Here is a 72043-nt window from a genome sequence, read left to right as displayed (position 1 = left end):
AATTTCGTCTAAATGACGGTACATAAAATGTCTCTAATAAATCCAAATAAAATCCACTCGTGGAACATAATCTAAAGGTTCCTATAGCTTCGACTGCAACTATATTGCCGTCTGCCACATAGATGTATCTTTCAGCATCACTTGGTGGTCGGCTCCACAGGCAACCCCTTCTTTACACGCCAAGTGGCATATTTGGTACAATCCTTCTTCATGTGTCCCGCCTTCTTACAGAAGAAACAGGTTGAAACTTGATCCTGTTTCTTAGCCTTTTTCTGCTGAGAAGGTATATCCGCAGTAGTATCACGCTTTCTTTTATACTGAGAAGATGAAGTCATGTGAGCACTTTCAGTCTTATCTTGCTGTAGCCTCTCTTCTTCTTGCACACAGTGAGATATAAGCTCATTTAAGGACCAAGTGTTCTTCAGAGTGTTATAACTCACTTTGAATTGCCCAAAGTGTGTAGGAAGGGAAATCAAAATGAAATGCACGAGTAAGTCTTCAGACAACTCTAACTTTAGTGCTTTCAACTTTGAAGCAAGATGAGACATTTCCATAATGTACTCCCTTATGTTCCCTGTACCTTTATACCTCATGGAGACAAGTTTGCTCAAAAGACTACTTGCCTCCGCTTTTTCATTCTTAGTAAAGAATTTTTCAACATCCTTTAGGAACTTTTTGGCATCTTTATCCTCAGTAATTGAGCCCCGAAACGCCTCGGGAATTGACCGTTTCATGATCATAATGCTCATTCGATTGGATCTCTCCCACTTCTCTATTTTAACCTCATTGAGATTTTCCGGAGTGGAAGTGGGTTTCTCCTCTCGAAGAGCTGTGTCTAGATCCATACAACCAAGGACAATCTCCACGGTATCCTTCCAAACTTTAAAGTTTGAACCATTCAGCATAGGAATACTGCTAATTTGCGCAGAAATATTGGTAGCTAAAGCCATAGTTTCTGGATTAGAACAAAAAGATCATGCAGTAAATATTAGATATTAATGGGTAAAAATCCATATTGAGATATCTAGCACAACATTAATTTTCAATCTTTGGATAGAAAAATTAACTGTAAGTGATACTCTCATTGCAGTAATCAAATATTGTCAAAATTCCTGTCACACATTAAGCCTTTCTTTGGACCGACTTAATGCGCACATGGAAACTTAAACTTCACAACCTATTTATTACCGCATATATTTTCTATTAATTGGCCAAACAATAACCTTCCTTTGGGCCGATTATTGACCGCATAATTAATAGAAAATAAACAGAAGTATGCAATGCTTATTATTTGGCCAAACAATAAACTTCCTTTGGGCCGATTATTGTTCGCATAAATAATAAGTATTGCTTTATTCTTAATTAGTTACCCAAACATGTATTTACCATCAATATGTGTATGTAATTCGGCCAAATATAGACCTTCCTTTGGGCCGACCAATATTCGCATGAATTACATATCACCATATTCCTAATGTTTTGAATAAATCAATTTTCACAAAAGAGGCTACTTTGGCAGCATAATGTTCAATCAATTTATTCCAAAACCAAATTTTTATAATAGATGGGTATAATAATCCAAATTGTTACTAGTTTCCTTATGTAACAATAAAAAAAATATTTAAATTCTAAAAGAAATTAAATTTTAATAGTGTCTTTTCAGACCTTAAAAAAAATGATTATTAATATTCATAAGTATCAATTTTATATATATATAAATATATATAAACTAAAACGTGCTCGGCATACACTATAAGCACGCAATAATATACATATATATACGTATCGAAATAATAATAATAATATATATGTATAATAAATTACCAACAGTATATATATATACGTATGCTTAACGTGTGATACATGCATATAAAAGCAATCCAAAACGGTATGGAAGGAATACGTTTCATATGTAAAGCATATATACGTATTGATGCACACACAATCAGAAATAATTTTATTAAGTGTGCAACAATTTCATATATAATGTAAACAACGCATATGTATATATATTGATCCAATAAAATCAAATATTTTTGATGACTAAATTATGGATGGCTCTGATACCACTTGTTAGAATAAATTAATTTTCAATAACCCAGATCATCCATATTGAATCACCAAAAATATAACATAATGCGGAAGCGTACCTGAATTCATAAACATAAATTATGATTGGAAGAGTTTGGATTTTGTGGTTCTTTCGATCTTCCTCAACCAAAGCCTTCTGTATTCCTAGGCGGCTGAACTGTAACTCTTTTGATGGGGAAAGAGCAACAAAGGCGGCTTTGGTATATTGGGGACCGAAACCCTGAAAGTCTATTTATATTTGAGCATGGCACCCATTAAACCCTTAAGCCCAAATAAAATAGTATCTAAAACCCAAAAGATAATATATCTAAAATCCAAAAAGATAATTATCTAAGGAACAAAAGATAATATCCAGTTTTATTCTCATTTAATTCCAAATCAAAAGTAATAATGACTTATTCAATTAGCATTTATAACAATAAATGAGATCATCATTATATAAGTCATTTAATTTGAAATAGCATCATTTGTGATTATAATTGATATATGTATTGCCCACAAATAAGTTAGGAAATCAAATAATTTCCTAACAACTCAACTATTGACAAATAGGTTATTTAGTTTTGCTTCAAAGGATAAAATTGTCTTTAAGTTCTTCACTACAAGACAAATATATAATGGAAACCGGATAGTACAAAAGAATATGATATTCCATGATAGTACGATGGAACATGTGATAATTTTCCTAAAAGTTTAGATAGTGCCGAACTTATTAGCATATATTAAAGTTGAATTAAAATATGTACTATAGGAAAATTATCACATGTTCCATCGTACTATCATGGAATATCATATTCTTTTGTACTATCCGGTTTCCATTATGTATTTGTCTTGTAGTGAAGAACTTAAAGACAATTTTATCCTTTGAAGCAAAACTAAATAACCTATTTGTCAATAGTTGAGTTTCTAAATTCCTGGCTTGGCTAGCAATGGAGCGTGAGCCACTATTTGTTACATTGAGAATTAAATTTTTATGCCATTCTTAAAATACACACCATTAGCAATATATCCTAGCACATTTAGTTTTATATTTATTAACAAATCATTCAGTTTTTTAGTAAAAAATTATAAATATATTCAGCAGCTACCTTAGTAAAAATAATATTATATAAAATAAGTAAATAATATATATCAAAATGAAATTTAATTTTCAAATATTAACATTACAATTAAAATATTGAACTCTTTTTGCTAATTTTTCTTCAAAATCAACTCTTTTACTTTTAATTTGTCTTTTGAAAAACTTAAAAATACAACTTTGATAACATTTTTATTTAAATATTTTAAAATACTTGTTCGATATCTAATTTTTTAAAAACACAAAATTCGAACGAAAAATGTACGTCTAATAGATTTAATAACAAAAAAAATATTTATTTTTTTAATGGCTTCACTGAATCTAATTTATAAACTTTGAATTGATTTCAATCCATATATTTTTAACTTTAGGTTTACAAAAAAAAAGAAAAAATTAATTCATTGCTTTGATACTTATATGAAGATTTAAATTTAGTATCTAATGATATTAGATTTTTTTTATTCTATTGTGTCCAAAAAAAATATATTTGACTATTTTAATATTAAAAAAGATTATAATTATTAAATTATCGTAACTCAAAATTCATTATTTATACCTTCTCTTTAATAATTTATATATAGATAATAATATTTTTATTCCTAAATCTTGTTACTCTACCATGATTTACTAAGAATTTTATACTATATTTTAATACGTAAATTATGAGAGGATAATTATTTTACAAAAATACACAAATCATGATATATCTTATCATTGTTTACTTGTAAATTTAATAGTATTCTTTAATACATAAATAATGACAGAATAGTAAATTTTTAAAATTGTACACAAAATTCATTAAATATAATTTGCTAACACAATTGTTGCTAAATATGATTCATGTCCATCATGGATTTCAATAATTTTTCCACCATAACATACTAATAAATTTATTTTTTTAATACATAATTAAATTTAAATTACTAAAAATGACATTTTTAAATTTTTTAACGATGTCTCTGTGTATATAAATTTAGTCATTTGTTTAATATGGAGTTAACTACTAGTTTAGTCCTCACACAACTAAAGCTGTGTTCACTTCTTTTTTATGTTTCGCTTTCTTGCGATTCGTGTGTGATGCGAGTTCTGATTGTTTTGTTTAATTTTTTTTTAAGGATCTTAGTTAAATTTCTTTTCATATATGCATATGTATGCAGTCTTATTTTTAAAGACCCTAATATCTCGCCACCTTTAATTTATGAACTTAAACGTAAAATTCTGTATGGTAAGATGTTACACTTTTTATATCATATGATATTGTTTTAACTTTAAAATAATTTATTTTGGTATAAATATGATTTAACATTTATTAAATTTAATTTTAAAAGTTAAATTTGTATTAATATATTATATAAAATTTATAAATTTGTACCTTCTAATTTTATATCTGGTCAATCCAATTTAATTTGATTTATTTTAGATCAATTTAAGGTCGGGTTAAAATAAATTCAGTGAGATATTAGAGATCCAAATCTAATTGAACCATGTTGAGCCCGACCCATGTGCAGCACTATTTGGGTTGTAGTATCAATATTAGGATAATTTAAATGTTAGGAGCATAGTTATCAGAATCAAATCGGTAATCGAATTGGTCATACTGCTACCAAATTATTGATTCAACTAATAGATTACAAGTTGAACCGATTAATCCATTCATAACTAAATAATTATATAAAATTTAATTTAATTTTTTTATTTTCATAATAAATATCTTTTTTAGTAATTTTATTTTATATTCAATTAATTATTAATTTTAAATTTTAGTAACTCATCAATTAGTTTATATTTATTATAACTCTTCAAGTATTTATAAATTTATATTTATTATACTATTTAAATATTTATAGAAAAAAATAACAATCATAGAAATAGAAAATATATTATAGTTAATAAAATATTATTTTTAAATTTATAAATATAATTTTATTTTATTTACATAAAACATCTAATAAAAAAATTATGTATAAAAAATAATATTTTTTTAGTTTAATTGAGTTTGATCAAGTTTGACCGAATCCGTTTAACCAATTTTAAATAAATTTGACTGAATTTTATTATATTTAACTAAGTTTGACCGGATTAATTATTTGACTAATTCAAATAATAATCCAATTCGAACTAATGACCGAATTTCAGTTCGAATTTGATAACTTTGATTTTGAGTATGTTTAAATTTTATTATAATTTTGGAATAAAAAGATAAATAGTAAAAATGAGTAAAATAAAATAGTTTTATAATTTAATTTACACCTATTAAAAATAATAACAACATAAAAATATATAATAAAGTAATAAACTAAATAAAAACAAATGTTAAAGAGAGACTGAAATAAAAAATAAATCTATCTAGATGACTTAATTTATACCAATTCAGCTAACTTATAGGCTACTTTTAGTAAATTCCAACACAAATCTAGCCACCTTCTAACTAGCTTGGACAAACAAGGAACTCCAATTCTCACAAACGGGCAAACTGATAAACTGGTTGTATGACTAAGGTGGGCTTCTTTTACATACTGTCCACAGAAGTTATTTTTTTTGAATCTAGATCGTTTACATTTTTTAAATTATATCTTAAAGGTTTAAAATTGAGGAACAAAATGTTCCGTGTTCGTACAGCGGAACACGTGAACAGCTTCCCTATACTATATTATTAGTACACAAATCACACAGAGCAAAGTGCACAATAAACTAAAGGGCAAAAGGAATGAGTATGACATTTGTCACCCAGTGATCTAAGAAAACAAGATTAGCAGACACAAGAAAAGGATTAGCCACCCTTTCCTAAGTGCCAACTGCCAAATGGCCACATCCCCAATTCCCCTCACTTCATTTTTTGTTACAGGTTGATACTATTTGAGAAAACACTTGTTGAACTAAGCATCCCAATTGCCAAACCATGTACCTACAAGAATCAGAACCTCAAATGGTTGTCTTCTTCTTAGAGTAGCATCGCTCCCCGGCACAATAATTATTAAACTTAAACTCTATTTATTAATGAATTAGGGTAGTTAGTTTTTATTTTCTAAGAATATGTTTTTTCAATAATTAATTCTTTTGTTTCGAATTATTCACTTAAAAACAAATAACTAACCATCAAATATTTTTCATGAATCATGATTAAAAAAATAGATGAATAATTTTTTTTGACTTAAATAAACTAAACAAATAAAATAAAGGAACTGTTTAAATAGGAGGACAGTCTCGTTTAAGACTACTCTTAAACTTCTCCCATGGTGAAGGAAGCTCCACATGAAAAAATTGTAATTTTATCGTCATCTTTGTCATAATGTCTGTCACCGTAGTTGTATCTATCATAATCAAACGAAAGTCAACACACCAATTCTAATGTATGATATCTCTTATTTTGAGCACAAATTGATCAATAAACCCAAAATCATTTTGGTGATTAGTAACAAGATTAAACGCTTCCACACAATCAGTTTCACAAATAACATCTTGTTGACTCACATCCAGGCTAAGAGATATCCTCTCCAAATAAAAACAATTTCTCTTGAAGAATACTATTATTCTCCATTATTTCCAAACACCTCATTTGCCAACTCTTATTATAATCTCTAATAACACAAGCAAAACCAACACTATCACCCGAACTAGGATAACTAGCATCACAATTAATCTTGAAAATATCGATGGATGGGGCATTCCAAAAACCATTTAAACTAGAGTGAAGGGACATGCGTTGTAATTCAAAAATATTCCTAAACTGCTTTTCTGAAGTTAATGCGAGACAAATCACTTTTTTCGGAGGCCAAATTTCATGAGAATTAAAGATGTCATTATTCCTTACTTGTCATATCTACCAAAGTCGCGAAAAGAACTTGAACGGATGCTCTCTGCTATGATACAAGAACCAGTTCTTTAAATCCAAAGGATGACAAGAAATATCTAACCTATGCCATACAAGCTGAGTTTTTCGACAATGTAAAACCGATTCATGGCTAAAAAGACATTTTGGGCACCTATCCGATGATGATATTCCTCTTCTAAAGCGAAAACTTGCAGTAAGAAGAGCCTTCTTAAGACCCACGTAAGCCAAAAACTTGTGCTTTTCTAGAACAAGCTGGCGCCAAAGCCAAAGCCAATTCTCCCACTCCTCTCAACCAAATAACTGCTTACACAACCACAAGTAATCATTGCATGAGTCAGACTTTGACAGCAGACCCAAACCAATACCAACCCACTTTTAAACTTACTTACACATGTAGAATGTAAGAGAGAATATTACCTTTAATTATATCTTAATAAGTTTGTTTCGTGAATTTTTTTTTGAATTTGAGTAAATTTTTATAATTTTTTTAATTTATCTTACGTTAAAAACTTTTTTCAAAATCAATAAATATCAAATTTTAAATTTGTAAGTCATAGAAATTCTGATAAATTATTTTAGTATAACTATATTATAGTGACTATGGTAATTCGATAACTATAGTGTTTTAAAAATATTACTAAAATATATAAAAAAAATAATTTAAATTTTAATAATACTTACATAATCATATTAAAACTCATCAATTTCGATACTATATTATGAAACTACTCTTTTTAAAAACTAAAACGGATAAAAAAAATTTTATTTTACATCGCTGTCGTTTTTATAACAACTATGAAGTAGAGCATCATTCCTTAGACTTGTCTCATTTACTCACTTGTCCTCTGGATTCCTCTATCCTTGTTGCACAATAAAAAATAAAATAAATATATTTATTCATAGATATAAGATGGAAAAAACACCATATGGTACATCTCAAAAACCATAAATTGCCTTTATTTTCAATTCTACTAAGTACTTTGAATGGTTCTGCTGCAGCAGCATTGAATCGAATCGAATGGAAGAGAAAGTCGCTAAGAAGAAAAACGTGGGTGCTTTGTGTTGGTGGCTAACAGTTTCCATGATTGGAATGGTGGTAGTAGGTGCTGCTGTTCTTCTTTTACTCAAAAAGCTTCGTCACCATGCTTCACCGCAAACCTTATCAACACTCCCCACCAACATTGTTCAGAAATATGCCTCAGCCCTCGAATTGTCTCTGCAATTTTTCGACGTCCAAAAATGTAATCAAATACATAGAACATCGTATTATGCTGTTCATTCTCCATTGCTATTCTATAACCTTGTTTGTTACAGTGAAGTTAGAATTTTTGTGGATTCAATACCTTTGTAACACCTTAACAACCAACAGTTCCGACCATGGCAGTAGCGATGGGCCGGGGAATGGTGGAGAGAAACGGCAACAGTGGCGGCGCCCATGGCACCGGTGGAGACTCCTCCTTCCCCAAGTTCCCTGACTTCCTCTCTCTCGGTTTGGCGACGGCATAATTAATTGGGATCAATTAATATTATTTAGTATATCTGAATATTTATTATAGAAGATTACGTCTTATTATTAAAATTCTTTTACTACTTATAAATACTTTTTTATATTGTATTATTTTAAACAACTTAAATACACAATAATATACCATTCTTTTTTCAATTTAATCTCTTATTTTTAACAAGACCCAAATGGCACCTTTGGTAGCCACGGGAACATCCCCATTTCCGTCGCCGTCTTCTCCCTCTGGTTCTGTTTCTCTGACCTCATCTCACAGTCTTGTTCCTAACATTTTACATGAAGTTAATATATGAAGTTAATATTTAAGGATAATTTTAAATAAAATAAAAAATTTTAGAGACAAAAATAGATATTTTTTAAAAGAATCACAAACATTAAAACATAAAAAATATACTTTACCAACAATTTTATTATTAGATTATTAGTGTTGACATATTTAATTGAAAAATAATGGTATTGCATGCAGCTGGGAAGTTACAGAATAACAGAATTCCATGGAGAGGGGATTCAAGTCTGAAAGATGGAAAAGAAGCAGGTTTGGATCTAAGTAAAGGAATGTATGATGCGGGTGATCTCATGAAATTTGGTTTTCCAATGGCCTTCACTGCAACCATGTTGTCATGGTCGATTCTTGAATATGGGAATAGAATGGAAGCTGTGAAGCAGCTACAATATGCTCAGGATTCGCTTAAGTGGATCACTGATTATCTTATCAATGCTCATCCTTTTGAAGATGTTCTTTATATTCAGGTGAATCATTTTTTTTTTGTTGATTGATTTCTTAGTTTGAACCCTGTGTTTTACTTTCATATAATCTTGTTTAATTTGTCATAATCCCATCATATGCTGTTGTTATAATTAAGATTAAGTACAATTTTGATCCTTATAATTTAAAATGAGAGAGTGACAAGTGACATTTTAATTGTAAAATTAGTAAAATATAATAGATTTTTGTTTTGTGATTGAAGGTTGGGGATCCTGGGGTAGATCACAATTGTTGGGAAAGACCTGAAGATACAAGTGAGAAAAGGCCAGTGATTGAAGTAAATTCATCATATCCAGGAACAGAAGTAGCAGCAGAAACTGCAGCAGCAATGGCCTCAGCATCTCTTGTTTTCAAGAACCTGGATCCCGCTTATTCCGGAATCCTCCTCGCTCATGCTCAACAGCTCTTCACCTTCGCTGACACTTTCAAATGTTCTTACACTGTTAGCATTCCTCAAGTGAACCCCTTTTATAAATCATCTGGTTTTGGTGATGAACTCTTATGGGCTGCTACTTGGCTCTACCATGCAACAAAGGATCCATCATATCTCAATTATGTCACGCTACAGAATGCAAAAGCATTTGCAAATTTTGGTGCTTTCTCATGGTTTAGTTGGGATGATAAGCATGCTGCAGTCCAGGTACAAATTATTATTGTGTCACTTTCTGAAACATTTGTGATATAAAAATGTCATTCCTACACCAAAATTTGCCACCAATATATTTATAATGTATTTATGTAAAAATTTATATATGGTTTAATTTATTTTCAATGTGTATTATACTAGTGTTAAACCCGTGCGATGCACGGGCTTATATTTAAATTTAATAAGTTAAATTAAAAATAATATTTTATACCTATATATTTTTTAAAGTTAGTATAACACTATTATCGTCCTTATATAATAAACGTGTTAAATATGTTGTTTTATCTTTATTCAAAGTAAAATATAAATAGAAGAGTTTGAAGTTTATAATATTCTTGAATCATAAGGAGGGAGACATGAAAAAAATAAAAACATATATAATTGTAATAATAGCATGTTAATTTTACACTAAATTTTTTTTTATCAAAAAGCTAATAAAAATTTATCGACAACCTAGTATCTTACTAACTTCATTAGAAAAGCAATTGGCATAGGATGTTGTGCTCCTTGTTACACATTTCATTTCAAATCTGAAAAAGGAGTTATAAATAAATTAGTTATATTTATAGTAAATATTTGTACAAAAGTATAAATCATAACATGCTATTAAAGTGAAAATAATATTATTCTTACCTAAATATTATTAAAAACCTCTTTGAATACGACATTTGTTGTTGATAACTTTGGATTACCGTCTTCGTCTAGAATTAAAACCCTGAGGCCACTGCGACTCTTAACTCTTGACAAAGCAACATAAAGTTGTCCATGGGTGAACACTGATTTTGGCAAATAAAGTCCTACATGTGATAATGATTGACCCTGACTCTTGTTAATGGTCATTGCAAAGCATACTGTTAATGGAAATTGTCTCTGTTGGAACTTAAATGGAAATCCTGAATCTGAAGGGATCAAGTTCATTATTGGAATGTACACTTTATCTCCAAAATTTCTACCGGTCACTATCATCCCTCCAATTACGTTGCTGCCAAGTTCGTTAACTATTAATCTTGTCCCGTTGCATAAACCCAAAGTCTGGTCTATGTTTCAGAGTAGCATTACAGCGACTCCTGTCTTCAAAGTCAACTTGTGATTGGGTAGTCTCGAACATTATATCATTTAGGAACTCTGGTGTGAACCACTCTTGTTGTACATCTTCATTCTCATCAGCTTGACATATTGTGTTAGAGCTCAAATACTCCTTTTCTATCCCTGGAAAAATTGTCAAGACAAAATCGTTTACCTTCTCGACACTCTCAAGCGTGGGTGCAAGAATTGCCCTACTCTAAAAATACCTGTAATCTGACATGTTTTACAATAATTTGGATATGCAAAGTCTACCAAATGGTCATCAGTAGTTGTAATCAATAGATCATCTGAAATTTCAACTTCTGATTCATCACCAACAATAGAGACAATATTTCCATTTCCAACATCAAGTATCCAATTAGCAAATCTCTTCATTTCACCTTCATCTTGATCCGAAGAAGACATTAGAAGCCTCATATTTGTATGCAGTTTCAGAACCTTACAAAATGACCAGAGATGGGATGAGTTAATAACGGATGCCAATATATCGTGTCTACTTCCTTTCGGAATCACCAGAAGTATCTGTCTGAAATCACCTCCTAGAACAACAACCTTACCACCAAATGGTTTATGTGTCTTATGTTGATCGGTAACTGACATAAGATCCCTGAGCGTCCGATCAAGTGCTTCAAAGCACATTTTATTGAGCATTGGAGCTTCATCCCAAATTATTAAGCTACTTTGGATGAGCAGCTCAGCCTTCAAATTGTCATGCTTGATGTTGCAAGTAGATTCATCAGTAATTGTAATGGGTATTGAAAATCTAGAATGAGTCGTTCTGCCACCAAGTAGGAGTAAAGAAGCAATTCCACTGGATGCGACATTTAAAATAATCTTTCTTCTAGACCGAATAGTAGAAGAAAGTTCATTTCAAATAAATATCTTACCACACCCACCATGCCCATAAAGAAGTAAAAATCACCAGAGTATGTAATAACAGCGTTGAGTATCTCATCAAATATTAACCTTTGCTCATGAGTCATCTTTTGTTTCGTAAATAAGTTTGTATGAGTCAACTCATTTGTGTCATATGCTAAATCCTTCTCTATTAGCTTATTCTGAAAAAGGCGAATATCAGACATCTCAGGATATGGCATTAATTGATAGTCTCTTAAAGATCTCGCATTGCTGTTGAGTATCTTCTCATCAATCTCAATAAGGCAGAGATTTTTCAATTCGTCATGAGTCATGTTTAGTCATAGTAAAAGCACATGGTGATTTTATGAAATATTTAATAAGTAATTCCAAAATAAAACTATTAATATTATTAATAAAAATAAAGATAATAAGAGAATACAATCTTGATATAAAAAAAAGACATAGTAAAATACTTTGGTTTTTCAAAGCTTTTCTCCTCTCATATAGTATTCCATCAGCTAATAATGTCCAAGTTGCATTCCAAACACGCTCTGGATTGCTATTGCTATTAGATATCAGTAGCATCGCAAATAGTTTTCTCAATTGATGACCAGATGCGAGTTCAGCTACCTCATTAATAGCTACAATGAATTTTCTATCATCGCACAGTAGTCCCATGGAATAGCAAGCATCTTGGAAGCTAGAATATATAATTCCATTAACTGTCCTAATATACTCATATGTTGTGCAACCTCTCTGAACAGCTAACAAAATTCTCATATAATAAATATCACATGTACCCGGTGGAACATAATTTAACCTCCCGATAGAATACCCTCTTTTGCATGGATGCCATTCCCTTGATACTCTATCATAAACAAATTGATTTGGAAACTCACCATACGTCAAAGTTTGACCTGCTTCAAGTTTTTTATTGGCCTCCATCCATGCTAAGAATATCGTACATTTTTCTTCCTCTTCTTCCACGATTTCTTCAAGATCGTCATCATCTTTAAAGATAATATTTTGCTCTCCAGGAAAATGAAAGGTTAATCTCATCATTGAAGGCCACCTTTGATGAATATCATACGCTAAGGTTCTCCACACAGTCTCACATGCAGACAAATACTTGTCAATAGCTAAATAATATATAGAGAATATTGTATTTTATGGGCTTTCATTCGGCCAAAATACTCATGACATGTTAGTTATTTTTTTGTATAAAATCTACCTTAAATTGTGCTCCGTTTTATATTTTCTTTGTCTTTTAATATCAATTTTCTCTTCAATCTTGCTTGTCTTTGGACTTCTTGCATCTTTCAATATATACTTGAAAATACTAAATAAATAAATTTTTTAACCAATTAAAAATATATATACATTATACATAATACATTTTTATTATTAATTTTTTTATATTATTAAAAAAATAAAGTACACAGGAGTACACATATGGTAGCGTTTATTTTTGGTATACATGTCCATCAAAACATAGACACGGGAGTACACAGAGTACATGTATGGTGTTTGTTTACTGACACAAAAATAATGAAAGACATGGTCATACACAAACACCTATTAAAAATATGTATTTTGTGTCTCTTTAAAATACTGAGACACTAATTTTTTTACAATTTTTTCTCATGTCTAACTTACCATATAGAATATGAAATTAGTGTCTTCTCATGTCTATGTAAAATCGCACAGCTTTTATTTTCATTGGTTGCTTTAATTTCCTTTTTATTCTCATTTATTTAGTTACGTAAACATATTTTACGAAAAATAATATATATATTTTTTATAAAAGTATCTTTTTTTCAAATAAATATAAGTTTAATCTCATGATCAATAAATTCAAGTTATAGTTAAAATTTTTTTTCATTTCCTTAAATAAAGAGATTGAGAATGAATAACTTATAAGTAGAAAGAGAGAAAAAGATGAAAGTACATCTATTGTTGTGCCGAGATAATCTAAAAAATAACAATGTAAACGAAGTAAATAGAAAAAATTTATAAATGTGACAAATAAAAAAATTTAAATTTAAAAATCAAAACGGTTAAGAAGCCACTTAATTAGGAATTAGTATTAGAATTTTAAATTTCAAATTTTTAAATAGAATTTCCTAATTAGCTAGTGCAAATTTAAAATTTTTAAATAAACTTTTTTAATTAAACGTTTATTGTTCATTAAGAATATAGGAATTTGTTAATTTAAAAATAATTTTTATTAGTTTCGTCATAAATAGTATCAATCCTATTATTTATCTATAAAAATAAATAAAATTAAATATAATCTAAAAATTAATAACCTTATAAATTAGGTAAATTTAGAAAAAATATTTAAAAAGAGAGAAAAAGATGAAAATACTTCTATTGTGGAGAGATAATCTAAAAAATAATAATAAAAATTTATAAATATGGCAAGTAAAAAAATTTAAATTTAAAAATCGAAATGGTTAAGAACTTACTTAATTAGAAATTAGTATTAGAAATTCAATTTTCAAATTTTTAAATAGAAATTTCTAATTAGCTAGTATAAATTTTAAATTTTTAAATAAATTTTTCTAATAAAATGTTCGTTGTCTATTAAGAATATAGAAATTTGTTAATTTAAAAATAATTTTTTTTAGTTTCATCATAAACAGTATTAACTTTATTGTAACTTTTCTAAAATTTAAACAATATTATATTTTTTTAAATAGTATAAATAACCTCACATCTTAATAAGACTGGTAATTATATTTACTTTATTATAATCCTTTGTAATTAGCGTAGTAGCTTATAAATTATATAAATTCTTAAAAAATATTCTCAAACCCAATTGCTTACGTAAAAATTTAAAAAAAAAGTATATTTGAATTTAAATTTAAAATTCTAACCATAATACTTTAATTAAAATTATAATTAGATTTTTTTTAAATAAATACACATTAAAAATTAATAACTAACTTAAGTGTATCAACAATAATTCAAAGAAAAAATTTATAACTTTATGACATTAAATATTAAATTAGATATTATCAGAATATTAATGGTGAAAATTAAATTAAAAATAAAACCACAAGTAATAACCAAATAACTTCAATTTACATTTAAAAAAATTCTAAATTCCAAACATAAAAATTGAAAAGAACCAAAAGAAAAATAACAACTCAAGAAAAGACAATGTTTCCACCAAAACAAACATATGCTTGGCATTATTCTATTAGATAGACTCTAAAAGGGATTCCAAAACATGTGCATCCAAATTCTCAAGTTTCTTTCTCAATCTTAATCTTCTTGCAAGTTGAGGTATCTCCTTCCACCTTCGATTCTTCCGACTCCGAGGATAATCGCTTAGTTGGTGTAATAGCATTTTCCAACAATTCAGATTCATCATTGGCCGCAACTTCATTGGAGAATTCAAACAATAAATTCTGTATAAAATACCACGTTAAATTAAAGACTTCTTTCTAATCTTTGATTTTATCTCACTAATATCTTTTGAATAAAATTAAGATCTAATTTTGAGAGAACAAACAAACAAAAAAAATTATTTTTTGAACAAATACCTTAGCACCTTCTACTTTCTCCCCTTCAATGATTGAGAATGTCTTTGAAATTGGAAGCAAACCACGGGTGTAGTCAACATCCTAAAATTATAATTAATTATTAATTATTATTTATAAATTAGATACTACTAATGACTAAGGAAGCAAAAAATATATTAATTTTTAATAGAAAGTACACTTATAATTATACTCACAATTTGAATAGGGTGAGTCTCTTTGAATTTATTTATAAGGTCCACATTATCAGTCATCTTCTTAACTTTATAAGAAGGTGAAAAATGTAGATTATCAGATATTTGAACTTCAACGATGAAGAGAAAGGTCTTATCAATTAGGTTGAGCAAAAGTGTAGGTGTATCCGATAAATTTCCTTTCTGAAGGGTATTACATAATATATTAATAATAAATAATATAAAAATTACCAATAAAAATATCTTCACTATGTTTTTAGAAATAAACATTGGTTAGATCTTATCAATAGGAGTGGATCAAGTATCTTCACACAGCTCTTTTTCAAAATTTTTTTTACCTACTTGTCAAAGACTACAAAACATGCACAGTCAGAATCATCAATGATACCAAGCTTTATTCGGTACTTGCTTAAAAAAGAAAATAATATAAGAAAAAGTTAAATATAGACTATTCAATATCTAATCCAATGTGCATAGACTTTAATTTAAAAAAATAAATAAATAACCTTGGAGTTATGGAAAAAGGGAGACGGCCACAACTTGAACATTTGAAAGTTTTTGTAAAAACATATGTGGACGTGTTGCATTCACATTGGTCGTACCACCAGTCTGGAGTATCCATAATATGAGTTATAGTAGCCAAGACAACACAAATAGCATTCTAAATAAAAAATTAATGATTAAATCCCTAAATAAACAAATAAATAATATAAATTTAAAATAAAATAGAAAAATATTAGTAAAAAACTCACGTCTTCATCGAGCCAAACCATCTCAATTGAGTATGGCAATGGAGAATTTTTGTAACTTGGTAGTGTCCATAACCGTAATACTCGTATACGTACACACAAATTGTCAATTGTAGGATTGATGTCAGCAATTTTGTGAATACCAGCCATTGGAATAAGTAGAGAGATTTTGGATATATGTAAAGAAAGAGATTGATGTACTTTAAATTGTGGTGCTTTACATCTTTCATCACTTATACTTTTATAGTTGCATCATAACTAAATTTTTTAAAATTTGGTTGACTTTAATTTAAAATTTTAAAAATAACAAACCAAGTAAAACAACCCAAACTTAAAATTTAAAAATAACAACCTAAACAAATAATAATTTAAAAAATCTAAACTAACGTAAATCGTTATAGTAATATTAGTATGTAACAGCCGAAATATAATTAACGTAAATTTTTTTAAAACTCTAAATTTTTTTAAAAGAACGTATGTAGTTGCAAATTTTAAAAAAATCAACAAAATTTTAAAAAATAATAGTAAAAAGAATTAACAAATTTTTAAAAAATAACAACCTAAGTAAAATAATTTAAAATTTAAAAAATAATAATCTAAGTACAATAATCTAAAATTTAAAAAATAACAACTTGAATAAAATAATTTGAAATTTAAAAAATAACAACCTAAGTAAAACAACCCAAACTTAAAATTTGAAAATAACAACCTAAGCAAATAATAATTTATAATTAATAAATATAATTCTAAAAATTTCTAATGACGACACCTAAGCAAATAAACTCCCAGACTCAACGTATGAGCGCCACGTCAGTATATGAGCTTCCCATTTGTATACTATAAAGATTTTAATATATATTATACTGGTGACTGACTTTGGTGACTAATTTTAGTGTAAGCATAGCATAATTATTTATGATAAATTAGAACATCCAAATGATTTTAAGTAAACAAACAGGTGAATGCTATGGTGTCTAAAAAGTGATACCTATTTATTAAAAAAGGTTAAAAATTATTATTTGATTTAAAAAATAAAAATAAATAATTTAAAAAAATCAAAACTTATCACAAAAAATAAGTTAGGCAAAGTTTAGGCAAAAACTCATAAGCACCGTAGAATTGGCCAAACTGTTCTAGATTTGCTTTCAATAAATTTGTAAAGTAGAACAAATTTTTCAAGCATTATGAGATGATAATAAATTAAAAAAACTACCTCTTAAATAATTTTATCTTTAAAAACTAAAATGTTCTTTAATGTATGCCTAATGAATTAGGAAATACATAGATGAATTAGGCACATTTTTTTTTTTTGGTAGTTTAGGCACATTTATTTTGGATAAATCTTCTGTTATTACTTTGAACATAACCCAGGTTTTCTGTGATGTTGAACTAGGTTCTTTTGTCCAGAATTAACTTTTTTGGTGCAAAAGACATTACAATTGACGAGGACCTCGATCTTCAGATGTATAGAGAAACCGCTGAAATTGTTATATGCACTCTTCTGCCAGATTCACCAACAGCTACCACCATGAGAACTAAAAGTACCATTTAGAATTTTCAGTCTAATTAATTCTTTCATATTTTTTATTAATAAAATTTCTTAATTATGGTGGGTTTCCTATCTTCCTCGAATTAATATCTTATTTCCTTTAAGTCTTTAACATAGCCTGAGAATACTAGGGTTACTTTTGATAATTTTTTTTTTAAAAAATAACAATATAGTAATACCCTAATAAAAAGAAGAATTCTATTATTTTTATTATTTTGCCATAAAAAATATATTTATTATTTTACTTATATGTTTTCTAATAGTATTCTTAATTATTTAATAATTTAATAATTTTTTTATTTGTTAAATTTCAGACTTTCTGATAACTTTCATTCAAGTTAAATGTAGTACCTGTAAAATAATTTATAACATTGGATAGAAGATGTTAAGACCACTCAAAAATATTGCAGGTCTATCTTATTATACTGTCATGACAGTTTTAATTATTCTACTGTAAAATATTTAATTAATTTTGGATTAACTACTTTTTAAAAAAAATATGAAATACTATGTATACGTATACATAAATATATACTGATTAACTTTTATATTCATAGAGAATCTTTATTATATATGTATACTCTCTTAGTCTATTTTCGAAATAGAAAAATATTATATCGTTGTTGTTTTTTTTTCACAATTATTTATCTAATATCTCTAGATGAAGTGAAATGACTTAATTAATAACAAAGTATGTTTTGTTATTTAAACACGTTTTTCCTTATTAACTTTGCTACTTTCTTTATTACACAATTTATAACTTGAACGAATGCAGGTGGATTGATATGGTTACAACCTTGGAACTCTCTGCAACATGCAGTGGCTTTTGCATTCTTAGCTGTTGTTTATAGTGATTATATGCTGACATCACAAACTGAAGCTCTATATTGTAGTGGAAAATTGTATAAGCCTTTAGATCTTCGCAAATTTGCCATATCTCAGGTATGGTATGTATTTTTGGCAAAATAAGGTTGCATTTGATTTATATTTTTATTTTTTATTTTTATTTTTAGTATTTTTTAGTTTTTAAATTTTGTGAAGAAAAAAATAAAAATAAAATTTTACTATTTTTACTTTTTTTTTATAAAATTCAAAAAACAAAAAATATTAAAAATAAAAATAAAAAATAAAAACACAAACCAAACGCCTTAAATTTCATATTTTTCATTCATAATACTAGTAATTAATGTGCATTTGAGCTTGTGATTATAAATTGATACTTCATTATGACCCAAATCACTTTAATTTAGAACGGAAGTTAATTTTTGCAGTATATGAAGTTTTTTTTAATCAATCTTATTAAGATATTTTAGCCAATAGTGTAAACCACCAAAATTGTCTTTGAATTATTTATTCATTGACTTAAGTACTCTTAATTTATTATAACAAGAAGAATATTTTCAAAATATGCCAAAAGAGGGTAGTTTAAAGAAGTTTCCAAATTATGATTTGATCGCTTAAGTTCATAAAATTTATTTTTAATATTTACCAAACGTTTATAATAATGTATAACCATGCAATGCATGTTTCTTTGTTTTCTTTTTTATATTTAAATAATTTTTCATATTTTTTTTACAAATACATACTTAATCATTGCTTATTATTTCAGTCAAAGAGATCTCACTAATAAATGAGATAATTTTAGAGTCATAAATAAATAAATTTAAACACCCAATCGCTCTCTCTAGATTATATTATAACTCATGGTCCATTAGGATCTCTTAGATTGTTTGCACATTAAATAACTTACCTTCTTTTAGTTCTAACTTCTAAGTGAGATTAATTGTTTTAAGCTTTTCTGCTGGTGCAATGTTACTTCTTATATTATATGATTCTTTATACTACATTTTTGTTTAAATTTTCTACTTTAGCAAATAATTTGATATACATATATACATATGGTTTAATCATTCTGTCGAAATGTATACTTTTATCAAAATTTCAATTAAGTTTTTATATATATTTTTTTAATTAGATCCCTATATTATATCAGATTTTGTAATTAAGTTCCTATCGTAACAAAAACATTAGAATTAACGAAATAATCTATTAAACTATACAAAATATTTAGTCAAGTATTAAACATATTTATTTTATTTAATAAAATATTCTATTAATTCTAATGTTTTTATCACAGCAGAAATTTAATTACAAAATTTGATACGGTATAAAGATTTAAGTAAAAAAATATATAAAAATTTAATTAAAAATTTAGTAAAACTATAGAGACTGAAAGAATAATTAAACATATATATAGATCATACTTTATAGTACCATACTGAATGCATATATGTGCAAAGTAGCTTATAATATGATTGAATGAATGCTGAAAATAGAAAATTCAAAAATTTCAGGCAGAATATGTGTTGGGAGAAAATCCATTGAAGATGAGTTATCTTGTAGGATATGGAAGTCATTATCCAAAATATGTGCATCATAGAGGATCTTCCATTCCAGTTAATGCAACAGAGATTGGATGCAAGGTTGGATTTAAAAAGTGGTATGCCTCACCAAAACCTAACCCTAATGTACCATTTGGAGCTTTAGTGGGTGGACCCTTCTTCAATGAGACGTATAATGATTTAAGGAACAATTCAATGCAAGCTGAACCAACCACTTATAATAGTGCACTCTTTGTTGCTCTCCTCTCTGGTTTGGTTGCCACTTCTTCTGTAGTTACGTCTTTCTAGAATTGTTTCAAAATATGCGTTGGTTTTTGCTTTTTGGATTATTAAAAATATTATTATATCTAAAAAGTGAAGATCACAATTATTTTGAAAGGAAAAAAGTATCCAATATTCAATATGATTGTAGATATGTAAATTCTATATAAATTTTTTTCTCAAACAAAAATGATTTTGATATAGAGTAGTTAATGTTTGTTATAAGATCTAATGTTTCGACAATCATATATATATCCTCTTTATTATGTTTGGTTTTCATAATTAAGGTTTTAAAAATCGAATAGGTCATTAAACCGTTCTAACTATTAATTAATTAATTTATTAATTTATTGATTTAATTGATTTAATTGTAATTTAAACAAAATAATTATTTTATAATAAAATAATAAATAAAATATAAATAAATATACTACAATATAATTATATTTTAGCATAAATCTTAAAATGTTATCTAAAGTAAAAATATTACATCACTCAAAACATTATAATTAATCTCATTTAAATATAAACTAAATAAATATCTAAATATTAAAAGATAAATATTAAAATTTGTTATTAATCATCAAAATCAAAAGAGAAGAACTATATTAAAAACTTTCAACTACTTATTGGAGTACACACTTTCAAATGGTGATTTATTCATTTTTTTCAAATATCTCTTTTAACTTTGTTAAGAACAATTCTTTAATTAAATAGTCAAAGCACAATACAGAGAATGCAAAAAATTAAGCTACACAAAGTATAAGAATGCAAAAACAGCATAAAAAACAGCAACACGGTTTTCGTATATATATTTTTGAGCTGATAAACTTCTTCCTCATTATCTTTGGAAAAAATTATACAATTATCCACAAAGAGAAGGTCTGAAATAGCTGGTGCAGTAGGGACAATTTTAACTCCAGAAATTCTGCCCTCTTCTCTAGCCTTGTCCATAAGGATGGGGAAAACCTCAGCCGCTATGATAAAAAGGTATGGCAATAGGGAATCTCCTTGTCCAAGTCCCCTCTGCGGCACAACGTTCCTTGACAAAAGTCTATTAATTTTAATCTTATAACTGACTTGTCTCACACACTTCATCATTATCTTGACCCAATGCGAGTTGAACCCAAAGGCCTTTAGAGTTGCTTCTAGGAATGACCATTCCAACCTATCATAAGCTTTATTCATGTCAACCTTAATGGCTAAATTCCTGGAAGCATTCGTTCCTTTTTTTATTTAAAGCATGGAATATTTTCTACACAATTACCATGTTATCTTGAATCAGGCGTCCCCCCACAAAAGTATTTTGGATGGGTGATATAATCTTATCTATTATTCTTCTAAGCCTAATAACTATCACCCTAGAGATAATCTTGTAAATGAAGTTGTAACAGCTAATCGACCTAAGCTAATTAAGGGTTTTCGGGTAGTTAGTCTTAGAGACCAATGCCAAAAAGGTTTCTCTAATACTGCTTGGTAAATTTTCGTTATGAAAAAAGCTATTAACAACTTCACAAACCTCTTTCTCAACAACTGTCCAATGCTTTTGAAAGAACAGACCATTTAATCCATCTGGTCTTGGTGTCTTGAGACTTTCAAGGCTAAAGGTAGCTTCTTTGATCTCCTGATCAGTAACCTCCTTCATGAGCTCCCTATTCATATCTTTAGTCACTAGCTCAAATAGGAATATTACTTATGCATTCAGTCATATTTAAATTCTCTGAAGTCTTAAAAATATTCTTAAAAAGATCTGCTGCCAACTTTAGAATATCATTCTCCCTACACACCCATTCTCCTCTGAAATCTTTTAATCTGTCTATCCTATTTCTATCCCTTCTTTGGATGGTAGAGGCATGAAAAAAAGATGTATTCTTATCCCCAAATTTCAACCATTTCATTCTCGACCTTTGATTCCAATATTTTTCCTCTTGTCTCCATAATCTAGTAATCTCCATTTTTAGTCTGTTGATCTGCTGTTGCTGTGTCTCTGTACATTCTCCGTCCTATGCTTGCTTGAGACTGTACTTCAGTTTTTCTATTCCAACATCTACCCTCTTAAAATTTTTTCTACTCTATTTGATCAATTCCTTCTTACAATTTTGTATCCTTCGATCCAAATTCGTCCAATGACCAACTCCACTATTACAATAAGAACTAGTCCATCCCTTCCTTATATCAGTGTCACAGTCAGCATGGTAAGTCCAATAAGCTTCAAATTTAAAACTTCTACTCCTCTTTCCTTGTGGCTCAACATTGAGAACTAGAGGAGTATGATCTGAGCTTATAGTTGGTAAGGCTGAAAGTGTCGCATGTTGAAAATCTCTTCTCCATTTCCAATTGACGAGTACTCTATCTATCCTCTCTTTAGTAACAAAATCATTCCTTGGGTTACTAAACCATGTGTATTTCATCCCTTATAGTTCTAAGTCCATGAGTGCATTTTCATCTACAAAAGTCCTAAAAGTTTCAATTTGACTAGTCGATTTTGGGTGCAATCCTACTTTTCTCCTCTTGTGAAATTACATCATTAAAGTTCCCAATAAAAATTTTTGGCTCTTCCAAATTTTGATTAGCACAAGTTAACTCCTTCCATAACTTCTTTCTTCTCTTGTGATTTAGATGGCCATAAACAAAAGTTGCTTTCCAATCCTTATCATTGTCACTGCTGATTTTAGTTTTTATAAAGTTGTCACACCAAGTATAAACATGAACATTTATATTATTCTTCCAAAATAAACAGTCCCCCAGACAGCCCCTAGAATTTCACACAAAACATGTCAAAACTTAACTTTCTCCAAATTCTATCACAACTTAGTTTGCTAGCTTTGGTCCCCATAAGGAACAAAAGGGACGGCATGAAAGATTTACAGACACTTTTTAATTCATACACTGTCGAAGGGGCCTCCATCCCTCGACAGTTCCAGCTAACGACAATCATGGCTGTTGGTGGGGCATGTCAAGGCCCGCCTGCTCGGCCGTGATTGTTACAGCTTCGTTTTTGAACTTCTTACCTGGTTCTTGCATACAAAGGTCTTCTGCTTCTTTCATATTTACTTCATAATCTACCTTGTTGCTTGTATCTCTTTTTCTTTTAAGGTTCAGAGTCATCTCTATGTTATAAGCCAGCTTCAAAGCCCACTGATGATCATTCCTCTGTTGTGGCATTGCAATGTCATCCTCTTCCATTTCTAGCTGATCCTCAGCTAGTTCGATGTAATACTTATCCCCATTCTCCATTCTCTGAATCATGGTTCTGCTACTTGTAGTAACAATTCTTTCATTTTTTATTTTTTTCTGTAACTCCACAGCTACCCTGCATTATGCCTTATGATTTCTATCTCTCTCTCTACTTGTTTCAGCATTTCCTTGTTGTCATGTTGAATTTGTTGGGTATCCTTCTTGCCAAAAAGGCTTTCTAGCTCTTCCCTAATTGTTAGACACATGTCACTCTCCCTGTCACCTTCCTCTACTTGCTGGTTTTTTGTTTGGCCCTCAATTTCCTTCAGCCCAGCTAGTTGTAACTCATTCAGTGTTGATTTCGTAGCGAAAATTTAGGCATCGTTATTATCCATGACTTATATATAGTCCTCTTTCCCCTCCTTGTTATCCTGAATATTGCATGGTCTATATACTTCTTGATTCAAAGAGAAAATCACATTGGGCCTGGAAGCCCAATTCTCCTCTTCTAACTCTTGAAGCTTATCCTTTCCTTTTCTCATCCTATTTATAAAGTCTGCTGTCTTCTCACCCATTCTTAATTATTTCTCTTATGAAATAACACACCTGTTTAATAGACTTTCTGAAACCTCCTCGATTTGCTCTCTTGATCCTTGGCTCTTCCTACCTCGAACCTTTTGTTGCTCTGAGTCAGCTTCAAAAGTTCTCTAAATCCCTCCTCCTTCTCTCTTGCTCGTGCCATTTTCTTATGTCCATTGCTCCTTCATAGTGTCTATTATTGCACGCTCTCCCCCACACGCTTGTTTATCGTCTATCCACTCCCTATTTTCGTCTTCCTTTTGCTGCTCTGTTCCCCTGGCTAAAAGGGGCTTAGCTCTATTAACCCCCAATCCCAGTCCATACCTTGGTTTCGTCGAGTCCCAGCTTGCCGTAGCAATTGGATTTTTGCATTCCTTCTTACTATGACCAAGGATTCCACAGTTTAGACAGTAGCTATCCTGAATCCTTTCATATTTGAAATAAGCCCAAAGAGTTTGATGATTTTCTGTTGCTAGCCAGAAGATAGTAGGTAAAGGTTTAGTGATGTTCAACGTTACCTTCACCCTGAAAAAAATTCTCTGTAGTATATTATTCAATCATGGATTCTCCATTTTCATCACGACTCCTATTTTCTTACCGATAGTCTCAACCGTTTTTCTTGTTATATAATTAAGTGGAAGCCCATGTATTTGTACTCATAATTTCATATATTTGTGGTCCACATCATATACTGACTGTCTTCCATTCCATATCTGTAGGTTAACAAGATTTTCTCTAATGCTCCAAGGTCATCCCTTGCGTATCTGGATACCCTTCCTAATATCCTTGAAGCTAATAAGCACTTTGTTTCTGCTGACATCCGAGATCGCTACTCCTTCCGGTTTTCCCTAGATTCCCAAAAGTACCGCTTTGCAAGTCTTGAAGCTAACCTCTTTATCCGAGAGAATCTTCCCCACCATAATCAAATTTTCTTCAATAAAGCTCTCGTCATCCTCTGGATTGATATGGACAACTTCACCTTCAACAGATTGTTCCACTTTATAAGCCATGTCTAGAATTGCAGAGTTAAAGGAAAAAGTATACAAAAATTGTCGTAAAGAAGAGAAAGATGTAACGTATAATCGCAGAACCTGTAGTTCTGAAGACACTCCTTATGAGAGAAGAGTTCTCCCTAGAGAGATAAGGAGGTGAACATCTATCCCATACCAAATTCTTCCTCGCATGATTAAGTCCTAGTGTCCCTTCTCTCCCAGATTGTTCTTTCCTTCAACAACACTGTTTTGGGCCTCGCCTTGGCCTACGCTGCCATCCGCAACTTCACCACCAACTCTGCTCCCTCCGCAAGCTCCATCGCGCTCCTTTCGCCTCTATCTCTGACCTATGCTCGCTCCTCTCGGACTCCGATGCAAATTTTGATGATGGCAGAATTGTAGTTGTGCGTGGCACCATTGGGCCCAAGGCCACCGTCGATGACAGCTGGCTGGAAAAGCTTGAGGCCAAGCCTCTTGGTCTCTCGTGAGTCTTACGACAAAGTCGTCGTCCTTCAAATATAGATTATATTTGGAAATAAAAATTCAAGCCTTTGATTACTTGCTTGATTCTCTCCATTCATATCTTTGTTTCAAATCATATCACACATTAATCTAAAAATTTTCATTAATGATATATAATATATTCTCTGTGCCTTTCTTTTCCTGTTATAATGTTATTGTTGTGGCAGTGGTTGAGGGAGAAGATGTTCGTAGTCATGGTGGGAAAGGTGAGGTGACGTAGGGGATCAGTTGTAAGGGGTGATGATGGCAGTGCTAGTAGTGGTAGTAGTGAATGGTGGCAGTGGAGAGAGGGAAGGGAAACGATAGTAATCAGAGGAGATGGTGGTAGTGGCGAGGGTTGTGAAAATTTTGAATTTAGAGAAAAAAAATAGTGATGCTAAGGTTAAAGATAAAAGTTGAAATAATTTAAAAATTTTAATATTTCTGTCACATAAAATTTAATTTTTATGCATATAATGTTAGATTTTTTTACTTAATGAGTATTTTGTTAGCTCATGAGTACAAATAATTATTTTTAAAAAAAATTAATTAATTATATATATTATTTTAGTACATATTCCAATCATACTTATATATAAAGATAAATATAACTATAAATTTTATATCAAATAATTAATATAAACATCTTTTACTCTTTTATTATAAAAAAATTACTTTTACACGTCATATTCTAATTCACCTATTATTTCACATACAATTAAAAAAAATAAAAACAACCAAAATTGTTTCTGTTTTGATATGACTTGAAGAGATAGAGTAAATAGCCAAACTGGTCCCCGAAAGATAGCCCGATCTCCAAATCAGTCCCCGTAAGAAAAAGATAATAAAAATTCTCCCCGAAAAATTTAAAATTGGTAACGTTAGTCCTTCCGTCAATGTTCCATGAATTCCGTCATTGACGCCGTTAACTCTTGCTTATGTGGCTGTTAGGGTGGCATATCAGCATGCCAGCTTGGCGCAGAGTGGCTGGTGACAAGATATGTTTCCATATGTATGTCAAATTAGTCCTTGGTCTGTAAATCCTAATCCCTTCTTCATCTTAAATGCCATTGTTGCTGCAGCTTGAGATTGATTCTGCAGAGGCCGAAAATTCTTGACCAATTGCACGATGGGTAGTGTAGGTGGGGGTCGCAGTCGACAAGCGTCGCTATCACACGGAAGCCATGCTTCGAGCTCTTCGCTGCGGTGGCGGAGGAAGAACTCCGACCAAGTTTGTTTTTGTGGGTTGAAGACAGTGATCAAGATGTCTGGGACAAGAAAAAATCCTGATAGATTGTTCCATGCTTGTCCAAGATACCGAGTGAGTTATGAATGTAGTCTTCTTGAAACTTCCAATTATTTGAGTTGGATTTTGACATTTTGGCACCCTGATGTTGTGCAGAAGCGCAGCCACTGCAATTATTTTAGGTGGGCTAAGGACGACGAGTATGAAGCATTAGAGCACTTAGGAGAAGTTAAAACTGATGCAGAAATGGAGAGTGATGCTGCTTTCTTGAACCATAACATATCATGGAGAATGATGACCTTAGAACCACGGTATTTTGGATTAATAGTTGTGATTGTGTTTTTTATGATTATGTGTATGTTCTTTAGTGGGAAGTGAAGCAGTTAGTGTGAAAAAGATGATGTTGTGAACCTTGATAGTTTTCTGTTGTTGTGAAAACCTTGTATGTTCATGTTTATTTACTAGTAAAACCTTTACATGCAACATTGTTGTTGATCATAACATAATGTAAGCAAAGCAGAATAAGCAAAATTAAAATTAAGTGAAGTAGGAATATCATAACATCACCAATGATGTACTAGTTTCCATTGTCTCAGATTCAAATTACAACAATTTTAACATGATAATAACACAAAAGCTAGTAGCTGACAGTTGAAAGCCGTAAACCATAAAGGGCTATACAAAAAACAGGACTATTGAAGATACCACAACTACCACATTGTTTATAAATGGCAAAATTTGGCCCTGACAAAATAACAGATACTAATTGCCCTATATTTTATGTCTTCAAGTCTTGAAGTCTTTCCATGTCCTTTTTTTTTTTGGAGGTTTGAAACCCGAAGTTGGAACAAATGTCATGAAGCTGGCAAGTTTCTTGGTTGTTGCGGAGCTGCTACCCTTGATGGTTTCAGCAGATATAGCAACTGCTCCTGGAGAGGCATTTCCCTTTGCCCTGGCCCTGGTGACATGGAGTTTTGGAGGCCTTCCTCTACCTCTAGTCTGCATCAAATAGTTATCATCATTGTCTGAATTAAAAAATAGCTACAAGTAAGTAATGCTCAATTTAAAACTCTTTAAAAGATAACCTGAGTGACATTGGTTGAGGTCTGGGATTGTTGTGTCAGTGGAAGCTGAGCATGCTGAGTAACAGGAATTTCAGTCTGTTCATCTGGAGCAGCTACTACTACTACAGGTAGTATGGGCTGAGTGTGATCTTCCTTTTCTGCTTCTGGACCAGGTACAGGTTGTGGTGGTTGAACAGCTGCAAGCTGCAACTGCATAATCCTTGCTTTCTCCTGAGCATCGTCTTGCTTTTTCTTGCTGCAAGTTCTTTTGTTGTAGCCCACCTCTCCACAGTACATGCACCGAATTGGAGCATACTTCCTTTTTATTTTTGTCTTTGTGCCACTGGTCCTTCATCCTTGTCCTTCCTTCTATTTGTTGTTGGTCTGCCTGGTTTAGGTTTGATAGGAGGTGGAACAGGTGCAGGAGAACTTGTTTTCTCCCATAGATCTTGTCCCTTGACAGGGTTAACATTGAATTGGTATGTTCTTATGTATGCCTCCATGGTCAACCATTCGTGGCAATACTCCTCAGGCCTCTTATCATTTTTTTCTTGAATGGCTGATATTGCGTGCATACAAGGCATCCCTATGTATTCCACACAAAAAAATTCCATTCAGTTAAGTATGTATCATGTTATGCATATGAAAAAAGAAATCAGTTATGAATTCAACCTGTCAACTGCCAAAACCTGCAGGAGCAAGTATGGTTTCCCAAATCTACCACCATATTAGTAGCCATCCTTGAACTTCGTAGACTTCCTCTTTCGCATCACCCGACCAGTAGGGAGCCCAGTTTCTGGATAACTTAATAATAGATTCTAGCCTACTTTGCTGAACTGGAGCAAGTATTCCTTGATAACTCAGAAGCTTTAGTCTATTGTCAGACATGCTTTTCATAACCATTCTTCGTACCTCCTCTGCCAAACTCAGAATAGGCTTACCTCTGTCATGCTTTGTCTTTGCATTGAAGGATTCACAAGTGTTGTTACAAATATTGTCGACCTTTGGCCCTTCACTGAAATGGGCTTTCGTCCAAGCTTCCTTCGGCCACTTGGCTAAGTATTCCCAAGCTTTTTCATTAATCCTCTTGACTCTATTCATATTCCTTTCGAACTCAACCGGGGTCCTTGATCTTGCACACTCCCAGACCAAGTCCTTAAGCTCGACACTGCCCATTGTTTAGAGAAGTTCCTCCACAAATGCCAGACACAAAATCTATGTGAAACTACTGGGACGAGTTCTTTGACAGTTGGTATTAACCCCTGCACAAATAGTTAAACCCGACAAGATTTATAGTCAGTACAATCCTCAAAGAAACATCATTAAATCAAAAAAGTCCTTAAAAATCAAATTGTGACTCAAATTGGTCCTCACCTTTTGCATGTCTGATATGAAACACAGATTCTTTGCCTCATATTCAACCCGTATTGTGCAATCTCATTCCCTTCAACTATCTTCCTAGATGCCTTAAGAGCTCTAGTAATGCATGAACTATTTAGCTTCACATTGTACTTCCTAACAAACCACTCATACACCTTCCTATGCTTCATCTTAGGGTGCTTCCTGAGTTTTGGGTATAGCTTATTCACAGTCCATTCCAATGTAGCAGCTCTGTTTTTTCGCTTTCTTGCACAAGTGTGATTGTCAACCAGTGTTTTTATCTGCCAGGAACCATCACCGGGGTTGTGTCTACAATATACTACCCATGGACAGTCTTCACACTTACAAACAGCCCTGACCCTAACCTTGTCATTCTTACAGAACCTAATATTCATACCCCACTGTATAGTATAATCTCTAGTGGTAGCCATGAAATGTTGCTTGGATTTGAAAACCATACTTACCTCAAACTTGAGCTCAGCAAATTTGGCCTTGTTATTGTAATGTGGATACATAGCTGGCCCTTCATCTTCAGAGTCTAACTCATGGGCAGAATCTTCTGACTTCCATTCATCTCCATCTGATGATTCTTCCCACAAAAATTCGTCATCTGAGTCTGAAATTACATGAAAATAACACAAAATTATAATAACAAAAAAAATTAACTCACACACAAACACTAAACTAGCAAATTCAATAACTCATACACAATTAATTATGGAATACCTTCATAAGAGCTTTCTTCAGATTCTATATCTTCATAGCTGGAGTCATCAGTTTCAATAGCTTTGTCTCTTGTTCTGTCAGCGGCAGGCCTATGCTTCTCTCTGTGATCTACTTTCTTAGCCCTAGAAGACTCTACTCCATCAACTCCACTGTCACTGTCACTACTGTTTAAAGAATCTCCTACAATTTTTGGTGGCTTGTACAAACTGTCTTCAACACTCTCATATGACTCATGAGAGTCACTATCATGTTCAACTACAGTTGCCTTCACTTGCCTTCCAGATCTTGTACTGGTTGTAGCTTTCACCTTCTTCTTGATCTTATCAGCTGGTGTAACCTTGCCAGAAACTTTAGCAGCCTCAGGTTTAGTCCAAGGTTTGGGCTACTCGATGGGCTTTTGCATGGGCTTGGTTATGGGTTTTGGAGTGGGCTTAGCTGTGGGAGTACGTGTGGGTTTAGGGGTGGGCTGAGAAGTGGGGTTAGGTTTGGGCTGAGTAGTGGGCTGAGGAGTGGGTTGAGAAGTGGGCTTAGGAGTGGGCTGAGGAGTGGCTTTAGGTGTGGGCTAAGTTTTAGCTCTTTTTGGCTGAGGTGATTTCTTTGTTGTCTTATAATAATCTTGGGACATTGCATCATTCTGGTCATTGTTCAGCTTCTCTGCTTCTTCAAGGATGGTTGGCAAACATAGTACATCATCATCATCATCCTCGCTCATGCAGTCAACCACGTGTAGCTTAGACACTGCATGCTCAAAATAGATGTTTATGAGGTGATGATTCCTCCTGCAATCCTTAGCCATTGCCAACAGATCAGCGTCAGTTTCTAGCCTCCTCAAGCCATTATCCAACAGCGTTCCAGGCACTTTCCACAAGCAATTGTTCATCTCAGCATACCCCAGCTCCTTATAGTATCCCTTCATAAAGAAAACGTCTAGAGTGTCTGAATCTACACCCATTAATATTTCAGTATTGTCTGGTTCATAACACAGATAGCCTGATTCATCTGTTTGGAACTTCCCACCATGGTGAAATACAAAGGTCATAGGGAGACCATCCATCGAAACCAAAGCAGCAACACACACAACTGATAGAAATTTTTTTCATCAACAGGCATAGCATATTCAACATCAACAACCAAAATAAATCTAACACACATGCAGTTACACAGAGCACAAACATCGTTCTCATCAGTCCAAAAACAGGGTCATTCATTCATGGATCATCATCAAAGCCATATGCCTGAACACATTCTCCTAAACCCTAACATTGCAAACAGTAACACTTGATTTCCAACGACAATACAAACACATTGATCAGGAGATAAAACCACAATCACTCTCACAAAATAACAAAAGAAAGGTAACCTACCTCTCACGCAAGGCGATGGAGTGCTCTTTTCTGCTGACCAACGTCGTCGCAAACCAAAACCTGCAACTCCAGCACAATGTCGTCTTCAGTCAAGCCTGGTGGTCACCGTTCAAAGCTTCATCTACCTGGACGAAACAAGTAGGAGGAAGGGATTACAGAGGTTTTTTCTTCTCAGAAGAAGGATGTAACTCGAGACGTGTGCAAGGAAACAGGGATGAAAACCCAAACGTTGTAATGGGGAGCAAAGAAAACGATGCCGTTTAAGGTGTTGCTAAAAGCGTTATAATAGGGAGTTGCAAAACGACGCCGTTTAGGTTCTTGCTAAGGTGTCACACTAACGGTCAGGTCAGCAAATGTCCACGCCGTTACTCAAACATTTGACGGAAAGACTAACGTTACCAATTTTAAATTTTTCGAGGACAATTTTTATTATTTTTTTCTTACGGGGACTGATTTGGAAATCAGACTATTTTTCGAGGACCAATTTAACTATTTACTCTGAAGAGATATCTTACTTTCATATATTTAACAAATATGTATCTGATATAAATTAAAAATATAAAGTAACATGTCTTTAAGCATTTAACTTATTTTGTTGATGTGTAACCTACTAAAAACATAATTGTATACGATTATTTACAGATTCACATATTTAAATAATGTTTCAAGCATTAAATTTAAAAAATATTTTGCTCATGTAACAATTATATTTGCAAGCTTTTTTATATTGAGTATGAAAATTAAATTCTATGTATATAATCACTCCAACTTATAAGTTAATAACCTAAACTTACTCAAGTTCAACCCTTATTATTTAATCTATAGATTCAAATTAATATTCAAATTCGACTTACAAGTTCATAAATCAGGTTTACTAAACTATTAATGAATTAAACTCGAATCGACATGTGAGCCGACTCTGGCGGTCCGGCCCTATCCAGAGCTTGGTGGTGCTCATCAACGAAACTAAGTATATTTGGACTTTTACGGGAAGCCTATGTCTCTCTTAATATATTTTAATATTCATCTATTTTCTAAACAAAAAAAAAAACAAAAAATAATATTCATCTTTTTTTTTTATATTCCTCTTCAGAGCTAAAATCCACTATCTAAACAAGGAAAACTATTTAGATATTACAAACAGTACACACCCAATTACAACAAACAAAATTATCATATACAACATTAGACCTGCTAACAGCACTCAGTTCATACATGTATCTACATCAGTACTTGAAAAGTCAAATTCAGACAACTCAAACTACAAAGGACAATAAATATTAGCATTAAAGAGGCTAATGTAAGTGGGTAAGTGCATTAAAGAGCAGTTGTTAGCATGCAAAATCAGAATCAGAAGAATAATGAATTGATGTTCACCTTCCGAACCTGTCTTGGATTGCTTGCATTTTGCATTTGTTTCTATATTCCTTCAAATATACACACACACACACACACACACACACACACACACACACACATATATAGCCTCCTGCAGCTGAAGACAGTTAAGTAAAATGAAACAGGTTCAGAAAGGAATTTTGAAACTCTAAGCACAACACATAGAAGTCCTTTGCTTTGCAAGTAACTCCCTTAGTGCCTTTATCATCTTTGGATCGGAACTTATATAGTCCTGGAAGGACTTCTTCAACTCCTGCAGCAACCTTCTATCATCATTGCCAGGGTATTGATTTAACATCTTGGTGAAGAAATTCTTCCAGAGCGCAACGTTCCAGTAACTATTTGATTCGACAAGCAAATTAAGGGTGCTTCAAATGTAGAATCAAGTTTCCAAATTGACTTTACCAACATTACAGTGAATCACATGACTAAAGATAAACAAAAAGTAAATGGACATATACCGTTTAAAGCGTTGTTTGGGAAGATACATGTAGCCTCCATCAGATGATTCTTCTTTGGCAATCTCCATATAGCAATTATGCAACATCATATGGACAACAACGCAAAGGCCGTATGCGTCTACCTGTTGGTAAGTGATGGAGAAGAACAACTTCAAAGACAGTAAATCATGAAGATAATTACATTTATAGTGTAGTTTTAAGAAGTGGTTTGCCTGAAATTTCCATGGCTTATCCGCTTGCATCTCAATGCAGCGAAATCCAGAAGTTCCGCAATCACCCTTAAATACTATGTCATCTGGAAAGAGATCCAGAACAATCCCTCTTCCCCAGTCTACAAGGCAAAGACCCTATGGATAGAACAACTTTCAACAACAGAAAGTACTAAAACCATAAACGGTTTAGTTGTATCATCATCTGGAGAAAAACTGACCTGATCACACCAAGGACCACTTCGGTCCAAGAACCCTTCTTCTGTAAGGTCATCCCTGCAAAGTAGCAAAACCAGGAATGAGCACTGTCTACAAAAGCAAAGCATTTACAAAGTACTTATTTGGAACATGCATAATATAAACACTAAACAACAAGAAACTCTCTCAGCTCGTATTTGCTCGCATTTGCATGTCGGTTTTATCTCAATCAATATCTAAAAAGTAAAAACATCATGGTCTGGATCTTCAGTGGTAAACATAACAAGGTTGTTTTATCTAAGTGGTAGTTTTAATTTTACTATATATTTGTAGGACTTGTGGTTTTTTGAAACTGAAAATCGCAGTAACAATAACTTCAACGCTGCCATAAAACAGAATATAGCACTGGAAAAGTGTTACACTAGACAATATAAAATTAGAATGGAAAAACATCATCTCAAGTGGTTTGGCCATGCGGTAAAAAAAAAAAAAGTATGTAAAAGTCATGAACTCCTCCAGGTAAACTAAAACAAAACTACTGCTGAAGCATAAAAAAAGAATATAGATTAAAATTATTTATATATACACATAGTTCCAATAAAATGTCATTTTTTTGTTTGTATAACTCGTCCACTTAAAGAGTTGATTGTTATTTTATTTATACTACATAAGTTGATGCTTTGCCAGAGATAAAGGGCAATTCTACACCCAAAGTCCTCCTTAGATATAGAAGTATATAATAACAAGACGATGTACTTAGTCATGTCATCATAATCATTAATTAAGAATGAGAAACCAGCTTTACAATGACATTCTGCAAGTAATAAGGTGCAAGCGAACCAACTAATGGTAACGAATGAGAAGCTTAATTTTACCTAGCATAGCGAATAAGCAGATTATCAGGCTTGAAATCACCATGAATCAAGCCAACACCATGCAAAGTTTCAACCATGTGTAACATTTCTATCGTGTAATAAATACATAAAACTTCTTCCATGGGTTTCCCTTGGACCGCATATGTGTTTATGACATCCTGCATAGTATGTTCATCTTGAATTAACACTATATAACATTGAACAAGATAATAAGGGAAATCAGTAGAAATAACTAACCTGTAGCGTTCCATGAGCTAAATAGTCACAGATGAGTATGCTACAGTCTGCATACAGATGAATTCTCTGAGCCAAACCATAGCTTGACCTCTGATATAGTTAGATATCAGACAATTCAGTATATTTGGATGTTTATAGAAAAGGCAGGCTGATGGTATAAATATTTGAATTTGATATCGATATTAATATCACATACTTCTCTGCCAGTGATCCGCATATCAAGCTGACGATACATGTAAAACTCCCAAGGGAAAGCTGGCTTTTGTATCTAACATTTAAGGTTCAAAGAACAATCAAATGAGACAAATATCACATTTTAAGAGGAAATGATTCTGAAAGACCATCAGCACCTTTAGCGCAACAACATCATTTGGATCACTGTTGACAAAGGCCTTGTATACTTGAGCAAAACCACCTTGTCCAGCGCAACCTTTGATATGGTACTTCCTCCCGCCTTTGGATATCATGATAAGGACCATCAAGAGAATGAATGAAGCCAGTAAAAGAAAAGAATAAAGACTATGAAACTATATGAAATACACTGATATGATCATGTTGTGGTGTCTTACAAGAGATGAACACTAACTGCTGTTGATAATAGGAAAAACCCTTATCCTAGACAAATAAGGAAACGATGACGTAATAATAGAAAGAACCAAAACTACTCCTAAGATTTTTTATTGAGATACCAAAAAGATATACACTCTTTATTTCTAACAATAGATAAACCTAGTTTTGTAGAAACTATCTGCAACAACATTGTCTTTGGAAGACAAGCTAACAACTCTGGGGAGACATCATAAACTCAGATTCAATGGAAATTTCGTTGCAGGGTCAATTTTTAGCACATATCATGAACTCACAATTTTTTAGCATCTCCTATGAAATTTATGGTATTAATTTATATATGATACAACTGTTCCTATTCTGTCAGAAATACAAGAAGATAAGGCAAGTAAATTCATATATAAATGAATTCTTCAGATTGATCATAAAGCTAGGAGCAGTCAGACAATTACGTCCCAATGATGAAGACAAGAGTAAGGATATGAATATTACCTATCTCTATAACTTTGTTCCTTGATGCATTCTTCAAAGTAGATAAGGCCACTTTTCCTGTATAAGATTTAGTGCTCAAGTGATACCCCTGAAATGCATTTATACAAGCATAAAGCACCTGAATCCTTGTCAGATGCAGTAAATCAAACATGTATATAACAAAGCATATAAATATCTCACATAAAATTTTTTAATTGTAGGATTTATCTTCTTCATCAGGTCTTCCAAAATGGAGGAATCCCATGGATTAATGCCAATGTTTCCCAACTCTGTGGATCCCTTATAATCAATCTGAAATTAAAAAATAAAATGAAATATATACAAAAGAATTCTTAAACTGTAAATGCAGTCAGTGTTAGCAAATCTCAATTCAGGAGACAGAACATTGAGGAAATATGTCAATGTGAGAAATAAAATAAACAAATAATGTGTTTTGCAAAGGCAGTGTTTGATTCATCTACTACTTGAACAAACCTATTGGGAAGCAATAAATTACCTACCAAAGATCACAAAGCACAAAGCCTATTCAATAAAAGAGTACAAGGAAGTTGGTGTTTTCTCTATTTTTATTTATCTTTCCTTTCCTGCTAGTTTGGCTCATTTTGCCTAAAGGACTAACTTCTTCGTGAATAGGCGTACCTTCTGCCTTTCAGCAGCCTTCCAAGTTTCAGATATTCTCTGGTGACATAATGCCTGTGCCTTCTTCAACCACTCAATTGGCTCTGCATTCCTATTGAACATTGACCCAAATAACTAAAATTACAGTCAAGGCACCCCAACTTGAAATATCAAAACAAGCAAGTATTGAAGATTCAACTTAACAGAGCACTGACCTGGAAATACCAAGGTGATAGATTGTGAGGGCATCATGGAGCCTCCCTTTCAACTCAAAGAAACATGCAGACCACACATAGAGTGAAGCATTTTTGGTACACACATTGCAGTTCAGCATTTCCATGAAAACACTTCCAAAATCTGAACTAACACCCATCTGCAAAATCAAACCAACGGAAGCATGTTGAGTTGATCTGCTCAACAAAAAGTGCCTCAAAACAGCACCATTACAAAAAGCTTACAGATTTGTTGCAACTAGACTATGTTCTGCTAAGCATATAAGCTTTATGTACACAGATAAAAAAAATCTTTATATCCTATTGTAAAAGACATCAACAACGAAGAACATTAAAGTCTGATATTTTCTTGATAATTTTGCATATAGTTTCTTTTCCTTTCTTTTTTTTTTAAATTAATCTCCCCCTATCTCTCTAGTCATTGAGCTACCTTCCATCTGATCTATATTCTTTCTACTTGCTAGTTTGTTCTACTAACAAAAAAATGTAAAGCAAAGTTCTACTATTACATGATTGATGTAACATCAACTTTCCTAATTGATTCATATTATAACAAAAACAAAAAATATATATATAAAATTCAAAGCTTTTTAAAAGAAAAAAAAAAGGATAAGGGTGCCATATTAAAACCATATTTAAACTTTTCTTTCTTTTCCTTTTCTTTCAACCAACAGAAGATATCACAGCTTCTCTTGGAAGGTTACAGACTAGTCCCCCTTGACCCAGCCCACAAACCCGGGTCCTCTTTCTTTAAGACCTTAGTTCACCTTACCCAAAATCATATTCAAATCATTTTAACATTTGATATCACAACTGCGAGAATCCTTAGCAAGCATAACATTCAAGTAATGTAACCGTACTCTGTTGTGCACTCACTCATGTAGCTAGGTTTTCATAGCTACTATAGCTACCATGGAAAATCACTATTCAATTAAATAATTTTATTCGTCAAAAAGCCCTAACCACGAGATTTGAAACATGAGATAGAACGAGTAGATTACATAGAGGAGCCAAATCTTGAGAAATCTGACGTCGTTTCGGTACTGTTCGCTATCCTTGAAGCTTCTAATGCAATCTCCTAGTAAGTTCAACAGGTTCTGGCTGGAACCGCCGGAACCTTCTAGAGCTTTCTTGACACTCCTAAAATTCACAAAATCGAGAGAATTTTGTCAATCTTATGAGATTTTTTTCCCTGGGACAAGTTTGTGAAAGGCAGAAAGATACCAGAGGAATGGTAAGAGAGGATCGTCCGTGGCGGAGGCGGTGGCGGAGGTGAGGGAGTTAAAAAATGTGACCATTGAGTTTGAATTTGGAGACTGGGAGAGAAATGCAATACTTTTGCGAATTGCGAGTAGCCGAGTATGTAAACGAAGACAGTCGGAATAGGGGATCCAATATGAGAGTGAAGCGCGGAAATTCCAGATTTTGAATTTAGCGGTTGTGTGAAATTGGGTGTCCAATTTTATCTCAGGAAGGTTCTTAAAATCGGACCGGAGTCTCGATATTAGACCGGTCAGTCTACTCAATTAAATAAGAGTCCATTTTTATTATCTTAGACTAATTTAATTAAATTTAATTAATAAAAAAAATTGGATATATAATATTATTAGTGTTAAATTTGTATGATACATAAATTTATATTTTAATTTGACATGATAAATCAAAAATAATATTTTATAATCATAAATTTTTCGAATTTAGTATAACACTATCATTGTCATTATATAATATAAATGTATTGAATATACTATTTTATGTTTATTCAAAATAAAATATAAATAAAACAGTTTGAAATCTATAATATTCTTGAATCAGAAAAAAGATACCTAAAAGAATAAGAACATATATAACTGTAATAATAATATGTAAATTTTACACTGAATTTTATATCAAAAAGCTAATGAAAATTTATCAACAACCTAACATTTTATTAATCTCGTTAGAAAAGCAGTTAACCTTGTTACACGTTTCATTTCAAATATAAAAGTAGAGTTATAGATAAATTAGTTATATCTACAGTAAATATTTATACAAAAATGTAAATCATAACATGTTATTAAAGTGAAAATACTATTTTTCTTACCTAACTATTATTAAAAACTTCTTTAAATGTGATATTTGTTATTGATGATTTTGGATTACCGTCTTCGTCCAAGATTAGAACTTTGAGTTTGAGGCCACTACGACTCTTAACTCTTGACACAACAACGTAAAGTTGTCCAGGGTAAACACTGATTTTGGCAAGTGAAGCCTACATATGATGATAATTGATCCTGACTCTTGTTGATGGTCATTGCAAAGCACACTTTAATGGAAACTGTCTCCGTTGAAACTTAAATCACAATCCTAAATCTGAAGGGATCAAGTTCATTTTTTGAATGTACATATTGTCACCAATATTTCTACCAATCACTACCGTTGCTCCAATTATGTTGTTGTCAAGTTCATTAACTATTAACCTTGTTTCGTTGCATAAACCTGAAGTTTGGTCTATGTTTAGTAATAGTATTACAGTGACTCTTGGCTTGAAAGTCAACTTGTGGTTAGATAGTCCCAAACATTTCATGTCATTTAGAAACTCTAGAGTAAACCATTCTTGTTATACCATTCTCATCAACTTGATATATTGTGTCAGAATTTAGATACTCATTTTTCATTCTTGGAAAGATTGTCAAGCCGAAATCGTTTACCTTCTCAACACTCTAAACGTAGATGCAAGAATTGTCATACTCTAAAAATACATGTAATCTGATATGTTTTGCAATAAATTTGGATATGTAAAGTCTACCAAATGAGAGAGAAGATCATCAACAATTATAATCAGTAGATTATTTAAAATTTCAACTTCTAACCCATGTGTCTTATGTTAATCGGTAACTGAGATAAACTGCTTCAAAACACATTTTATTGAGCATTGGAGTTTCATCTCAAATTATTAAGCTACTTTGAGTGAGCAGCTCAACTTTCAAACTGCCATGTTTGATGTTGCAAGTAGATTCATCAATAATTATAATGAGTATTAAAAATATAAAATGAGCTGTTCCGCCATCAGGTAGGAGTAAAGACATAATTTTACTGGATGCGACATTTAAATAAATAATCTTTTCTCTAGACCGAATAGCAGAAGAAAGTCCATTACAAATAAATGTTTTATCACATCCACCATGTCCAAAAAAAAAAGTAAAAACTACTAGAATTTGTAATAACAACATTGAATATTTTATCGAATACTAACCTTTACTCATAAACCATCTTTTGTTCCATATATAAATTTATATGAGTAACTCATTTGACTCAACGTATGAATGTCGCGTCAGTATAAGAACTCTTCATTATTATTATTATTACTATAAAAATAAAAATAAAAATAAAAGTAAATATTTATTAAATAATTAGATTATATATGCTAGCCGCTCAATAGTTGAGCTGTTTTTTAATTATTTTTATAAAATTAAATTTTAAATTTATATTTCTATTATTATTATTTATTAGTTTGATATAAAAAATGTAAACATTTTTAAATAATAAATTTTAAAATAAAAATAAAATTCACCAATTATTTAATATATAAAATATATTAAATTAATGAATTTAAAATAAATAAAACATGATTAAAAATCATTAGATGGTTACATGTAAAAAAATCAATACGAAGATTTATAAATATTATTTATAATTTATGTTATTATTTTTTTATTTTGGATAAAATATAAAATATATTTTATTGATAGAATAATCCAAAAGCATAAAACACATGAGATAAAAAAAATACAGAGACTATTAAGAATATAAGATAGTAACGTTTTTACAATATCAAATATCAAATATATTTTTAAAAAATACATTGGGTAGTGGCAGACCTTAAATAGAGCTTAGATTCACGATGAATTAGTCATTGACCTGTCGGGTTGGGAATATCATGGACAACTAAAAAATATATATTTTTAAAAAAGACAAATATCTACATTTATTACTTTTTGGTGACTTAAAAGAAAATAAACAAAAACTAAGAACGAGAAAAAAACAAGAAACTGCTTAAGAAAGACAGTCCCGCTGAATACTACTCTCAAATTCCTTCCAAGGCAACGGAAGCTCCACTTGAGGAGAAAGGGTCCTCATTGCCGTCTTTGCCATGATGTCTACTACTGTATTTGCATCTCTCAAGATCAACCGAAGATCAACACGCCATTTCCAAGACATGATATCTCGGATTTTTAACACCAAAGGATCAATAAACCCAGAGCAATCTTGTAAATTATTGACAATAGTAAAAGCCTCCACACAATCTGTCTCACATATAATGTCTCTTTGTCCCGAGTCCCATGCTAAAAGAAAGCCTCTCTAAATAGCAAACAACTCTCCTTGCAAAATGCTACGACTCTCAATTGTTCCTAGACAGCCTCGTTGCCACCTTCCCTTCCAATCTCTGCTAACACAAGCAAAACCAACTCGAGCACCATTGCCAAGATAGCTAGCATCACAATTAATCTTAAAGGGAGGGGGGAATTCAAGAGCCACTAATGGTTGAGGGGATAGACAGTCGTTGCAACTCAAAAATATTTCGGAGCTCCTTTTCCAAGGAGAAAGCCATACCAATCACCTTGTCTGTGGTCCAATGCTCGTGATGATGAAAGATCTCGTTATTCCTCAAACGCCAAATCCACCAGAGACCATAAAAGAATCTAAAGGGGCGCTGTTTGCTATTATGTAAGAACCAACTCATCAAATCCACTGGTTGATCGGAGATCCCTAAAGCTTGCCAAACAAGTTGGGCTTTTGGACAATCCTGAATACAATGTAATACCGATTCCTGACCTGAGAAACATCGTGGACAGCTATCTGTGTGCGAAATGCCCCTCCTAAAATGAAATGCAGCAGTAGGAAGAGCCTCCCGAAGACAAAGCCAGGCCAAAAATTTGTACTTTTTCGGAACATGTTGACGCCAAAACCAAAGCCAATTACACATATCCTCCCAACTAAACATCTTCTTACTGAGCCACAAATAACCACTATGAGCATTATAAACCTTTGAAGTCGCACCAGTCCAACACCAACCGACCTCTGAACCAGCTTGAGCATCTGGTTGTAAGAGTTAATGTTGCTCTGCAGAGACTGATTCAGAGGAGAATAGATATTCTCAAGGTTCCACTATCCAGATGACCAAAGGTCCAATATTCTGAGATCCGAATAAGAAATGTGAACATAATCCATCTCCTAACACAGTCGCCCCTCTCTTCTCCATTTAGAAAACCAAAAGTTCTGTTCCAAATCCCCAATGCACCAAATAAAATCTTCCTTCAGTATATCCCAAGCTCGACATATACTCTTCCAAACATAAGATCCCCTTTCTCGAGACTGACTAAGACAATCATCCTTAGAAGAATGGTATTTCTCCGTCAACAGTTGAACCCATAGCTTATCGGGATGGTGAAAAAGTTGCCAAACTAGTTTTCCAAGAAGAGCAATATTGGCACAAAAAGGATCTCTAATTCCTAGACCTCCAAACTTCTTAGGGATGACCAACACTTTCCAGTTAACTAGATTCAGGCCTCTACCATCAGCTTGACCCTTCCATAGAAAGTTTCGCATCATGGATTCTATCTTATTAGTTACCCCTTTAGGGAAGAGAGATACTTGCATACGATAAGTAGGAATCACAGTCACTACCGAGTTGAGCAAACAGAGTCTATCTGCCTTATAAAGCAATCTCCCTTTCCAGTTGGCTAGCCTTCTCCGAATCTTGTCCAGAACATCATTGAAGGTTGCGCGTGTCACCCGAGAGTGATTAAGGTTCACCCCTAAATACTTGCCCAAGTTCTGGACAAATCTGATGGAGGAGACTCCAGTAAAAATCGCTTTTCTTGTCGTTGAAACATTCCTAGAGCATAGCGCTTTAGATTTCTCCACATTAACCTTCATCTCAGAGGCTCTGCAGAAATTTTCCAAAGCTACCATTACAGTTTGAACTTGCTGTTTTTCAGCTTTACAGAAAAGAAGCAAAGCATCGGCAAACATCAAATGAGAAATTCTTGGACCCCCTCTAGAAACCGCAACCGGCTTCCACAAGCCCTTATCAACTTGCTGATTAATAGAACAAGACAATCTCTCCATAGACAACACAAACAGATACGGTGATATAGGATCTCCTTGCCTAAGACCCCTGCTCGGAGTGAAGCTATTTAATCTATCCCCATTTCAGAGGATAGACAGTGAGGAAGCAGTGACACAACGCATAATCAGATTGACTGTCGGAGGAGGAAAGCCAAAACTCACCAGGGTTTGTTTCAGAAATCCCCAATCCACTATATCGTACACTTTCTCCAGATCAATCTTAAAGGCCAGGGTGCCTTTCTTTGACTTTGTCTTCTTCATGAAATGGAGAACCTTTTGTGCTACAATGATGTTGTCTGGGGTTCCTCTCCCCGGGATAAACCCTCCTTGAAGGGGCCCAATAATCTCTTTGAGATGGGGACGAAGTCTATTGACCAAGACCTTCGTTATAACTTTGTAAACCACATTACAGAGACTAATTGGTCGGAAATCCTTCATGGAAACCGGGTTTTCTACCTTCGGAATAAGAACCACAAGAGTTTCTACCATCCTTGGATCCATATCCAAACCAGAGAACGCATGACGAACCATAGTCCAAACATCAAAACCAACAATCTCCCAGTATTCTTTAAAGAATAAAGCTTGAAACCCATCAGGGCCCGGCGCCTTAGAAGAATGCATACTGAAAACGGCCGACTTAACTTCCTCCAGAGTAACTGGCGCTGTGAGGCTACAACAGGCTTCATCATTCAAGGAAGGTAGCGGCACATCACCAAGACAACCTAAGTCTACATCCTCCGACTGGCAGAATAGGTGTTTATAAAAGGATTCAGCTTCCCTTCTAAGGACATCCGGGTCCGTTTTCCATACCCCATCTTGAAGAAAGAGACCATGAATCTTATTATGCTTTCTCCGCACAAGAGTCTGGACATGAAAGAATTTGGTATTTCTATCCCCAAATTTTACCCACTGCTCTCTGGATTTTTGAAACCATAGAAGTTCCTCCTGCACAAGCGTGTTATTAAATTCCTCAATCAGTTGTTTTTCTTTTTGCTGCATAGACAAATCTTCCATTACTTCAAGTCGCTTCTGAAGGAAATTAATCTGTCTCTCCAATTTGCATTTCCTAACGAAAATGTTGTCGAACACTTTAGAATTAAACTCCAAAGAGTTCTTCTGCACTTCTGAAAGCTTGCCATGCATCTCTTTGTAGCCAGCCTGCCATGACTGGTTCATAATATCTCTATACTTTGGATGCGTTGCCCAAGCCACAATAAACCAAAAAGGTCTATTCTTTTTTGGTTGGGGACGACCTGCACAGCGCACTAAAATAAGACAATGATCAGACTGAAGCCTATTTAAAATTTATGCGTAAACCTATGGAAAGAGAGATAGCCAGCCACTATTGATACAGACCCGGTCAAGTTTTTTCGCCACCTCAACACCATTTTTAACCCTTCTATACCAAGAAAACCGTCTTCCAATAGTCTTCAAGTCAAACAGATTACTATCCCCTAGAGATGCAGCAAGCCGATCTGCATGACGACTCGAGAAGAGGCAACCCTTAGATTATTGAGAGAATAGTACTTCATTAAAATCACCAAGAACAATCCATGGCCCACAGAAAGACGAAGACTGAGTAACAAGATAATCCCATAGCAGAACTCTGGTATTAAATTGAGGACTACCATAGATACCACTGCACCTCCAAATCACATTATTTACCTGAACCTCAACTGTAACACACTGATCGAAAGCATCAACCCATTTACAGTGAACATCCTGCATTGCAGAAAGGAACCAGATACCCCCTTATAGGGGTATTCAAATCCAAACCGATCTAAATTAAACCGCTTATCCAATCCAATCCAAACCGAAACCAATTAAAACCGCACTAATTTGGATCTGATTGGATTTTATTTTTTTACAAACCGCTGGATCGGATCGGATTTCGAATCTACTTTTCAAAACCGATCTAATCCAATCCAAACCACACAATGTGCTATAATATTATTATTTTATTATTATATTTATAATTATACTTATAACATGTTTAATTTATTATATATTTTTTATATTATTCATGTATTATTATTATTTAATAAATAGTTTATGTTCAAAATGTTATTTATTATTTATTTTAACTAACCTATAATTTTATTTCTATGTTATGTTATCGTTAGCTTTTTAAGATATTGTTGAGACTTATTATGTCATTGTTAATTATTTAAAATTTGATGTTAAGACTTGTTATATGTATTTAATTTTTTTAATTTACAAAACCGCAAATCCAATCTAATCCAAACCGCTTGAAATTGGATCGGATCGGATCGGATTTTTTTTAAAACATCATCCAATCCAAACCGCACCGCAAGTAAAATTAGTGTTCGGATCGGATGAGTTTTTGACTCAAAACCGATCCAAACCGCACCGCGAACACCCCTACCCCCTTATGTCCTGACGCCTCCACTATACCAATAGGATGATAACCAAGTCTTTCCTAGAACAGTTTCAAGTGTTGAAAAGGACAATGAGTTTCAACCACAATAAAAATTACAGGGTTAAATTTTCTAACCAGCTTTTTACAATTCACCCGGGCTAATTTATTAGAAGCACCCCTAATATTCAAAGCTATTATATTTAAACTATCCATAATATAAAATATAAAATTATAAAACAAGGAAATCAAAGTGCTTCACCAACCTCAAACTGAGGCTTGCCCAGCAGAAGTGACTCCCGTGACCTTCAGGTTTTCCGGATCTCCATGGAATATCTCCTTATTCCCGCCTACCGACGCAATAACAACCGGCAACGCGCCTTCCTTCTCCAATGAAACCGCCACGGTAACATTCTCCTTCACGGTTGCAGGAAGACATGATGATGCTTCCACCAACGTGCCTCCATTCTTCTCAACTGGCGAGCTCTGTAGGGACCCTGGCCTTGGTCGTTTCTGGAGAGAGGACCCGCAAGGCACTGGGGTGTGTCGGGTTGAGGAGATCGACGTCTCACCAATATGGGAAGCGCTGTGTCTGACCTTGACTCGTGACCTGACCCTGGCGCGATAAGAGCTGGATCCATTCGTGTGAGAGAAGTGGATGGTAGGCCTAATTACTCTACCCGAATCGGTTCTGGATTGAGTGCCTCTTTGGACCTTGTTAGATTGCTTCTGGCCCAGCTTGGTTTTACCTTTCCTCACAACTTGCTCCTGGTTCATCATGCATGCAAGCCTCCTCAACATTATTTCCTTCCAAATTATTAGCCTCTAAATCCTTTTGCAAACTCAGTGCAGGATTCTCGCTAGTAACGCCACCTCCCACATCAGGTTCTACTTCATTTGAATTGTGAATTTTGGTCTCAGGATGTGGCACTGCCTTTGTACCGTCTCGTGGCTTGGTGGCATCGGAATCAGCACTCTTTCCTTCCCTAGAGTCTCTACCCAAGCAATGTGCCATATCGTGACCATAACGTGCACAAGAGTTACAAATTAAATTTAAACTTTCATACTCCACTACATGAGTTACGCCTTCCACAATGATATGCTTGATCATTGGCAGTCCTAAATTTATTTGAACACATACTCGGGCATATCGTCCTCTCTCAGCCAACTTAGTGGCTAAGTCCACTTTGATGGGAACTCCTCTTGCAGAAGCAATACGCATCTTGGCCTGTTCCTGATAGCACTATATTGGGAGCCCTGAAATCCGAACCCATACAAGTGTAGACCTGAAGGATTCCTCACATGGCCGAAAATCTATATCCCACGGTTTTACAGCAACATAGTGTCCCTCAATCAACCACGGGCCACCAAGCATAACCTTCTCACGATCTTCACTTGCATCGAATTTTACCATGAAGTACCCAAACCCCACATAAGCAGATCAAAGCCACATTTGATGCGCCAAACCATCCGAAACTTGTGTGAAAGAGCTGTGTAACTATAATTTTTATCAAGAACCTTTATCACCAAAGCTTCTCGATAAGGCTCTGCCTCGTCAGTGAAGTTTACACATGGAGGTTGGGGATCGCCCACCACTGTCGCTATACTATCCCCAGATAGAGATCCTGCAAGTGCAAAGGCTTTCGATTTCTCTGGACCAATGATTTTATCTCTAAAGGAGATTTTTCTAGACTTTGAAAAACCCTCCCGTGAAAAACCCTCCTTGACACCGGATGCAACCCCACCCACACTCTCCCCCTTATCTCTTCCGACGGCATGACCGCCATCTTCACTGTGTTTCGCCCTCAAACACTCGTTCCCGCTCTCTCCTTCTCTCTGAGTACGGAGTACGTACGCTTTCTCTACTAGGGTTTTAGGGATATCTACATTTATTACTTGAAGATTCATTTTTATTATTTTCTTGGATTATTTTTATTTTTATTCTTTAGACCGATTGTGCATCAAATATTTTTATTTTATAATTAGTCATTGAATTTAAATTTGTGAATGGTTAACGATGAAATATAGATAAATTATTACATGAAAGGATGAGATTTTGAATTTTATTGTTATATGAATTTTTGAATTTAAATATTAAATTACTATTTTTAATAATTTTATTTATGTTTAATTAAATCGATTTGACAATAATTTAACTACAATTGAATTATTGAACCTATTATTAATCGATTCACTGATCGATTCGATTTTTATTCTTTAGAATATTTTTAATGGAATGAATATTAATGATATATTTCTTTTTTTCTTTTTTTATTTTTTTCATATCTTGATTTTTGATTAATTTATTATTGATTATTGAATATTGATGCCTTCACAGATTAAGAATATGGATTAGTTGAATATTTTATTTGTTTTTATTTATCTTTTTTATTAAATTAGTTATAGTTTTAACTCTTTATAAAAGAATGAACGAAATTTATTTATATATCAGATTCGGCTTGACTCGGCCAGGTGGACTGGAAACCTGGTTGGGCGAGGCATGAACTGTCTAAGCATCAGATCCGAAAAAACCAGTTCAACCTGACCCGAATTTCACCAAAAAGGGTGACCAAGCCGGTTTACATAACCCAAAACCGGCTAAATTTTTTGTTTAAAAATTCCAAAACGACATCGGTTTCAAGTGATTGAAAGCAGCCCAAAACCCTAATCTGCTAGTGCTCAGTGATCAGCCTGAAGCCCTCACCTGGCGTCTACTGCCTCTGGCACTCACCACTCAGTCTCGTCACTCTCTCACTCAAGCTCAGGTCTCTTATCTCTAACGGTCGCTCTCTCACTGTCTCCGGTCTCTCTCACTGTCTCGGGTCTCGCACTCAAGCTCGTTGTTGGTCTCTGTCTCGTCACCATCTCGCAATCAGTCGCACGCTTCCCTGCGCTCGTCGTCGCCGGCGGCATAAGCAGCACGTCTCGGGGCTGGTCATCGTTGTCATCTTCTTGCTTCGAGCGTCGCCGTCAGATTCCTTCGCGCAACCAGCAGCTGGTCCTCGATTTGGTGAGTTCCAACTTCCAACAAATTCCCCTGTTCTTCCTTTTTCAATTTTGTTGTAATTCATCACTGCACCTTGAATTTGTTGCTGAACGTTGAATTTGTTGTTGAAAATATCATTGAACTAATTTTTTTGTTGCTGAAAATCATCACCGAGTTGAATTTGTTACTGATTATCATCACTGAACCTTGAGTTTGTTGAACCTTGAATTTGTTGCTCTCTTGCTGAAATAATCACTTAGCTAAATTTTTTGTTGCTGTAAATCATCTTTTGAGCTAAATTTTTTGTTGCTGAAAATTATCATAGTTGAATTTGTTGTTAAAATTTATCCATGAGATGAATTTGTTGCTGCAAGAATAGATTTGATTACTATGTTGTAACTAGATTCTTCTACAACAAATGAGGTTCATGCTCTCTACAACTCAGAATAAATTGTTCAGTTAAATTGTTGTTCCCATGTTTTGAAAATTATCATAGTTGAATTTGTTGTTAGAAAACTATTCATTTGATGAATTTGTTGTCGTAAGAATAGATTTGATTTTTAGTATTGATTGATGTATTCTTACATAGGCAGTATTGAAAATTATCATAGCTGAATAGATTTGAATTCACCCCTTGGATTTGATTTACCGTTTGTGTTGTCTTTTGCTCTCTCATGCCCATTTAAATTGAGAAAGTATTTTGTACTAGTGACTAGTTTATTATTCCTTTTGCATCATTAGTTATGTCTAAGAATTGATACTTGATTGTAATTAATGTTTGTGAAGACATGCATTTAACTTTTGATTTTGATTTGATTTTTATAATTTTACATTTTTATTCAATTATGACCAGGTCAACCGGGCAAACCAGTGACCCGGTGACCCAGTCGTATGGTCGGGTTAGATACCTGTTCGGTTTTGAACTTTTGATAACTATGTATATATGTATGTATAATATATAATAATATGAGAAAATAGAAAATGGAAGATAGATTCTTTCCAAACACACCCCATTGAGGGGAAATTTATATTTTTTCATCTTTTTAAGGGACACTTTAGGAATTTAAGTTTATTCACTACAAGTCTATATGGGAACCCTAAAACCCTACTACTTTCCCAGACACATGCACAACTCTCCTCTCTCAAGCTCCATCTGTTCCAGGCTTCGGCAACTCTAGTAGCACTTTTCCAGTGAAGAGCCCTTGCCAGCAACCTCTATCCCCGACCGATCAATTGCACCATTGTCAATTTGTTAACTTCATTCAACTGTCCATTACCCATAGCAATATCAAGAAATGTAAGTGCAAACTTTGGGCATTCATCATTTCATTTATCTTAAAAATAAATACACAATCATAAGTTCATAACCAATAAAAAAGTGAAATGATTTTTGTCTATTGTTTTGTGCAGGTCTAGGATATGTGTGAAGAATATTCCAAAGTATGTTACAGAGGATCGATTAAGAGAATTCTTTTCTGAGAAAGGAGAAATCACCGATGTCAAGCTTATGCGTACAAAGTACACTTTACTAGACATTCCTCAAATAATAATTACATAGAGGCTCTCTCTCTCTCTCTCTCTCTCTCTCTCTCTCTCTGTTACAAAATATCTTTCACTTTTGAATTTTGGTACTTTTGAAACATATTTGGATACAGTAGAGAGAGTATGTCCCTATTCTATCTCCATGCGCCACTCTTCAAGTACATTGTAATTTAAAAACTATAACTGTTGTGTGTTTCTTTGGTTGTTATTAACTCAGAGATGGTAAGAGTCGCCAATTTGCTTTTGTTGGATTTCGTTCAGAACACGAAGCTCAAGAAGCTATTCAATATTTCAATAGATCATACCTTGATACATGTAGAATTACTTGCGAGGTTATACACTTATCCTAATATTATTTTATATCATAGATGTTTTTATTGTTGAAACTGAAAAGTAGGCATTGTGGTTTTTCCTGTATGCTCGTCAATCCAAGCAGGTAGCTCGAAAACGTGGTGATGCAGATCTTCCTCGTCCATGGAGTCGGCATTCAGCTAGTAAAGAGAGTAAAGTGACCTCAGATGTCAACGAACATGTTGGATCAAAAGGGCAAGGACAAGGACATAGCTCTGAGGACATTGATGATCAGCAGCTTCAAGAGTTTCTTCAAGTAATGCAGCCTCGTGCCAACTCAAAACTGTGGGCAAATGATACATCAATTGTATCTACTGTTGATGAGAAGCAAAACGTATCAAAGAAGGGAAGCAAAGACACATCAGTTGCAATACCTACCGATTCAGATCACAGTGGTTCATCATCAGATCAGCTCAATAATCTTGAAGCTGACAAGTCATGTGAAACTGAACATGAAGTCATTTCTGACATGGATTATTTCAAGAGTAGAGTGACAAAAGATTGGTCTGATTCTGAAAGTGATGACAGTGACAATGATTCAGTATCTACTGATGATAATGACAAAGAGAATGATACTAATCCTAGTGAAGGTGAAGAAAATGTTGATAAGAAATCTTCAAAAGTAACCCAAACAGATGGTGCCAAAGAGTTAGACCTAAAGGGTCAACCGGATGCTAGTGGAGAGGATAGTGCCCAGCAAAAGTCTCAGGTGAATTCAGATGTGTTAGGCGGCCAATCATTGAATTCAGAAGATAAGAAAGAAGTTTATGAGTCATGCCGACTATTTGTCAGGAATTTGCCATATACCACCACGTATGGATATCTGTTTTTCCTTGAAACACTTAAGATGCATGTGTGGTGTTGTTTTCACCAACTTCACCCATCGACATTGTTTTAACAACTATCTTCTTGAGATGAATTACCAAACATTAATTGGTGCATTTGTTGTTTCATTTGAACTTACTATAAGCATTTAATTCTTCTGCATTTGATTGGGTAAAGCAGTTATACAGTATTGAATGTCATTCATCATAGATAGTTGCATGGATTTGAAGTTAAATTTGTACATTTATAGTTGCATGTATTTGAATTTAAATTGTACATTCTTGTTTTCTTGTTGGACGAGAGTGTACAATTACTTTTATTGTCAGTCTGTAGGAGTTAAACATATTAATCATTGTATTGTTCTGTGACAGTGAGGAGGAACTGGAAGAGCATTTCAGCAAGATTGGTAGTGTTTCACAAGTTTATCTAGTAGTTGATAAAAGTACAAAACGATCCAAAGGAATAGCATATATTCTTTATTCATTTCCCGAATTTGCAGCCAGGTAGCAATTAGCTTGATAAAAGTTCTCCTCTCATATACTTATCTATGCCTAGTTGCCAGCTCTTTTGTGGATGATGCATGTCCGATTCTTAGTTTATGATTGGCCAGTTGAAGTTGTTGGATGTTACACCTGTCAAAGCATTAAATTAACTCCATTCATTTTAAAAAGAACTTCTGGGTTTTTTAGTGTGGCATTATCTTTTGCCCATCTTTTCATTCGAGTTGGTGCTTTGGTGCTTTTGTTGAATATTAGGTCTGCCCTCGCAGTTTGTAATATTCCAATTACTAAGCAAACATATATGCTGCCGTTTCATGTGTTTTGCCTGAGAAAAATATTGACTCCTTGAAGGATTCTTCTCAGTCCTTCTGCATTTCTCTATTTCTAGTGTTTGTTCGACTGTTATACTAAGAAGCAACTGTCTTCTATATTCTATAAGAGTCTACATAATTTCCTCTTCTGTTTTTTCTGTGATACTAATTCATATCATGTCTAAGATGATATTCAAATAGGCTGCATATCTTTATTTTATTTCACATGTTTGTTGAGGAAATGAGTAATTTGTTCCTGCTTGTTTCAAATTAAACTTCTTCAACCAAAAATATAGGACATTTAATAGTTCAATGCTCTAAATCCAGATGTTGTCAGGGTTCGATGTGGAAATTCAGAAAATACTGTGTCAGGTTTTAACGGTCAAAAAGTTTTAAAATATCTATGAAACCCTTGGAATATGAATAAGGGGTTTTACGTAATAAAAAGCAGGATGGAAATAGTAAATCCCCATGCCAATGGGTATCAATATTCACAGGGCTGCTACCTTTTAATAGGTTCAGAGATGAGAGAATGGTGATAACTCCAGACAGAAAGAGAAGTGGTGAAAATGTGACTATACACATAGTATAGGAATGGGGCGGAGCAAGTAATACAAAGGGCAGGAATGTAATCTGAGCTAGGGTGGAAATTCTGTTACAGTGATGTCAGCTGGCACACAGCTGTTTGCATGAGGAGATGATCCTCTGCATTCAGTTGTATGTGAGCTCACTCTACTTTTCACTCTATCATTTTGTTGTTTGCTTCATTGTTATTGAATCATGTCTCATCTAATACCAATACTGTTTGTCTGTTTCCGAATTTTGTATTGGTCATCATCAGCTGTTATGTGTTCTTGACATTGCTTTGCTGATAATTTATGTAGCTGTATGATCATTGTTTATCAGGGCACTAGAAGAGTTGGATAATTCTATATTTCAAGGAAGATTGTTGCATGTTATGCCAGCCATACAGAGATCTTCAGACAATAAAGAGTATGCACTACAAAAATATTACATTGTGAACAGTATTTTTATGATGTTCACAATATTTGACAGCCTATGCTTCAATATCTTGTAGGTCCAAGGACCAAAATGTGAAAACTCTGAAACAAAAGAGAGAAGAAGAGAAGAAAGCTGCTGAAGCCAGTGGAGATACCAGAGCATGGAATAGTCTGTTCATGCGCCCTGATACTGTACGTCAGCTGAAACAAAATAAATTGCAAACCATAATCAGCCTTTGTGGTGTATCCATTGAAATCCTAAATGATTGATATCATTATCATTTTGTTTAAGAAATAAACAAAAATAACTTGTTCTTGTTTCAGTTTATGTGCCACTATTATGTTCATTTTCATTTGTACATTGCTCTAGTTCAGAAACAAAAGTTCGCGCCCTACATGTTTTGTTATGACTGCCTCATGGAACAAGTTTTAGGTTTTTGACTCTTTATTATGCCTTGGCTTTTTCCTTCTCTGGAACAGTGTCCGCTGGCTATTTTTATAGGATTTCAGAAAGAGGCATAAACATTATGGTAAATGCGCAGTCTTAGCAATTAGTTTGTGTTGGTTAGACCGTTAGGGACAGATGCTGTCAATAGGAATTGAATCTCTTCCTCTTTAGTTTGAAGATTCTTTTTTTAGCGTCCTTCTGTGATGTTAAGCTAAATGTTATTTCAATGGTGGTGCTATTCGACAGAAATATAGATTAGATGTATGTGCTGATTTTATTTTAAAATACTTATCATCACCTGTTGTACCATGTTATGAAAATTCATTATCACACTTCTATTTGCTTATTCTCTCTCTTCTTTCTAAATTATATATATATATATATATATATATATATATATATATATATATATATATATATATATCATCTTATTTTAGGGGTATGGGTATATGGAGATACTGCAAACTTTTTCCTCATTCACCCCTAACTTGTATGTTTTATTAATGTAATAAATATAAATTGTGATCATGCCTCCCTTATACCTTTTTCAGTTTTGCCTTGGCGGGTGCAGGGAGTATTCTATTTTCTTTTTGTTGGATTTACATCACTGTGTTGTTTTGCTTTGTGCAAATCTGAGTTATGGTTTATGGTCAGTTGTTGCATGTCTCTGCAAATAATAATAATGATGTGTTGATTTTAAATGTTGATAGGTCGTGGAAAACATTGCTTTGAAATATGGTGTCAGTAAAAGTGATTTATTAGACCGAGAAGCTGATGATCTTGCTGTACGTATTGCTCTGGGAGAAACTCAAGTGATTTCAGATACAAAAAAGGCTTTTGCAAATGCTGGAGTGAATGTGGAGTCTTTGGAGGCACTTGCCAACGGAAAAGTTGATGGCTTAAAAAGAAGCAATCATGTACTTTTAGCGAAGAACCTGCCATATGGTTCGACGGAAAATGAACTTGCAAAGATGTTTGGGAAATTTGGTAGTTTGGATAAAATAATTCTCCCTCCAACGAAGACACTGGCTCTGGTACTTTCTTCTCCTCAAATTTTAAGTTGTACGTCTGCAATATCATTTTGGGTGTTTGATAGCGTAATCTATCTTATTGTTATTGAATTATTTCATTCTTTTTTTTTTGTAAATTGATTTCCATTTTAACCTTCAGGGAATTAACTATATTAATTGGAAAAATAAAAAGAGAAAAAGAAAAAAAGGCCTAAAATCTCCAAATGAAAATTCAAAGAATCTTTTTTAATCCTTTAAAGAGAGAATCTTTGTAAAGATAGAAAGTGAGAGGTGACATGTTTTCTATTAATAAGGCTGTGTTTGGAAAGCAAAATGACTTGTTTTCTCCATCTAAAATATCCAAACACGGCCCTACTTATCCAAAATTACGTGTTTTCTACATTTTATTTAAATATAATTATCTTTTCAATTATTTATAATTTTTAACTATAGCTATTTTAAATATTTTATTATAAATGAAATTAATAAACATAGATTGGTAATATTACATGCGACTAAATCTTGGGTGATAAAAAAGTCAAGAATAAAGTTAAATATTAATGTTATACAGACGAGGATTACAATACTGGATGTTTGGGGAAATTAGAAAAGATAGGATTAGGAATAAGTGATTATGGAGAATGTTGGGGTTGTGCTTATTGTACAAAGATGGTACAATCTCACCTTAGGTAGGTAGAGGAGACCTTTCATCTATGTAAACCAAGTGGATCAGATAGAAGCTAGTCGAATAGCTAAAGGCATAGTGAGTGTTCAATTTTGCGAGACCTAGAAAAGTTATAGATAAAACTAAAAAAAAGAAAAAAGTTTAGACATTAATGGTTTAAGTATAAGTATGATTTATAATAAGATAGAATATATGGCTTTTATTCATGTTATGACCCCCAGTAAGGAAAGGTTTAGTTATTGTTGTATAGGATTATTTTATTATTAAATTAAATAATATTCATTTAATATTCTGAATTTTGAAAACAATTATTTTTTTTTCAAGTAAAATATAGATTAGTTGAAAAAAGAGATTGAGAGACCATATACATTATAAGCTAGTCAAATCTAATTTTGCATCTTGATCTACTATTTTAATTCTTCTCATATCTCATCGTTTTTTCCCCCCCAATAACATTATCCTATAGGCTTGATACAGCATGCCAAAGGGATTCTTAATGTAACCTTCTTCTTTCTGAATTTTTTCATTGCAGTATTGTTTCTTACCTTTAGTCTCATGATTCAGTGATGTCTATGGCTAGTTATCGGGAAAAAAATGGTGATGTCTATGGCTGGCCATTTTATAACTAATTTTAGAATGGTATTTCAGGTTGTTTTCCTTGAAGCAGCAGAAGCTCGATCTGCTTTTAGAGGTTTAGCTTACAAGCGTTACAAGTAAGATTTTATTTTTCTATTGGCTGTAACTCCCAGTTACCAGTGTTTGAATATATTTGATTTTGTTGCTATGAAGTGAAAATAAATCGATAGGCTATTCTCCAGCAATGAATGAATTTGTTTCCACTTCTCTAGGATATGCTTCTTGATTGGTCTTCCCATTTTTTTTTATTATGAATAATCTTGGTTCAAGGAGTGTTTCCCCTCTTCCATCGAGATATGTTACCTCCACATTCTCATGCTAATATTTGGATTCATTGAAGGATAATTATCTAATTTCATATTCGATTCAATGCAGGGATGCTCCATTATACTTGGAGTGGGCTCCATTCGACATTCTTAGCCAAAGTACAACATCTAGAAATAATGAACTGAATACAGCAGTTGGTGAAAATGATGTCAAGTGGGTAATGTTGGAGCAACATGTGCAAAGAATATCAGATGAGGATATTGATCCAGACAGAGTTGAGGTTTGACCTTTGAAATTATTCGCCTCGATTCCCTTTTGTCTTTCGGGAAAAAAAAAAATTTGCAATGTAGAACATAGTAAAAGGAAAAGGGAAATAAGGTCAAAAGCATAAATATATAAGCTCAGACATTTAGCAGCCTAAGTTGTGGATACGGGGGATAATATCTTATGTTTATGAATTAATTCCTTTTTTTGTGTGGGTTCATTACTTGATAAAGTGAAGTACTTCTACCTAGTGTTGATATTGGTTATCAACTTTGAAAGATGAGCATGCAGTAAAACGTGAGATATATTCTAGTATTTTTTTTTAGTTTAATACAACATTAAAGAAATGCACACATTCGAAAGAGAGAATACGTTGAGTGAGGACAGGGTTTCCTCACAAGAACAAAATGAAACTATTTTGGTATTATAAAATTGAGACAAGTCAAACTGATCTCCACAAGTAGATAGTACCTGATAAATAGTTTTGGGAAAGACCATCTGCAGCACTAAAACACTAAGAAGTCAAACCAATATTAAATTGTGTCTGAAGATAAATCCTCTTGGAAAATGCTAGCATGCTTTGAGCCAGAAACTATAGAAAGAAGAAAGTGAATGTTACTATAGATTTTTAGCTAGTTTGAGTCCTGAGGCCTCTAAATTCTGTAGGATGAAAGTGGCGCAGCCTCTTGATATTGTTCTGATGCTGTCTTTTACATGATGATGCACGGCAGAGAATATTCTTTAGAATGATCATTTAATAATGCCTGTTCATCTATTGTTGATTAATCTACAATGTTGCAGGGTCGGTCCTTGTTTGTCAAGAATCTCAATTTCAAAACAACTAATGAGAGTTTGAAGAAACATTTCAATGAACACATGAAAGAGGGAAAAATTTTGAGTGTTAAGGTAACCAGTTATGGGTTTAAGTGCTGCTTTATTCCTAGTTATGTTAGCTCTTTCAAACTTTTGTTCTGTCATTGTAACCAATAGGTGAAGAAGCATTTGAAAAATGGGAAAAATGTTTCTATGGGTTTTGGATTTATCGAGTTTGACTCTCTGGAGACTGCTACAAATATCTGCAAGGATTTACAGGTATACATTACTGTATAAATTATGCATGTTATATGCATTTTGAGATCTTGATTCTAGTTCTTGTTTTTAATTTTAATTTATTTATTTTAATTTATTGTTTTTAGGGGACAGTATTGGATGGGCATGCTCTTATTTTACAACCTTGTCATGCCAAGAATGGTGGCCAATTACAAAAGACAGTTGAGAAGGACAAGAGTTCAACAAAGTTGCTTGTTAAAAATGTTGCTTTTGAGGCAACAGAGAAGGATTTGAGACAGTTGTTCAGTCCATTTGGACAGGTAATTACTATAAAAATTATACTTGGTAGTTGGTGCCAGATGCTGGTAAATACTCTTTCGTGCTCCAAATTTTGGTTTGGTGCTTCTATTTAACAGAAGCAGCACAGCGATTCACGTGATTTGAACATTTGCCTCATGGAAAAATCCAAATGATTTAAATTACTTCTTACATGTGGGATCTGTATGAATGATGAAATCTTGACCTGTTACATCTTGAAGTGATGGGCCTGCTATTCCATGGACCATCTATAAAAACAAGATAATCCGTCAATTAGTTTCGAGTATTTGTTGAGTAATCAAATTCTTGGGCTAATTCATTAGTAACATTTTAACTTGTTTTAGTTAAATCTGAATTCTGAAGTCATATAGTTCTGATTATTTATGCATATTCTAACTGATATACCTCTTTTTTTGGGCGGTTTCCATCTGCTTCTGTACAATGTTGGTTCATTTCTGTAAATAAGATGTGTTTTGCTTTACCTGCTGTTTGATGAATGATATCTGTGCAGGTTAAAAGGTTAAGGTTGCCAATGAAGTTCGGAAATCATAGAGGATTTGCTTTTGTGGAGTTTGTTACTCAGCAAGAAGCACAGAATGCACTTAAGGCACTTTCAAGCACCCATCTTTATGGAAGGCATCTAGTAAGTGAAACTAAATTATGGATTTGCGAAAAAAAAAAAAAAAGGGAACAGAGACTAGAGAGTCGGCTGTTAAACATCAAATATTTGAGAGCTAATTGCCATTTTACTTTCAGGTAATAGAGCGAGCAAAAGAAGGTGAGAGTCTGGAAGAACTACGTGCTCGAACAGCTGCTCAATTCAGTGATGAACAAAATGGATTTCAAAATGCCACTAAGTTATCTAAGAAAAGGAAACAAATGGCTGTCTTAGATGAAGGAAAGATGAAGTTTCAAAGGATTGCTGATTAGTATGTCATTAAATATCAAACATGTGCATAATCCCAAAATCCAGGGATGACAATTTTGTAGATTATAGTGTTATACATGTAACATGACCCGCCATGTCATGATGCCCTTTATCTTCATTGTTTATTTATTTTTGGTCAACATGATTCTTATATTTGTTAGCTAAATTTTGTCACCCGACGGGAGAAAAAAGGTATTCTAGCATAGTAGCCATTTTGAGCAAGCCTTAACTGGTATTTTGTTGGCATGTTTGGAAAGTAAATGTCTCCGGACCATAAACAAGAAAGGACCATAAACAAGAAAGAAAGGCAGTGTATAATGAGTTGTTACTAAAGGCTTGGATTTAGTGTGGTTCATACACATGGTTCCCTGAGTAACATTACTCTTGTAATACCCAAAATGGTAAATTTTACTAATTACATCTCTGATATCAGCAAAAATGCAATACGTTTTCTGATCCACTTTTTATTAACAGTGTGCTAATGTGATTTGATAGTGTGGATCGTTAGTGACATGTGTCATAATATGATTTAATCATATATAATAATATGATGATAGATCGAGTAGTAATACACGGCATGTTGGCGTAGATAATTGTCATGGGTAACAATACTATTTGTCTACATGTTAGCATGTGCCATGTGTTATATTATTTGCTTACGTATCATTTGCCATTTAATCATTGTAAGTGGATAAAATTAGTCTCTCATTTTGCACTAAATAACTCGTTGTAGCTGTCGAAACTAAATGTTGTGAACCAAATTAATCTATGCACTAGTAAATTTTTAATATCTTTCAAATGCATTAATTTCTTTTACTTTTTTACATTTTGTTTAAATAAAAATACTTTTATAAATATTTTTAAGTTTAGTTTAAATAATTTATTTTGTAATAATTTAATATTTTGATAAATTTTGTAATGTATGATTATGTTATTTAATAAAAGAATGATATGACTGATTAAAAAATATAATAGGAATAAAAAAATAATAAACAAAATAAGTATTTCGATTCTTAAAATTTTTTTTACCAAACACTTTTTTGGACGAAAATAAAAAATGTGTATTTTAATTATTTATACAATTTTTTATTAAAATAATATATTTATATATTGCAAAATTTATCAGTATTAAATTGTTATAAAAAATATTATAATACTGTAACAAATAAATTTTTGAGAATTTTAACTTTGAACCAATTAACTTTTGAAGAAAAAGAAAAGTACTAATTAGATTTTTTAAATAGCAAACGGTAGACATATATATCTTTCCGTCAATGTATAGTGCGAAACGAAATTGTCCATATATTTCGTTATCTATAATACTTATAACTTCTTTTTTTTTATGAGTTGACTGTTTATGTTTTACTTGGTCGCGTTATGAAATATGAGTTTAAATAGGCTAAACCTCACGACTTATGATCTCTCACCCTTGAATGATCTATGAAATAAATGGTAAAAAAATTACACTTTATCCTCTAAAATAAAATTCAAAATTTGGATAATCCAAATCCAAACTTCACACTATATCTGCCCCCCCCCCCCTTTTCTCTCTCCCCAAATTTTCTTTTCTTATGTCATCACTTCTTAATGAATCTTACTAGTCACTGCTGGTAAATCTTAATAACTATGCGTTCAGCAGCAGATAGTGAATCTTAATAAGTTTATTATTACAATACAAAGATGAATGGATTTTGTCAATTGAGATATAATTACATGCAAACACAGGATGCTCTGCTGACAATTACCACCATGGATTGCATTTACGTGGTATAATTTTTCTCACATTTATGAACAACTTGTAATATTCAAATACTGAATACCATATATACAAGGACATCATACTTATTTAACAATAAATCAAATATGATCTTAATGGAATCAGATGGATGAAAATGAACACAATTCCCATGAAAACAAACGGCATCAACAACCTGATTTAACTAACTGCTGGGCTGCTCAACGTAAGATTTAGCATGGCACGCCACAAATGACTCAACAAGTGGATTCACAAGATGAGGGGCTTCATCCTTCATAAAGTGAAGAAAAAAAAATTAATAAAGAGACAAGACTATTCAGATTACTTCATCATAAAGTGAGAATCTTTCATAATCATAATCTTAATCTTATCATTGCACTTGTCAAGATTATAAATTAGACCTTTGAAATTCCAGGACAAGTGATTTGTAAAGGAGCCTGTTTTATACATTGAATTCAACCATGAAATTTCTACTCGATTTTTACACTGAATCAACATACCTAGAAGTTATAACAACATTATCAGATATCTTCCAATAGACTAAAATTCTTGCTAGCACCAACAAGTGTTCAATTGTTCACTGGTAAAGCTAAGGGGTCATTGACGACGAGTCATTGGTGACTACTAAATTAAGAATTGATGATAGGGAAAATGATGGATAGTCCAGTTTACCGATGTATGCTACATATCTTGTAGACAGATATGTAGACCAGAGGCAAAATAATGGATGAAACAAAGGACTGTTTGAAACTAGATGAGAAAAGAACAAGAATACGCATATTTGTTCTCTTCCTTTGAAATATTCTAAGGGATAAACCCTCTCCCTTTCAGCCTCTGTGTGAACTGAAAGATCTTCAATTGGTCACTTTCCAGCTTTCTGGTGGAGGCTTTCAATATTTAAATCCCATCCAAAATTTCAAATGCAAAATAAATGTTTATACTATAAAATATAATCAAGAAAAAATATTAATGTTAAATGATTATCAAAAAATACAGTTGATAATTTCTAAAAATTGAAAAAAAAACATTGAAGATAAAAAAAAAGATATAAAGTTCCATGATATGAAATTTATTAGCAAAGCATAATATGAATTGTCCAAGTACTTGTAAAGATTAATTAGTTATGGCAAAGAAACAAAAGTAATGGATATCTAAATATATCTAAAAGAAGGGCATCCCATACCCTCAAACATCTTCAGGATTCAACATTTGATTTTAACCTCCTTCCGAACCAAAAGGTTATTTATTTCACCGTTTGGTTATTCCAGAGGCATAAGAAAAAAAGACAAGAATTTTCAAAAAGAGTGATAACATCATTGGATTTGAGAACTCATGACAATCACATTTTGTAATTGCATCAATTAGAAAAACAGCAACCGCACTTGTAGATATTTTCTTTACAAACGTAGCAAATAACTACACATCTAGAAGGCAGACCATAGATGGTAGCAGAGAAACCTTTGGCTCTTTCAGTTAGCATCACAAGTTAATAACGTAAATTTAAGAGGGAGCATGAATATGTCCACATTTTTTTCTTCGTCATGCAAAGTCTCCTATTATTCAATCACTATCACGGCACCATGGTATTAGCTTAGAAGAATTTCCGATTTATATTTCCCAAGTCAACTTAAAGCTGACACTGGATTTAGAAAACATGATGAGGAAAGACAATACTCCTCATCAGTTATAAGCTTCTAAGCTTCTCGATACTCCTGTGAAACTATGTCTATAGAGAAAGCAAGGGGATGACACACACGAGAGAGAGAGAGAGAGAGAGAGAGAGAGAGAGAGAGAGAGAGAGAGAGAGAGAGAGAGAGAGAGAGAGAGAGAGAGAGAGAGAGGGGAGGGAACCTGGGGGCAATGTCCAACATTTGGGAGGACAACAAAGTCTTCTACAGAATCAAAATTTCCGTAGTTTCTTCCAAGCTCAATTGGTTCCCAAGGATCCTTGTCACCCCATGCTATCAATACCGGGCACTGAGAAGAAAGTTTTCTAGACTCAGTTTATCTTGTCAACCTTACATTCATTTGGCTTTGTTCCGACTTCCTCATTTATGGGAATAAGGAAGCTTACCGTTACTTGGGGTAGTAGCTCTTCAGGAAGAGGGCCACCTGAGTAACAAATGAACTCGAGAAAGACCTCCGCGGCTCCAGGTTCCAATCCTGGATTGAGTATGATCTCCACTAGCTCGTCAGTCACCATGGAGGTGTCATGATAGCACTGCAGAGAGCAATTCATAAAACAATAATTAGTTTTGGGGGAAAGCATCATCATGTGTCAATGAACAAAGCAGCTATGCCTTGGATTTGATTGCTTACAACAGATTCATACAGATTTATTCTAATAATCTTTTCTTGTTTTTGATAAATAGTATACCATTAAGAGGGAGAGAAGAAACATAGAAGAAAAAGGGACAATAAAGATCCTCCTAACAAGAGACCAAAATAAAAAAAAAAATCGGAAGAAAAAGAATATCAATGAAGAGATTTCCAATCTCTTATCTTGTCTGCAAGGGGAAATCTTCAAACAAAAACTCACAAGCTTTACACCAAATAAGGGGTCATACATCTAATCCTAAACCATAAGGCTTGTTTATCTGAAAGTCCATTAAAGTCTCATTCTCAGGCATTTTATTCAGTTTGTGTAAGGTTCTCAGATATCACAGAAGGTAGAATAGGATTAGGATAGAGATAGTATAGAGAAGCAGTAGTATGAAAAATTAAGAATAACAAGAATAGAAGAAGTGTGTGATAGTCCCAAACCAGTGAATGAGTATATTGACTATGTGTGTGAGTGTAACAGAAATGACGTTTGGCATTCGAGAGGCCAATTCTCTCCACAATTCTCACTTTAGTCTCTTCCTACCTGAAATAAATGCTTCTCACTTCCTATTTATCTCTCTCTCTCTTGTAACTAACTCCCTGAATTCACGTTGCCTTTGTTACTCAACTAGTTACTTTTTATTCCTCTCCTCCTATATGTATTTAAAAGGAGTAATTTCTCTATGCTGCCCCTGAACTTCTTGGCTGTTGGGGTTTGTCACAGTTTGTCAACCCAACATTCCTTGGAGCACAAGTTTTTGAATATACAAAGTTGAGTACTAAGCTAGAGGAGTACCTGACAAAGAATGTTCCTTACAGATTCTTTTGTTGCGACAGCTTTAAAGAAGAATTTTCCTACAGCTGTATCCCTATAAAATATAACATTATGATAGTAATAATCTGGTCAAGGCTTGAAATCTGCAACATCAACATAAAGATACTTCTGTTTCAGTTGTACCTGAGCAATCTCTGGAATGATCTGATGAAAGGTTTTGCATACCATGGCTGCTTTTTTATATGAAGCATACGCAGTGATACATTGAGAACAATAATGCCCCTGCACATCTGTGGTGCAACTACAGCTGCCTGAAGACCAACAACTCCTGCAGAAAAAAAAAATACAAATAAACAAAAAATAGTTAGTAATAGTGTAAATCTAGCATATCGAAATAATCAACAGCTCAGCTTATAACAGTAATTAGAAATAACTAAATGAAAATAATCCCAGCAATGAATAATTATCCAGGCGCTTCTGAAAAATTCACCTCCAATAGAATTGCATACAAAGAATGCTTTATCTTTAATGACATCAAGACAAAAATCATTTAACTGGGCAGCCCATGTGTCAAAAGTGTAAAATGAATCATCTCCAATTTGGCGAGGATTCGGTTTGTCTGAATATCCATATCCAATAAGATCTATAGCGTATACCCGGTGGGATTTTGCAAGAACTGGTATATTCTTCCTCCAATGGTTACTGCAACGATATCCATGCTCAGTTCAGTTACTTTGCGGCATAGTCAAAACAAAGGAAGATAATAAAATGCACAAAAAATTAAAATTAGATAAATAACATGTGATATCATATGCATATACTTTCCTATTTTGCAATGTTAGAGCATGCATCCATTTTTCCAAGAGAAGGGAAAATTGTTGTTGCACACTAATTGGATACCCCTTTCTTTTACAAGGATCTTGTTTCCAAATAAAATTGACAAAGTTTGCGAAGAACATTAATTAAGAAAGCAAGAATGGAAGCCTTAGGTTTTGCTTTTACAAGGGTCTTGCTTCCTTACAGCACTAGTTAGCAAAAGCAGAAAAAAGATAGACTCTCTCTATTGAAAATTGTGGTGAAAAGGAGTAAACTCACATTTAGGTCCTGAAATTGTAAGCCAAGATCATAATAGCCGATGAAGTTAGGAAATTCACTTTTAAGTCCCTGACATATGTAAACCAAATTAGTCTCTAATATTGTATTCTTGATAATCAAACTAGTCCCTATTTGGGTCCTAAAAACTCAATTCTTAAAGCCACTAGTGTTATAAGCAACATATATCATTTCAGGAAGTAAAGTGAGCACTTAGTTACCCAATGGAATGCTTGGTTTGAGAGACGAGATGTCATAACCAAAATTTATCATTTCAGGGAGTAAAGTGTGCATTTAGTTACCCAATGAAATGTTAAATTTATCATTTCAGGGAGTAAAGTGAGCATTTAGTTATCCAATGAAATGTTTGGTTTGAGAGATGAGAAATATAAGGATAGAAACACAAACTATCTGTGTGTGTATGTCATTTGGAATGAGAGATGGAAATGGAAACAGAACTGGAGTGTCTTAAGACAAAATATTCTAGTATTTTTTGTAACTCCAAAAAATGGGGACAATGGACCACACTACGACCAAACAAGATACCAAGACAAATTTTTATGTATCTTTTTCTCTGTCCCCACTGTTTCCAAACACAACTAAAAAGAAACACTTCCAAAAAAGAAAAAGAAAGAAAAATATAACAAAAATGGTGAGGAAATATCTTTGCTTCTATACAAATATGTAGATATCTAAATGGCATTTTAGAGTTTAGACACAAAACATGTGAGTCCTAAACCTGAAAGCACAACCAAGTAAAACATTGAAACATTTTTGCATAGAGCAATTCAATAGTAGCAATTTGTACAATTAATCTTCAAGGTACCTAGGGGCATATTTGATAATGAGAAGCAAAATTTGAACAATGTAGACCTGTTTGCTCCAAAACCGTGCACTAAAACCAGTGCAGGGCCATCGTTCCCAGCACACTGATACCGGATAGAGTAACCCCTCCAGTTCCACGTGCTACAAGCCAAGGAAAAGAAAAGACATGTTAGCACTTAACCTTAGACCAAAAATATTTAACTTCACACCACTCAGAGGAGAAAAAAAAATTGATAATTATTAGATGTATCCAACAAACAAAAGGAATACTCCTATAATGATAGAGTTAAAGCACAATACAGCAAACAAAGAGAACAAATAGCCCATCCTCAATTACATCAGACCTCACCATAATGACATAATGTTACCCCAATAATTGATAAAAAAACAACTACACTTGCTCTACCCCTATAAGTAACAATACCTTCTGCACTTGCTCCACTACTTAAGAAGTACGTAACTGCTGCAATAACTATTCCACAAACAAAGCACAAGTTTGGTCTTTAAGCTCCTTTAATGTCCATAAATCATGAATCCCTGCCAAGATTCAAATACTACACCAATGTATGCATTTATAGTCACATCAGCTTCTCCTATAATCATGCAACACTAAGTCCATCATCAAATATTACTCAAGAAGAGTAGCCCCTCTGTTTCTTCCATGTTGGAATCCCTTACAAAAAACTTACCTGCCTATATCTTGTGTCCTCTCAAGGTAGTTCCTTCGACATCGCTCTGTTCCCACAGCTGACCGTTTTTTTATTACCTCCACTATTCTTCTTCTCGAGCTTATCAACTAGCATATCCTGGATCACCACTGCTTCATTGTCTGAGAGACGGCAGTTCATCCCAAAGCTCGTCTCATTCACCTCTTCTCTATTGCTGCTCCAACATTCCTTGATAGCAATTTCCGTTCCACAATTGCAGGAAAATCCACTATGTTGCTGTCTTTGACTACTTTCTTAATCACACTATTCTTCTCTATTCCTCCACTGCCTTTACTATTCCGACAACCAGTTCTTTTCCTGGTCCTTCTTCCTCTATTCTACCTCAGTCCTCAAGTTAGAAAGTTTGATCCACTATCATCATCATCATCATCATCATCTAACTACGCGTAATATAACCAAGACTATCCACTAGTTAAATATCCTACTAACATAAATGCATTAGAAAGATTTAGGCATAAACAAAAATAACACTAAAAGATGAAAACGACAAAAAATCATGGAAAGATAGTATTAGTTTTAGAAAAATATCCAAATACGAGAAATTTACTTTCAAAAAGGTTCTTGAAGGTGAATCACAATTTTTTGAATGTATCAATCTTTAAATTTCTTCGTGATTTTAAGTCAAGCAAATTTTATTCAGCAATTTTATTTCTACATTGTTGACCATGAGTTTTTTAAAAAGAAAACTGTAAGAAGGTCTAAAGATCCAATTTTGCCCGGGTTCTTTATCATGCAATTTTTAAATAATTATCTAAATGTTCTCGCAAAAAATTAGACATCACTTGCGAAAAAACAAAAAATGCTACGTGCATAAAAAAATCAGCTCCCAAATCATTACCATGCATTTGTTTTTTAACTCAATGTGTATTTTGTATTTCTAACATGTATTTTTTTTTCGGGTGAATGATATGATGGCTGATCTTTTGTTAACAAGTAGCATAGATGAAAAAAAGAAAACCGTGTTTTTTGGTCATTTCTTTTGTCATACTAACTTTTGTTTTTGGCCCTGATTTCTGAACCTTTCAGCTATATTTTTAGTGATTTACTCAATTACTAAGTAATTTATTTTTCAGAAAGTAACATGAATCTCATGGTACACAAACTATACTCAAATAAAAAAGAGTTGAATTCCTATACTGTTGAATTAATCACTGAACGATGCGGAAATTATTCTCAAGGTCCCTGGATGATGGTAAAATAATAACAAGAAGAATAGATAGCGAAAATTTTCTCATGCGAACTGTAGAAAGGATAGAAATAGTTACTTACCGGGTTTGAGGCTCATGCTGGAGATCTGGAATTTGGTTGGTTGACTTGGAAGCAATTTGGTCATTCAATTTAGAGGCAGAAAATGCAACGATCCTATTTGATTGAAAGAGATGAGGGAGTTTGAGTTTGGGAGAAGGGTATTTCCGGTAAAACAATGGTGTTTGGGTGCGTGGGAGAGTGACGGTGGTGAAGGAAGATAGCAATGCCATGGTGTTAGTAGTATTAGTAACAGAAGAGATTCAAGTTCTTATTCATGGCTTCTGTTTTAGTTCTCTAGTGCCCTCACTGGTCGTGGGTATGTGTGCTCAACCACGCACCACGTACTGCGTAGTGTAGCTTCAACTTAATTGTGGTTCCAAGTTCCAACAATGCAGGTATGTGTGGCCAGGGTTGAAAAGGAAAAACTTAACTTAATTAAACCGGATTAATTATATAGTTTTTAAATGGTTTGTTCTAAAATGATAACGACGAAGTTTTATGCTATATTTTTATTTTGTTATATTTTTTTTGAGTAAATTAATATATTTATTTTAAATTAGATTATATTCAATTATTTTTATCATTTTTATTTTGTATTATTTTAAAGATTTAAAAAAAAATTTCAATTAATTATAAAGATTTGCTTCTCTCACAGAATTAGACTTGTTTGGGTAAGTTTTTAAAAAAATTATTTTTTTAGTTATTTTTTTAAAAGATTTTATAGAAAATAAAAGTAATTTTATATTTGAGTATTTCATACAAAAAAAATTTTTATTTATCAATTATATTTGGGTATAACGATGTAAAATACTTTTTTGTTTATTTATTACATAAAAAATATCTATTTTTTAAGAAAAAATAATCTTTTAAAAAAAGATGTAAATTACAATTTCTCAAAAAATATGTTTTTTTTTATTTTTTTAGTATTTTTACTTTTACTGTTAAAAATTTGTCAAATACGCTAAAAAATAAAAAATATCTTTTTTGTTAAAAAATATCTTTTTTTATCAAAAATAATGACACCCAAACAAACACAAATTCTAAAATAATCTCTGTGATTTATAAAATATACTAATTTTGTCCCTAAGATTAAAAAAATGTACTTAGTTAATCTCTTATTTTATTTCCAGCCAATTTTATTACCACCAGTAATGACATTGCAGCTAATGACATACCTCGCTATAGTATGTAACGGTTAAATGAACTGGCAATTGAAATTTAAAACTTTTGAACCAAATTTGTCACATGTCCCTCTTTTTAACCTAATTGCATTAGCGCTTCACTATCTCATCTTCTTCTTCTCTATTTGTTCACCATCATTCTTTTCCTTGTTGAAACATAACCATTAGATTCAAGCATACAAAACACAATTGCATGAATATATCATAAACCTGCTCATCCTGTAGCATCATTTCAAAGTTGTAGATCTCACTAGGATTCCACTGGTATTGCAGCTTGTATAACCAAACCACTCCAACAACCAAGGACTATGACAGCTTTGATGAGTTGACATCGGCAACCAAATCCACCATTGGCCTTGAAAGATTGGATGAACCTGATGGTGCCATTTAGTTTTAGTTATACAAACACCAAACTGATCTCCTTCTCTCTATACGGTGTGACCTCCTCTTCCTTTCTCTTCGGCTCTCGCCGGTGCCGCACCGCTAAAGCGGACAAAATATATATAATATAATAATACATGCATATAAAAATTAGTTATTAAATTATCTATTAACTATTATATATACTAGCGGCTCACCAGGCACTATCGTGCCTGTTGAGCCGCTTTTCTATTGAGTTTTAAAAATTAATTTTATATTTTTATTTTAAAATTATAAATTTAATAATAATTAAAAATAAATTATAAAAAAAATAAAATATCTTAAATTATTTAACATGTAAAATATTAAAAAAATAAATTTAAATTAAAAAATAAGATTACAAAATATTAATTTGCTATTATGTGTAATAAAATTAATATAAAAATTTATTGATATTATTTAAAGATTAGTTATTTATAAATATTATTAAATTTATTTATTTTTTCAATCCTATTTAATTAGAAGCAAATTTAAAAATTTATATCCAAAATATTTTTTATCTCCATCTATAATTCTAATAGATAAAAAAATATATTTTTCAATTTAATATTAAAATAATAGTACTTTTATCTGACATTTAAGTAAAAATTATCTTTTATAAATAACTAATATGTATTTTGGTTTATATATACTCTTTTTGAATCAGAAAAATGTTATTATCATTATTTTTTGAATTATATTTTGGTTTATAGTAATTTTAATTTTAATAAAATATGATATAAATAAAGTCACATCAACATTAAAATAAAAAATACTTATCTAATAAATTTGAAGAATGAATGATATATTAACAAAAAAATAAAATTAATTTCTTAAAAATAATAGAAAAGCTGCTGAAAGTGCCTGTTCAGCCGCTTTTTTATTTTTTTGTTTTTAAAATTATAAATTTGATATCAATAAATAAAAATTAATTATAAAAAAATTAAATATTTTAAATTATTTAAGATATGTAAAAAATATAAAATAATTTAATTTAAATTAAAAAATTTAAAAAGTTATATTATTATTATTATGTATACTAAAATTAAGATAAAAATTTACTAACATGGTTTACAAATTAGTTATTTATATATTAAATTTATTTATTTTTTCAATCTTATTTAATTTGAAGTAAATTTAAAATTTTATATTCAAAATACTCGTTATCTTTATGTATAATTCGAATAGATAAAAAAATTTTTTTAATCTTATATTAAACATCTTTAATTATTTTTAATTTTATTATTATTTTAAAATTATTAATTTTTATTTTGATTATATCATCTCATCATATTATACACTATCATTTTTTCTTATCATTCTTTTTACATGGATAACTATTATCGTCTCACCGTCACTGTTATGTTGTCTTATTTTATTTTTTTCGCAATCAATTACCATAATACCATTATGGCAGCTCTCATTTTTTTCATCACTTTGTATGTGAAAGACAGATTAAAAATATATAAGAATGAGTTAACAAAATAATTTATGAGAGTTCTTCTGTTCATTATTGATAGGTATATACATGTCAAAAAAAAATTAAAAAATAAATATCAAATAAAAAAAATAATCATTTTTTTAAATTAAATTGATGAGAGAAATTTTGTATGTGAAAGATAGATTAAAAATATATAAGAATGAATACAGTTTGGTAAGTAAACTGAAAAGAAAGGAAAATGAAGGTGAAAGTTATGCGTGAAATTAATATCAACAATAAAATGTTATAAAATTTGCAATTGTAGTAAATGAAAGCGAGGAAAAGATGGAAGCGATACAATCACGATATTCAGGGAATGAGAATGATGGCAACAGTAATAATATAGAATAGTGCACCTAATGGCAAGAGGAGAAGCACTAAAAATTGAATAATGAGATCAAACTTGATATAAAGTACACACATAAAGAATATACCCAAAATAAAACGATAAGATCTATAAAAAATTATTTATCACCCCTAATTATTTTTTTCCTCCTTTTCAAAAATCAACATTTGGCATAGTCATTATCTAGTTCAGAAAATTACAAAAATTCATCCAAATAATTGTTACATAGAGAAACACATTCATACTTGGAAAGAGAAGTAAGAAAAATTGAAAACGGATAAAATTAATTAAATGGATAAATTATTGGAATAAAGAATTGAAGAAGAGGTTACGGTTCCTACAACTATTAGTGAAACAGAATGAAAATAAGATAGAATAACATGTGTTGCTGATAACGGTGAAAGTTCTTTTATTTAAAGTAAAAGACGCATGTACGGGAGAATCTCTATCATTAAGGGCAACATTAGAAAGCACATTGTATATTGTTATAGATTTCTATTACTTGTGCCTGTTCCATTGTCATACGCTTTCATTCCTGTATGTTTCAAAAGTAAAATATAATTATTAAAAACTAATTGAATTCATAACAAAGAAAATTAGTTATCGTATTACCTGTATCAAATTGATGATGGGTGGTAGCTCTAGTCATTTGTTTAATTGTAGTCAATTGGGCTACTTCTATGTTTGTAGTTAATCGAGTACCCCTACATGCGTTTGGCATTGGAGTTGAAATTGGAGTCAGTTGATATGGCAACTTGTTTTACTTGTCGAATCTGGTTTGTGAAACCAAAATTGAAAGTGAAAAAGTATTTAATTCTGTTGCGGTTTCAATTTTTAAATTGAGTACGTAGTGGGAGCAGTTTTTTATTGGAAGTAAATCAGTTTTAAAATATGTCGTGGGTTGAAAATGAATCAATTTAATACTCTGTCGTGAGATAAATTCTTTTATAAAAAAATAAAAAATTGAGGACGTGGTAACAGTTTGTTATATTAAATTCAATGTGTAACAAAAATAAAAAAGAAATAGGGATAAAATAGGGAGAAGGAATTGGATACCAAACTTTTCTATCCCATTATATATTGGTATAGATAAAAAAAGTTATTATGACAAAAATAAAAAAAATAGTAAATAGAAAATAATAGAAAAAATAGTTATTATAATAGAAATCGAAGTTGTCAATCATGCAATGAGACTATTTCAATTCGAAAAGAATAAAAGAAAATTCAAATCTAAATTTATTTGATACTAAATAAAATAAAATTACATAAAATATTATTATTTACCGTATAAATTAAATAAAAAATTACTAATATTTTTAAATAAATATTTTATACAACAACTGTCAAGTAGAATTCACTGAATAAAAAAAATTGAACATCAA

The 72043-nt window shown here is 32.5% G+C and overlaps 4 protein-coding genes across 7 annotated transcripts; 2 read left to right on the top strand and 2 right to left on the bottom strand.

Annotated features, from left to right (window-relative positions):
• Positions 1–8019: 8019 nt before the first annotated feature.
• LOC112794151 (endoglucanase 24-like) lies at positions 8020–20609 on the top strand. Its single transcript, XM_025836272.3, has 6 exons — positions 8020–8242; positions 8990–9273; positions 9492–9929; positions 17764–17911; positions 18695–18861; positions 20274–20609. Exons 1-6 carry the CDS (start codon positions 8020–8022, stop codon positions 20607–20609), a joined length of 1596 nt encoding a protein of 531 aa, XP_025692057.1.
• Positions 20610–32669: 12060 nt separating this feature from the next.
• On the bottom strand, positions 32670–38331 carry LOC112795706 (mitotic checkpoint serine/threonine-protein kinase BUB1). Of its 2 annotated transcripts, none has more exons than XR_011880856.1 (14): positions 38124–38331; positions 37901–38039; positions 36882–37039; positions 36688–36778; positions 36229–36339; positions 36049–36136; positions 35340–35443; positions 35186–35257; positions 34990–35079; positions 34753–34910; positions 33901–33955; positions 33683–33801; positions 33471–33592; positions 32670–33347 (listed from the first exon to the last, which is right to left on the bottom strand). XR_011880856.1 is itself a non-coding variant. In XM_025837822.3 (14 exons), exons 1-14 carry the CDS (start codon positions 38195–38197, stop codon positions 33158–33160), a joined length of 1587 nt encoding a protein of 528 aa, XP_025693607.1. In that variant the 5' UTR covers positions 38198–38331; the 3' UTR covers positions 32670–33157. The 2 variants fall into 2 exon arrangements, 1 of the variants encoding a protein (XP_025693607.1); XM_025837822.3 differs by having other exon boundaries at positions 33683–33817.
• A 9695-nt stretch (positions 38332–48026) lies between these two features.
• Positions 48027–58731, top strand: LOC112795704 (uncharacterized). Of its 3 annotated transcripts, none has more exons than XM_025837820.3 (16): positions 48027–48397; positions 49494–49670; positions 49784–49891; positions 50177–50247; positions 50352–51079; positions 51463–51594; positions 52809–52895; positions 52981–53095; positions 54062–54385; positions 55695–55759; positions 56058–56229; positions 57015–57119; positions 57204–57305; positions 57410–57583; positions 58093–58224; positions 58338–58731. In XM_025837820.3, exons 3-16 carry the CDS (start codon positions 49870–49872, stop codon positions 58509–58511), a joined length of 2403 nt encoding a protein of 800 aa, XP_025693605.1. In that variant the 5' UTR covers positions 48027–48397; positions 49494–49670; positions 49784–49869; the 3' UTR covers positions 58512–58731. The 3 variants fall into 3 exon arrangements, with proteins under 3 accessions (XP_025693605.1, XP_025693604.1, XP_072090952.1); XM_025837819.3 differs by having other exon boundaries at positions 50133–50247; XM_072234851.1 differs by having other exon boundaries at positions 48031–48397; positions 49422–49670; positions 50133–50247.
• A 1510-nt stretch (positions 58732–60241) lies between these two features.
• On the bottom strand, positions 60242–67658 carry LOC112795703 (uncharacterized). The gene is made up of 8 exons (XM_025837818.3): positions 67277–67658; positions 65328–65420; positions 63853–64064; positions 63546–63690; positions 63384–63456; positions 62340–62486; positions 62117–62242; positions 60242–60536 (listed from the first exon to the last, which is right to left on the bottom strand). The coding sequence occupies exons 1-8, from the start codon at positions 67483–67485 to the stop codon at positions 60450–60452; spliced, it is 1092 nt and encodes a 363-aa protein (XP_025693603.1). The 5' UTR covers positions 67486–67658; the 3' UTR covers positions 60242–60449.
• Positions 67659–72043: the final 4385 nt, after the last annotated feature.

The sequence above is a fragment of the Arachis hypogaea genome, chromosome 4 (assembly GCF_003086295.3).
Source record: "Arachis hypogaea cultivar Tifrunner chromosome 4, arahy.Tifrunner.gnm2.J5K5, whole genome shotgun sequence".
In the NCBI taxonomy this organism is placed as follows: domain Eukaryota; kingdom Viridiplantae; phylum Streptophyta; class Magnoliopsida; order Fabales; family Fabaceae; genus Arachis; species Arachis hypogaea.
The sequence above is the reverse complement of the archived record's forward strand: the minus strand, read 5'-3'. Positions and strand labels throughout refer to the sequence as shown.

Bases quoted from the DNA above. Each gene is read 5' to 3' on its own strand.
- LOC112795704 (XM_025837819.3), top strand. The intron at 57,120-57,203 runs GTAACCAGTTAT...TGTAACCAATAG, and splicing joins GAAAAATTTTGAGTGTTAAG to GTGAAGAAGCATTTGAAAAA. The intron at 57,306-57,409 runs GTATACATTACT...TATTGTTTTTAG, and splicing joins ATATCTGCAAGGATTTACAG to GGGACAGTATTGGATGGGCA.
- LOC112795703 (XM_025837818.3), bottom strand. From the start codon at position 67,485: ATGGCATTGCTATCTTCCTTCACCACCGTCACTCTCCCACGCACCCAA. The intron at 63,691-63,852 runs GTGAATTTTTCA...TTTTTTCTGCAG, and splicing joins TGTATGCAATTCTATTGGAG to GAGTTGTTGGTCTTCAGGCA. The intron at 62,243-62,339 runs GTAAGCTTCCTT...CTTTCTTCTCAG, and splicing joins AGCTACTACCCCAAGTAACG to TGCCCGGTATTGATAGCATG.
- LOC112794151 (XM_025836272.3), top strand. From the start codon at position 8,020: ATGGAAGAGAAAGTCGCTAAGAAGAAAAACGTGGGTGCTTTGTGTTGG. The intron at 8,243-8,989 runs GTAATCAAATAC...TATTGCATGCAG, and splicing joins ATTTTTCGACGTCCAAAAAT to CTGGGAAGTTACAGAATAAC. The intron at 9,274-9,491 runs GTGAATCATTTT...TTGTGATTGAAG, and splicing joins AAGATGTTCTTTATATTCAG to GTTGGGGATCCTGGGGTAGA.
- LOC112795706 (XM_025837822.3), bottom strand. From the start codon at position 38,197: ATGGTCACATTTTTTAACTCCCTCACCTCCGCCACCGCCTCCGCCACG. The intron at 36,137-36,228 runs GTGAGATATTTA...AATGCATTTCAG, and splicing joins CTACAATTAAAAAATTTTAT to GGGTATCACTTGAGCACTAA. The intron at 33,956-34,752 runs GTAAAATTAAGC...GCTACTTTGCAG, and splicing joins CTGCTTATTCGCTATGCTAG to GGATGACCTTACAGAAGAAG.